At 35.2% G+C, this 66,116-nt stretch overlaps 2 protein-coding genes and 1 long non-coding RNA gene across 6 annotated transcripts; 1 reads left to right on the top strand and 2 right to left on the bottom strand.

Moving 5' to 3' along the window:
* Window positions 1–8,825: 8,825 nt before the first annotated feature.
* Window positions 8,826–29,117, bottom strand: LOC113498916. The gene is made up of 2 exons (XR_003401050.1): window positions 27,887–29,117; window positions 8,826–8,962 (listed from the first exon to the last, which is right to left on the bottom strand). It is a non-coding gene; the product is annotated as an uncharacterized LOC113498916 (long non-coding RNA).
* Window positions 29,118–31,530: 2,413 nt separating this feature from the next.
* Window positions 31,531–43,798, bottom strand: LOC113498753 (chromosome-associated kinesin KIF4). 4 transcript variants are annotated; one of them, XR_003401037.1, is made up of 21 exons: window positions 43,647–43,798; window positions 43,044–43,455; window positions 42,680–42,781; window positions 42,016–42,207; window positions 41,529–41,688; window positions 40,935–41,146; window positions 40,363–40,525; window positions 39,532–40,051; window positions 38,971–39,159; window positions 38,408–38,581; window positions 37,795–37,998; window positions 37,276–37,430; window positions 36,818–36,966; window positions 36,174–36,418; window positions 35,803–35,928; window positions 35,174–35,368; window positions 34,490–34,732; window positions 34,045–34,103; window positions 33,716–33,980; window positions 32,386–32,473; window positions 31,531–31,810 (listed from the first exon to the last, which is right to left on the bottom strand). XR_003401037.1 is itself a non-coding variant. In XM_026878895.1 (20 exons), the coding sequence occupies exons 2-20, from the start codon at window positions 43,282–43,284 to the stop codon at window positions 31,775–31,777; spliced, it is 3,453 nt and encodes a 1,150-aa protein (XP_026734696.1). In that variant the 5' UTR covers window positions 43,285–43,455; window positions 43,647–43,798; the 3' UTR covers window positions 31,531–31,774. The 4 variants fall into 4 exon arrangements, 3 of the variants coding, with proteins under 3 accessions (XP_026734696.1, XP_026734697.1, XP_026734695.1); XM_026878895.1 differs by lacking the exon at window positions 33,716–33,980; XM_026878896.1 differs by lacking the exons at window positions 31,531–31,810; window positions 33,716–33,980 and adding an exon at window positions 33,070–33,160 and having other exon boundaries at window positions 32,410–32,473.
* Window positions 43,799–44,162: 364 nt separating this feature from the next.
* Window positions 44,163–49,387, top strand: LOC113498792. The gene is made up of 3 exons (XM_026878937.1): window positions 44,163–47,065; window positions 47,622–47,831; window positions 48,288–49,387. Exons 1-3 carry the CDS (start codon window positions 44,393–44,395, stop codon window positions 48,366–48,368), a joined length of 2,964 nt encoding a protein of 987 aa, XP_026734738.1. The 5' UTR covers window positions 44,163–44,392; the 3' UTR covers window positions 48,369–49,387.
* Window positions 49,388–66,116: the final 16,729 nt, after the last annotated feature.

Below are 66,116 nucleotides of genomic sequence, written 5' to 3'. Positions count from 1 at the left end.
CTTGTAGGTAGGCGAATAAAAGTCGGGAGTTAGTTTAATTGTTTCATGATAATCATATGGAAAATAGTTTTCTTTCTTTTGTTGTTTTTTTTGTGTTTTTACTAATTTTTTCTTCTTCTACAAGTGGTGCGTCTCAAACTAGTGATGGTCACAGTCCTCCTTATCGTTAGCTCGTAGACTAACTTTAGACTTTTTAAAGTTTTGTATAGGTACTTCTTGATTAGCGAAGTTTATTCCTTATATGAATTTATATGTATACCTGAAATATTTCTGCCCTATTTTGAATCTTTACCGATGTATGGACCAAGAACACAAAAAAAAACAACCCAGTTTTTGCGATAAGTACTTTGAAGCAAAAAATCAAATTCTTCAATTTTAAATTGACAACACTGTTTAACTAAGCGTTCAAATGCTGATACTAAAAAACACAAGTTATAAACAAACTAAAAACAAAAAGCTTTCACGCTATTGGTTATTTCAATACCAACGGCAACAATTAGAGTATTGCATCTTTACGACCCTATTATTGAAGGTGTTAAAACGTATCTCAAACCTTTTATGGCGGCAAAGAGGTTATATTTGTGCATCTGAGGGCCTTATACCACGTCTTAAAGAAATATTATAAAATTGTGGAAGCGCGATAGCACTAGACGGCGAATAGTGTTGTCTCTTTTCTACAGTTGCGATAATAATACTAAAAGATGTGGTGGTAGGTCGCTATGGACCAAACCGCGTCCGAACTGTGAAACAGAGCTGAAATTTTGACCCAAAGACCACGCTATTTTAGACTGTATAGTGTATTCATAAATATAACTTGCTTTCTTTACCCTATTAGCATATTTAATGTTTATTAATTAACGTTTTTAGTACGTTTATAACTGACAAATTAGTCATTTTGATTTTATTATTAGACTACCTATATTTGAAAGCATATATTTGCTTTTTGCCGTAACTAACTTTAAACAAGTATTTTGAACAATCATGAATAAGGTAAACTGTCACTCAAGACTCTTAATTTCAATACTAGTAGTCGACTCTATAATTTAAGTTAGGCAGACAGACGAAAGCAATGAAATTCCTACCTTATTATTAAGATTTCTATAGAACTGACCTATAAAGTGACATTTTCGTTTGTGACATAAAACCCTATAGATCTAATAACAGTCGAATTTATGACCAAACTCATTTACTACAAAATCACAGGCCCACATCGCGAGATCAAATCAAATATCTTTATTTGCTCAAAATGTTGTGCAAGAGATGACAGCAGTACAATAGTCCCAACAGATCAACTTTTAAGTTAAAAGATTTGATCGCAGTCTGATGCAAACTTGCCTGGATAAAAACAATTGACGAAACAGTCTGAGACGACTGATGAAACAATAATATTGTGTACGATATAACTGGATTTTAACAATGAATAACTGGTTTTGAAAGATTTAGGCATTTATTTGGTCATTATTGGACGTTTGTAACGGTATTTTATGTAAGCATACCACAACATCTTTAAGTAAAATTTTTGTAGGTGTGGAAACGGGACAGCGCGTTACACAGTGTAGAGCGGCATCTCGTTTCCTCAAATACGCAGTCTTACGTTTAGATATTCGTATCAGGACGTCCGTAAGAGTTACGCCCATACTTTCTTTTACTAAATAACTGTTATTATGATATCATATTTTGACAACTTTAACTTTAATACGTTAATAACTTTTAGGGCCGCTCTTCACTAACCCGTGAATATTGTAGAAACATAATATACAATGTGATTTTATAATTTCAACAATCAATTTTTTGTAAGGAAAGGAATAAGTATATGAAATTCCGTTTTCATCTTACTGATTATAGAAACTCAAATTATATTACAAACAATGTAAACTGTTAAAATATTATTTTAATAAACTGCAATAAATCTCGCGCTGTCATCAAGGTCACTTTATTAATTAATACCTATACATAATTTTAATTAAGCAATTACCTACCGAAAATGTTGTTTTATGTGTTATTTGGCTCGTTGTAGACACTTAATTTAAATTATAAGTACAGTCACAAGTAATCTTGTATTTTCGTATTAGAGCAAAAAGGGCAAAAGAATAATCTTTCGATTCAATGTAGAATCAAGAATATTATGCTGTATATTTCATGACTTAAAAAAACGGTACTCGATGTATTGAATAGAATTTAATAATTGTGTCGCCGGGTTGCACAATCATTCAAGTCACATGCATAAAGACACCTAGACGCAGAACCACCATTCGTCGATCAGACAAATGCACAAATGTGTGTCCTCCGCAGGAATTGAATCTGTTACAAGTCGCTATCCCTACCTCTCTATACCTCTCGTCTATACACGCAGTCAATATTTTATTTATTAAACCTTCAAATACCAAAGTATTACTAAACCACACTTTGTTAAGTTTAAGTTAAAGGTTAAAAGCCTTAAAAGTAAATTCATGTTAAACGGAAATGTGAACTAAAAACATGAAGTTCAAAGTAACTTTTAAATTACATTTACGCATCAAAGAGTTTAACAAGACGTCCTATTTTCTTGAATACATTAACATCAAGGTTACAAAAGTACTAAAAAATCTTTATATAATGTTTATTATAAGCTTTAAGTATAGTAATATCTATTTTCTTTTGTACTCTTAGGCCAAACAAATAAACTACCTACAAATATACAATGAAATTTAAAAGTAAAAAAACGCTTCCAAAAAGTTTAATGATGTCAAACAAATGTTAAGCGATTGATAAAGCAATTGTATGTAATAAGAACATGGTTCATACTTTTATAACAAACCTTTTTAAAGTACTAATTTAATAATTGTGTTTTTATTTGAACAAAGCTTTGTATCTGAAGCTGTTTTTTTTATAAATTAATGATTCCCGCACTAAAGAATGTACTCTTGTGTCGCTTCACAAACATACAAATCACGTGCACAAAGACACCCAGACTTCGAAAAAGCATTTGTGGATCACATAAATGCTTGTCCTACGCGAGGACTGAACCCGCGACGCGACACGCGCAATCGGTTTAGCGTAGTGACCTCATCCACTCGGCTATCCGCGCAGTCAAGTTACCTTTTAACGTAAGATGGTTGCTGAAAACGAACAGTAAAAAATATGCCTCTACATTATTGTATTGCGCCATCTCCCTTCCACATCTAAAATACTGTTTTAACAGTTGGTGATATCCGTATCAATGTTTGTCAGATGTTTTCCTACCTTATTTAGACGGAAAGTTTTTTAGTGAAATGTATGGACTACTTGAGCAACCAGTACATGCCTCAGACACCACCAGTTTCTCACATCAGTCAAATTGTTTCTGCAGATCAATACGTGTACTTAGGAGAGTAACTCTAGAATGCTTGCATAGCTTGAAGCAACCAATAGTATAGTTCTAATTACTAGATTTGTGACTAGGCGTCTTATTTTACTTACAAAACAAAAGAAAGCCGACCAACTAGAACAAATTCAGCAAAAACGTACAAGTAAAAAAATTTTACTTGAAGCCAGGTGACGTCACAAAACACCTGACACAAAAGTCCGTTGACATCAAATCACAATAATTTGAAGCAGAAAGCACAACAGCTAAGGCATTAGAAAAAGTCCAAGAATAAGGAATGTCGGACACCTAAAAAGGTTGGAGTCACGACTATCCACCGCCGCCATATTTTAAAAGACCGTTACCAATTGGGAGGACATGCCTTAATAGACGACTGACTCATTGTCTATTTATAAATGTTTAGAGATTTGGTATTTTTGTGGTTTGAACGAGGTGTGTGAAGCAAAATGGTCAGGGTTCGTTGTTGGGTAAAGATTGAATTGCAATTATAAAAGTGTTTTATCAATTTTTTATTGGTGTAATTTAAAGTGATTTTATATTGTTTAGTTTAATTGCTTTAAATATTTAAAGTTTTATAAGGATAACTTCAGCCCATATATGATAATTGCGTAAAGAAGGCTCTCTTTTGACATTTGTCACTTGTTGTGTTAAAACGAAACTCTATGACTAAGGGTCCGCTATCTGTCCGTCTATCTGCCTGTCTGTGACCAAACTGTACCTCATAAACTATAATACTTGAAACGTTGGTTTAGATTAGGTTAGGCAAATGAACTACCTATTTGGTAGTTAGCATTGCCACTTAAATTATATGTTTCATAACAGATGTTTATATATAACGTATACATATTGGCAAATCCCTACTTCCCTACTAATATTATAAATGCGAAAGTAACTCTGTCTCTCTCTCTGTCTGTCCGTCTGTCTGTTACGCTTTCACGTCTAAACCACTGAACTGATTTTAATGAAATTTGGTACAGAGATAGAGTTGACCTTGAGAAAGAACATAGGATAGTTTTTGTCCCGGACTTTTGAAGAGTTCTCTTGGAAACGCGATCTAACCGACATCGACGCGGGCGAAAAGCTGGTAAGACATAAATTTGGCAGTAATTAATAAGTTTCCTTGGCACGTCACATAAATGAGCAAAACCGGTCACTATAGTTTTATATCCGTAAAGGCTGTGGGATATTAAACGTTAATTCCAAACGTTAACGGTGTTTATATAAACCGTGAAACAAAATTAACGTGCAAATAATTTTGTTAAAACTACGCCATAATGTTTGATTACTTTTGTAGCTTGTTTTATGATAGTTTTATCCTAAATTCGCCATAAATCTTGTTTATAAGATCTCACAAACCATTACAAATTGCTACATTTATAGGTCGACTAATTAAGCTCATTCCGAGTTACCGTAATTAAATTATTCGCCAATCAATTTATTAGATCGTTACTAATAAACTTTATAAACTTACGCTTGAACTTTATTCATTTTTTTAGACAAACATTACTTATTCATGAGATTTTTAGATGTATGGCTTACCGTCACATGTTAAAGTAATATTATTAGCAGTTGTGGGAGCGGGACAGCGCATTACATAGCGTAGAGTGGCATCTCTATTCCACATCAGCAATAATACCGCTTCAGGACGCGGTGGAAGGCCCTTGTTAATCTCGCCTTAGTCTCGCTTTGTGAATTCTTATTAGTATATGTTTATAAACTATATTTTATCGCCTCAGAAATCACTTTAAGTTTGCAGAAGCACTCCAATTGTTTTTTTTTTTTTAATAACGATTAAGTAAAGTAAGTTCCTTGAATTAGTTTTGTTTTCATTTCTTTCAAATTTAGATCGAGTAAATAGACTTGGGTAGGTTATTTTTAACTTCATTTTACTATTATCCTTATAAGTTACTGATGTATTTATCTAAGGTTTCATTTATAATACGTCGAATGACGTCACAGAGTAGCTCAGTAAAAAAACTATTTGGCTAGAGGGAGCCCCTTTAGAAACCCAGTATAATCTTCCTGATCAGACAATGTGCTCAAAATATCCGCTCACCTGCACTTTAAGTGGACACTTCACCAATTACCACTTACACGTACACTGTGGTAAGTGGCCGTATATAAGAACCATGTATTGGCAAGTGACGGCAATATCCTTATTAAACTTCTAAAACGTCTCGTCAAAAAATTGTAAATGTCATGTCGTTTGACAACGACGCACAAGAAATACTTGTCAATCAAGTGCAACTTTAAACTAATAATTCACGGATTTATACAAGGCAATAATTTCATGAATTTGTCCAAGAAATACTAGACACGGGAAATTTAGGTAGTTCAAAGAAATATAAGAGGACAATATACAGGAAATAGAGGCATTTTCTCGGTGGATAAAAACACAGTTTAGGTAAAGAATTGACCGTTTTCCGAGACAATAAAAATATTGATGATGATGAAGTTTGTAAAGAATTTATAATATGCAACCCTTTTTTTCTATTTACCCCTTGAAACTCTGATCAAGAAATTTTACGGATAGATACCTATACACACATAAACTACATATAAAAAATCGGCTTTGTACTTACATTCAAACTACGACTGGTTGTCTAGTCCCGTTATAACTAATTGATGAATGCTAACTACATGACATAGGAATCCGTTTCTTACAGTCTAATTAATAAATGTATTTATGTATGTATGTATGTATGTCTGAAATGATGGATATTTCAATCATACAGCATAGTCAGCATACAGTTTCTTGTGCGAAGTTTTTGTAACGGTTGAGTAGAGCATAGTTAACTAAACATTGTATTAAGAGTTTTAAACTGTTTTGTAATTGTTGTAAAATATGTGGCCTATTATTAAAAATATATACTAGTGTTTTGCCAGAGTATTAAGAACCAAACCATAAACTAAGTACAGAGACCCACAAAAGGTACTGAAAACTTATTTGAATAATATATTAGATTCAATAATGAACAGAGTTCGCATCAGAATTGTGTGGCGGCGAAGTGGCTCAAAAGTATGTGAACTAAAATACCAGCCTGCCTCGTACAACCGAAAAAGCACTTCTCTCTAATCATTAGTATTAAATTTATTGCGTTTATATACGTTTATTACTGACTGTACTTCAATTCCTTCGCGAATATTACTAAGAACTTGTGAGTATTGTTCGTTCATTTTCCTTGAGATGAGGTCTTTGCGGTACAATGCCACAGTTAAAGTTTATAGCCCAATCAAATTAGAGGCAATAGATTATTTCCTGGGTAAATCAAGTTCATGTCTCTATACCTAATGATAGTCAAAAATGTACGTAATATAAGAAGTTTTTTGGAAATTTTGTCACTTATACTTGTGTATTTTATACCATAATGTGATATTACAGACAATTGTTTGGTATTAAAGTTTAAAACACCCGTAGGACTCTGATGAACTGAACTTTAGTTTAAAAATACTGTGTCGTTTTCTCTGGATGTTTTCTTTCATCGTTTTAGCAAGGAGTGATTAACGAGTCAAGGCAAATGTTGCAAAATGACATCGCACAACTTTGACTTGGCAATCCAAAGGTTTTAGGGATAAATTATGGGTTTTGAAAAATACTGATATTAAATTGCAATTTAAAACGAATATTATTATTGAGGCTAGAGGTAAGAAAAACTAATATCATCCCATAAAAAGATTAAAAAATATCTTAATTGAAACTCTCTGTATAATGTATCTGTATATATGACGGGCCTGTTGGTCTAGTGGTTAGTGACCCTGACTGCTATACCGGAGATCGTGGGTTCGATTCCCGCCCAGTACAAATGTTGTGTGATGAGCATGATCATTTGTTCTGGTGTCTGGGTGTAATTTATCTATAATATGTATGTATTTAGAAATATATATGTAAGTTTATCAGTTGTCTGGTTACCATAACACAAGCTCTGCTTAGCTTGGAATCAGATAACCGTGTGTGAGTTGTCCCAGAATATATTATATTATATTATTATATTATTATAATGTACTAATCCTAATTAGTCTCTACTATAGGTACGTCTACTATAGAGACAGGAGATTGATGGTATAATATTAATTTACGAAAGTATTAGAATACCGTTGTAGATACAATATTCTGATAATTCCTTGAGTAATTAGGTAGGGGATTAGTATCAGATGGACATTCGACGTATTTAGTACAGTTCAATGACTCATCATACCAGGCAAGTGCGAGTTCTCTACATACTGAGTGTTCTGTACAAATATTTTTAGAAAAACGAATTTCAGTCATCAGATTTATGACCGTACCAACTTCCGGTTCCAGGTGATTTCTTGGTGACGGACTGATTGACGGATAGACAGCATAGCCTAGATTAGATAAAGGTTTTCGGTTTTTCCCTTTGGGTACGGGTCTCTATAAAAATAGAATTTTGAGTATTATCAATCAATTGAACAAAGTTTTAATTAATACTTATGCGACGGACCAAGCCGAATGCAATGGAAAAGATACTTCAAGAAAACACCTCTAATTCGTGGCCTTTTCTTTCTTAAAAAACACACACAAACGATACATTAAAACCACGAATTTTCATGATTCAGGGGTCTGATTATACACATATAATCTCCATATATAATACGTTAGGGAGCAATTCTTAAAGCAACAAATTACCATAAATTCCTACAAAATTGCATCTATAATAACAATATAGGTTCATGTGTGGTCCTTTGTTTAGGTAGTCCAATGGGGCCTGTTTACTGGCTGTAACCGGTTATGACCGGTTATGACGTCACAGAACTGACCTTAGGTCATGTAGAGAATGGGTCGGAGGAGCCTTTGTGATTCAGTTTTATGTCTTTAGCATATGTTTAGCGATATAACTGTGAACATTATGATGGTGATGAGTTGGCTAATGGGAATAACGGGATTGTTTTTGCATTTATAATTGGACTAGCTGTTGAACACGACTTTGTCCGCGTGGCTTTGATGTAACGTCCATTTAGGGTTTAATTTTTAATAAATCAATTATCTTGTTGTCGCTCAACAACACTAATTATTTTGCAGTGTTATGTTAAAGCAATAAATGAATTATCTAATATTGAAATAATTCTACAAATTAGACCCAGTAGTTCCCGTGAATATCGCGTTCAAACAAACTAACAAACAAAGTCTTCTAGATGAGAGGTATTTAAGACCACTAAGTCCGAAAATAGAAAATAAGTTTAACATATACTACATGTGTACAGGTCTTTGAGTTAACAACTGTACTTTGAAAACAAAATTGTACAAATTGTACACACTGATTGATAATCATGCCCCATAAATCGATTATTTTTTTGTCTTCGTCACGCTTAGCACAGCTGCAGCCTACGGAAATATGGAAAAAATCTCTACACCGAAAAGCGCCTAGGACTGTGGATGATGATGATGTGCACTACAAACAATGCAACACAAATATCGTAACAAATTTTGACGGCTTATTGAACATATAAGGAAGCAGTATACGTACTCAATTCGGTGTCACAGTCGGTGTACTCGTGATTACAGTCGACGGTGTAAGCGGCTGCGCGGGCGCTCGCCGCGACCACCAGCGCGCACCACAGCGCCACTGCGCGTGCGCACATCTTCGGTCACCGGAGCGCCATCTGTAAATAAACAAATAATTGTTTTTATTGTGACAATCTATAAGATTTCCTTAATGAATTAAAAGATACAGTTAAAAGCATCCAATTTATATTTTGAAAACGCCAAAAGAATCCAAAAACTGTGAAAAAGAGATAACGTTTTTTATGCTAAAAATCTCCATTCAACGCTTTATTTTTTGACCTCGTGTTGACTTTCACACAGGATACACGCCATAAACATTATTGGCAATTTATAGAACACGTATGAAGAATGCTGAAGCAACTTATAATTGTAATAAAATGTTCTTTCCGCTATTGTGGAATGTTTCGTTTTGTAACAATGTCGAGACAATTAGCAATTAGGTAAAACATCTAGAATCATTTGAAACCTACTGATACTAATATTATAAAAGCGAAAATTGTGTTATTCTAAATATATTTAATATTTACTATTAGAGAACGATCAAAACGCTTCTTAGACAGGTTTATAATTCCACACCACAGCACTCTGAAACACCTATGACTATACCTTTAGATCTATCTAACAGAAGGTCGTTCTTTGCGGTCTATAATGATAAGTACATTTAACCCTTTGTGATATGACAAATATATCAAATTCTTCCAGTAAGCAAACAAATTCTCAAAAGCACAAGAAACAAAAGAAAGCGACCGTTACTACTCAATGATGTAACAATACAGATATTCAATTAATTTCAATCGAATTCTTAGCTTTCATTAAATGGAATTAAAATTAATTGCATTATTCAGTTCCATTGTTTTGTGTAATCGGATCTGAAGTTCGGTATTTTATTTGCGGTTCTGTTTACCGTTGTTTAGAACAATCGGCACCTGTATTGAATGTTAACCAACTGTGGTTGTTTTGCGGCTTAAATTAGGTGAAAGATATATTTGTTCTTGTACTCATTCTTTAAAAAAATTGATCGTAGATTAAGTACCCTTTATATTAAATATAAGCCCCTTTAGACCCTCGAGCTTTCGACAGTGGTTGGAGTAGAATGGTAACGTGTGAATGTGTGGGTATGACTGGACATAATGAAGTGACTAATGGAAGCAAAATGAAATTTCCAGACATTTGAGCATTTTTCTAAAACGCTAACAATTTTTGAAATTTCACTTGGCTGGAGAGGCTGATACCCAAAATAAATAACATGGCCAAGTACCTAATTTACAATCAAATGTCTTATAGAGTGATGACATGAACAAATATATCTTTCCCATCAGTTTTATAATCAGTTACTTAACCTAGATTTCTATTTTTGCAAACATTGATACAATCAGGTGAGGACAAACAGACAGCAGAGCTTTGTAATAGGGTACCGTTTTCACCCTTTCGATAAGGAATTATAAAAAATTCTAAATGAAATACTTCGATACTTGATAGTGACAAACAATCAAAAATATTTGTAAGTAACCAAGCTTTATTGTAATGATTATGTTAAGTAAAACAAGATTATTTATCACTTAAAATATCTGACCTTAATACCGAAACGAAAACAAAACAAGATCACATTGAGACATTGCAAATCATTTTGAATGTTAATTTATTCTGCCACCAGCTGATATACTAATCTTCATGATCACAGCATTGTTAAGGTCATTACACACAGGTGCACTGCGACAGCTTTTAGTTTATTGTTCCTTCATCTGGTTATTAAGGTATATATATATATGCAGAGGGTAGGGACTGTACGAAATCTATTCAAAAGTAGGTCTATGAAAGTGTCATCGGTTACGGTCTATGTCTATTAGCATCGTTTTTTGTTAAAGTACAATTTTAAAATAATAAGACAGGTCCGCAATGTAAATTCAAAAAAAAAAAAAATGATCCGCTACTCACTATCGATTCAACTCAATTATTTGATGTAGATAAGGAAAAAGATGTCTTTGGTTTCTATGCTACAACAAAATATAAGTATTTGTATGTTACTAGTTAACGTTCCCGCATCTTTATTTTACTATCTCGTAGCTTCTTTCAGACCCACAATCGCTTTGTACAATTTACGTGTAGGCAGGTCAATGTGTACGGACCTTAAGATTTATTTATATTATTTTATTATGTCACGACAGTAGTGATTCACTTACACCCACTTGGTGAACCTATTGTTCACGCAATGGTTTCAATTATTGTATTAAAATTAGTTTTCACTTTCGTACGAGGTTGCAAAAGTAATTAGGACGCTGACTCTTGTAGACGAAAATCGAAAGGAAAAATAACTGTGAAAACTCGAATACACATACTTATTATTTTCGCACGGTCGATGTGCTGGTCTCAGATTTTTAAACCACCCGCCATTTTATTAAGCTCGTTAATTCAAAAAGATTTAATTTCGTGCTAGGATTCGAAACTACGATCTTGGACTTGGCAATCCAACTGTCATACCACAAGGTTATTACAGATATTTAGTTAGATAGTATTATATACGCAGACGTTAATTTAAATAAATAAAATAATAGATTTTTTATCAATTAAGGGTATCACGTAGTTTCTTTTTCAAAAGACATAATATATTGAAAAATTTAAACCAAAATCACTTATCCACGCGACTTTGAATCGCTGGCATAATTATTAACTAAGTTGTGTTTTATAAGTAGTAGTAAACAGTTTTGTAGTAGTTTCGCGTTTCTCACAGATATTAAGGTCGCTTTCTTGAACAGCTGTGAACAAGTGCAAGAGATGCCTCTCAAAATAACGGGGCTTTATATTCAAGTAGAGAATGTACTTATAAAGCGAATAAATTGTGGTGGAAATGTTAATAAAGAATCAAGTTAGCATTCACTGTAGCTGTTTGTGTTTTGATGACTGTTATTGCAAAAAGTGACGTCATACGTCGACATCCCTTTTATTTATATTTTTTTATTTAAATTTATTTATAAAAGGTAGAAAAAATACGTGTCCAATAATTTTTGAAAATCTCTCTAACGAACTGAACAGATTTAGATGTTTTTATTTAAAACTGATAAGTACCCGGATAAGTTACATGAGAATTTCCTTGACCTTAATTATGAAAAAAGATTTAATCGGAATGACAATTCACAAGCTCAGACGTTTGTTAATAAAACAATCCATTACGCCGACTTGTTATCTCAAAATAAATTTGAATATTTCTAATTCTTAAAAGTTAACCTTTAAAAGATAAAATCACCTACTAAAAGCACGTAAAAAATCTTAAGCTCGTCTATTGTGAGAAGCGAACAAAAGACAACAATTTGTTTTTGTAAAACAGCAAAAGTTTACAAAAAAAGATAAAAAATGTCTTCATCTTTGTACCGTTCCGCGCACATTAGTTTCCGTCGCATTGAAACAAGTGAGCCCCTGTACTATGAAACTCTTAGACTAAAACAAAAGATAAAGAGAGAAAGAGACGCTACATGTGAAATGTAGAGCGATATCTCGCTTCCACGTTTTTCTTTGAGTTCTCATAGTAGAGGCATCGGGCATAAATATCTTATTAAGGTAAAAGAAAGTCGGTAAAGTCATTGACTTTGTGGAATGAAGGATTGCAGGTAAGTCCGCGGGTTTTTGTTAAAGTCATCATCTTGCTCTCGTCGAGTGGTATGAGGCCGGCAAGTGTGAAATTTTGAACTCATTTCTTATGTCGAATCTGGAGATAATTTTGCATGGAGTATTTTTTTTATGGTTTGATAAAGAATTTATGCCTAGAGTATTGTCCAAATTCTTTGAAAATGCCGCTGTTTTTACTGCTCTACTTTTAATTATATTTATGTAATAATATAAGTATTAACCGCTATTTCCCACGCGGGAATTGAATCGCAGCATGAACTAAACTAAACTACTTGGTCATTCCTAGTTATTTTAATCACAAAATAATTATTTCATAACCGCTTGGCAAATAATAGAGGTCATTAACACAGTTCGGAGATATTTAATTAATAAAGTTAGTTAGGTCAACAGTTAATGTTCATGATAAACTTGTTCGAAGATTAGTGTTGCCAATGTCAGTGATAAGCGATAAATGATGACGCACTAACAAATCGATTGAATTGAAATATCTTAAGGCGCTTTAAAATAGTAATGGTACAAAATCGGCTTAACTCGTTTAGGAGTCTGTGACATCGTTACAGACACAAGCGCGGATCCACTATTGTGGGCACGATGGGCATGCCCACAACCCTCATCAAATTTTAACGTCACACTTCCACAGTCAGTAGTAATTTATTTTATTATCATCTCCTTTGTAAGAATGCACTATATCGATCACAAGCGAGTTAAAACTCTGACTCGTATTTGACCAATATTCGGGAGGCTGTGACCACAACCTTTTTTGAGGGCTGGATCCGCGCCTGTACAGACAGACACCTATAGCGGTGAATTCATATGGTGGCATTATTAATTGGTTACTTTAGCAATAAGAGAAAATATAGCTCTTACGGGACACAGTCGAGCGTCTTTTGTTATCTAATCCTATCATCATCTGCCTTGAATAACCCACTGCTGGGCATATACTTAGTATATGTTATTCTACTCTCTCTCTCTCTCTAATCCTCTCTCTCAACCTTTCTCTGCTGTATTAAAATATCGCCTGCTTTTCCATTCTCGGTATAAAACGATTTTGCCATATTTTATATAACTAAGAAGGAAAATGATCAATGTTGAGAGCGAATTTACTATTGAATTAACAACGTTATAATGCATTTAGTCACAGCCGTAGTACGAGGTGTATGAATTAACCCTTAGCTCTGTGTAACGTTATGTTAACACGATTACATGGCTAGTTAATCAATTGTTTTAACCTGGAGTTACGAAAGCTGGTGAAGTCACTGTTTTCATTACTAACACTAAACTCGTTACCTCATGATCAAAAAGGTTACGAAATTAACCTTTAGGTTCAATTTCAGATTTGTAATTTTTTGTCTGGCAGATTGTGGGTTATTGTTCTTAAAGCATGTCTATCTGACAATAGAAAGGATGTTTTAGTCTTCGACTACATTTTCAATAAATATAATTGTAATGCATTGACGTATCCTTATTTACAGATGAAAATAAATTGTGTGTTTGGTTGTTCAATATATTTTTGAATAAACAAAAGATCAAGCAAAATGCTTTTTTGTATTTAATTAGCGAAATTAGATCATCTACTGCTTAATATCAAGTAGCTGTTGCCCGCGAGCCTGCTCGCTATAAGAAAATTATCCCAAGGGAATAAAACCGAGATTAAAACTAATCCTATGTGTTAATCCTCGTTATGAAAGTATCTGTGTACCAAGTTTCATTTAAATTTCCGTTCTGTGGTTTTTGCGTTAAAGAGGAACAAACACCCATACATTTACGTTTATAATATTCGTAGGAGTTGCTACCAGTTAGACTAAATAAAGATTGAACAAAAAGATTTGCCACATTGCGATACGTACTCGTACACATTGGTATTGCATCCACAATCAACACAGCACCGTGGGTAGATCGGGTGATGGTGTTTGCATCATCCGGGTCACAGACACCGCGCTGCAATTGCCTCGCACTTTGATTTACTTGGGAATTCACGTATTGCTGATTCCATTAACTTAATACGTACTTGTCATTGCAACGCGTACCAAGATACCACTTGTGAAAAAGAAATGGCGCTTTTCAACGTGTAGCGGCATCCCACTTGCACGAAAGCGACATTGTTGCTTTAAGAGGGAGTGAAACGATCCCTGTTTATTGGTTCTTCAATTAAAATGTATTTAATAAAGTTTCGATACTTCGGCTGTGTTGGAAGTCAGGTGTTTTAAGTACATATCTATTGAACTCTGTGTAAGGTGAGGTAAACGGGGGAGCATTTTGGTCCTATATTGGCTGGCAATTTGGTACACAAAAAGCAGAGTGGGTTTAGTCGGTAAAAGTCTAGCACTTCCTTCCTCCCAACCAAACGCGATGACTCATCTGATGATTTTCCATGCGGAAACAAATATGAGTTAAAAGAAGCATTTATTAGTTGTTTTAAAACACATACAAGTCACACCACTCCTGTTAAAAAGCCAGCTTTAAGAAAATGAAAACATAAAAGGCAACAAAAGGGAACAAATAATTGCTCTTACATTGTTCTCCAAAAGAAACAGACTATCTTCATTGTTACAACAGATCTACATAAAGGCACATTTAGATGAGGTGAAAAATATCACTCGACTTGGCATACATTGCCGGCAATGATACATCAAATTTAACACAATAGCTACGAGACCCCGCAATGTATTGCAATCCGCGCGATATTCTCATCTTGTCTAAATAAGTCTTTACACGCGTGATCTTGCAAACCGGCGCGGGCGCATCGGACCGAGCCGATTTCTTCACATCTTCCCATGGAGCACAGAGTATTGACACACGAAACTGCTATTGTCTCCTTAGACACTTATAAAGTACCGTAAAGTACCATAGACATTAGTTTAGATATATGGTGTCTATTAATAAAACGACTTGAGACCTTTTTCTTACATACTTTTACACATTCCGATATCAGTAGATATAATATGTCATATTGTCAGACAGAAATCAGTAGATTAATTACTAACAGCTTTTGTGTGTTATTAAACAAACAATTAAGTGAGAGACTACATAGATTTAAAAATGTCCGAGAAATGCAGTGTTATTATAATTTAATACGTTAAAGGCATAAAGACCCAGAACAAGCATTCGTGTATAACACAAAATGTTGTCTCACACGGGGATCGAACCCGAAACACGTAACGCACAGTTGGTATGGCGTTGTGACCAATCGTGTATTCTTGCAATCAAATCCTAAGTTTCAATTACATAGCAGTAACCCAAATTCAAGAAAAAAACACAAAAAGCCTACACTAGAATCGTGTGAAAATAACTTAAATACTTCGATAAGTATTTAAACAAATAGTTGTAGAGAGACAAACTTAAGTTATGTTGGTAACATTAGAGTTAAACGCGAATCGCTTCGCAACATGTAATTAAGTGAGAATTCGTTAGCTCACAGTAATCATGTAACTCACTGGCTTTAGGGCGCAGGCACATGAAACTATACTGGGTGGAAAGGAATAAGCAGACATGCAAAGAGTACGTAGTAGATGATACTTTTCTAACAATTCCTTCAAACATTTTTTTTTAATTTTTATCTACTGTTAATTTGATACACTATGTTTATGATGTTGTTAGTAAGAGCGAGGCCTCCTAGCACAGGTAAATACTTACTTAAAAGGAGGCCTCCATGTAAGATTTTATGTTTATGTTAACTTGTGTCAAATAAACAATATAAATATATATTTTTTTAAAACATTTTATTAAAGTGTCTTTTGGAACGGCTTTTCCTACTTCAAATCTTTGGGTCTCATTTTATAAATGCAATGACAGTTCCAGTTAAAAGTAATCATCAATCTTAGATTGGTGATAATTGCCAAATTTTTTGATCGAAAGTTTTCAAGTTAATCATTGATTCTTAGTTAAAGTCAGTAAACGAATGCGAATTACTAATTAACTTTTTAATAGTTTGGTTACTTTTCATGACCTTTGTACTTTGTTTCTGTCTGTGTGATCAGAAATTACAAAAAGAAACACCTAATGACATATCAATAATTTGACACCTGTTGCCACTAGATGGCGCTGTTACAAGTTTTCCCTTTTAAGCATTTTTCTCGTGTATGGTTGAGCAAACAACTCTCTCTTGGGCACGGTCATAAGTATAGGTTGACATTGCGATACCAGAGCCAGTTGACGGATGCAAATAGCTATGTCCACAGCAATCACTCAGGCAATCATTCAGACAACAACCTAGGATTATAATTTTTCTATAATGATTATTATTTATCTTTCTCTAGTGGTTTTACAGCTCTCTTATTTTATAGGCTACGGTAAAATAAGTTGTCGTTTTAGTTTCTCGTTGAAACACGTTTGAAATTTTGAATGAACTTCCAAAAACCGAGTTGATCGGGTCAGAGTTACCTGGTCGATACATCAAGACCTTAAAGGAGTATAAAGCGAGTTCGTTTTTGACGTTTTTTTTTATATTATCTAGCTGGACTAGCTTCATCCGGATATATGCTATAGTTCCAAAAACATTATCATCTTTTCACTAAATCGGATAAAAGGAGCCTATGTTGTAATACAATAGCTATCTACACATCATATTTCAAAGAAATCGATCCAGCCGTTTGGGTGTGAAGAGGTAACAAACACTTATACACACAAACACACGCTCATACTGTCGCTTTTATAATATTGTTGTGACTATACAAAGTGACTGCGACTTTAATATAGAAGTGAAAACAAAAAAAAAGGTAGGTCCAAAACACACATCAAAGGCCTAAGTTTCTGTAAGACAAAGACCTATAGTTAACACTAGGTACCTGCGTGATCCTGAACCAACCACTAGGTATAGGTACCGGGTAAAGGATTTCAGATACTCTTGACTTATGATCCCCCATTCACCTTTGACACCGCTTAACTGGTTTGTGTTCTCGGTGCAAGGTTCGAACCCGCACATAATCAAGCTTATAAGGTAAGTAATGATGATTTGGCTTAAAGTTTTCGTATTCATGTTAAAGATTTTTATACTTTATATGTTAAAGATTGAACGAGGATTTTGGATAAAAGTTTTTTTTTTATAAAAAGCGATCAAGCTCTTTATTTCTTGATATTGCTTAACCTGATTTTTTTTTGGTATTTTTCGTTGTAGAGGCAAAAATTGTTATTATGTTATGTGTGAAAATCTTAACCGTTTAGCTACCAGAGTTATAAGATGGCAAAATGATCCAATCCTGATGGCACACGAATGGATTTGCAGCGGAACCTTATAAATATCGTTCCAGTTTTATTTTTGAACCCGGAATTCTTAAAATGCCTATCTGGTATTTACAGGACAGGACGATATTGTAACCAATATTATTACACGATTGATCTGGTGTTTCGACAGTCGAAAGATAAGAGGTCGGACATTACAGAAATACCTCGGTCTGAGTCAATACGTTGATGAAAATAAACTTTAAAAGGTTCGTGTGCACATGTTACAAGTAATATGTTATGGCATTAAGTTACGGCGTCCAAGTTACACTGGTCAATACAGCTCCTTCACTAAAAAGAGTCAGCAAAAAAGCTTTAAATATTCCATTACGCGAGATGCTATAAACTTATATAACAAAATAAAATGTGTTCCCAATATGTCTGCATCTTTACAGCCATTGCCTAACATTACACTCCCACGAACGAAAACAATAGTTCTACTACATACGCGGTTTTTTCTCGCCTAATCGGACATTCATTTCGTAACATTTTGTATGCACAGTATTCAAGTAAGAAAAGTGCATTGTTTTCAAATGTTCGAGGTATGGTAGACTAGCGAATTACTAATAGTAGTCGAAATGCATTCATTGCAAGCATTGTCTAGCCACGATTGTTGACAGTTACGTACCTAGGTGTTATGTGCTGTTATAATGATTATCATATCATTGTTTGGTCAGAAGATTTAAATAGGGAATTTTGTTTTATTGATTTACGCACTAGTTTTACGTTGAAATCTTTACTGAAGAAGTGCTAGGGTATTGTGAGTAGTGTGGGTGCATTTTAATTTAACTGTAAAGTTCTTGGTTTCGAATTGTCTACAAGATAGAATTATAACACTTGTTTTCTTTAAGTTGTTTATAACAAAGCCTATGTGACATTTTATCCCTCGAAGAACATGTGTGCAAAGTTTCATGACGACCAGTCAAGTATTTATCACTTGAAAGCGTAACAAACCAACTGACATTCACATATTTAATAATACTAGGGATTTTGTATTCAGAATATGTCCAAATTGTATCCCCAGTAGGCGAACCCATCGATTCATATATACAATATTAAAAACGGCCGTAAATTATATCATATCTATTTAAGTATAAAATTAACCTACCTAACTACCTACCTAACTACCTACCTAACTATAGGTAGTTCCTAAGGATCAAATAAATAAACAAACGTAGACTAACATTTATATACAAGAATGTATAGAATTCTCATTACCCATGTGATTGGTTGCGGTATTAAGCTCGGAGTCCAGCCTTTGATTCACATGTCGTTCCCAACGTTCATATGTATGTTACCGAGAATTTATCACATTTCCTGATAGACATTCTCAGTGGCGAGGTTGAAATACTGGCCCTTATTACATGGTACCTCGTTAATACTGTTATCTAATATAAAAAAGGTAAGGATAGATTTCCCCATTAATTTTCAATTATGGATTTTGAGAGGAAGGGATTTGGGGCACCATGGCTGGTGGTTTCCTGTCGTGATTGTCAAGAATATGCTTGGATTTTTGCACATGTGTAAAGGGTTTAAAAAGCTGGTACAGCTCTAATAGGCTTTGTTGTGCCAGATTTGTTTTTTTTGGGAAATTTAAGTATCCTAAAATTTTAAGGTAAAAATCTAATTTTATTTTCTTCGCCGTCAATACCTCATGACCCATTTTCGTCACTATTTAGTACTACACGCGAGTAAAGAAGCCAATGCTTCGTTTAGGATGACGAACGAGCAAAGCAAAACCTTTTGAAACAGATCTATCCAGTTATCTTACAATTTTTATTCTAAAGTAACACGAAAATCTTTTCCTACATTCCGTCATTTATTTCACTTCTAACACTGTTGAGACAATATTTTAATAATTCGAAATCACTTTCTTTCGGTAGCATGTGACACACGTTTTATAACTACGTAAGAAGCGATGACGTCAGGGAAAGTGTATTACACCTCCGGCAATTTATTGCGACATTATGACACATGAGGTAGGTGGCAACCTCTTTTGGAGGACTGTATAGTACTCCGAAATTGGCAATGGAAGTTTATAAACAATGGAGGAATGGTGAACTTTGTAATTCAGCTGGGATGTGTCGGGTTGTAAGGAGTTTTGATGTATTTTTCAACTTAACTTTAATCTTAATACATTTTTATGACTTAAATCGTTCGTATGTAGATATACAAAATGTATTATTACCTCTACGAATATGATAACCTACCACTTTGATCGTAAATAAAGATGTAAAAAAAGGTTATTTCATTTTATTTTAATAAAAAAAAAATATTTTCAGATAAAAACTATTGAGCCAAACTTGATAAAATTTAATTTAATTGAAATGAGAAAAGATTCAACGAAATCGGTTCATGCAGTCTGAAGCTTTAGAATTTCAAAACAAAAATAAAAAACAATGCACATGAATTTAAAAACCTCGCCTTTTTGAAGTCGCTCAAAAATTAAATCGAAAATCATAAAAAAACACTTACCAAAAAATTCATCACGTTAACAATGTAAACAAACTAGATAATGAGTGAAAATAACTTATAATTCGCGCCAACACGTCTCTCGGTCCATTTTACTTGAACATCGTAGACAAAGAGGCAAAGGCAACTACATAATGCCAGAGCTGTCAAAAACGTCAAGATCCCTTATCGTTGGATGCGAGAGGATAAACGGAGCGCAACCTGTTCTCAGCTATTTGCAAAATCATGTTATCGTGAGTATTTTTACTTTTTATTGTTGTACTCACACTTGTATTGCCTGAAATTATAGATAAAAGTAAATAGAAAACTTAAACAGGTCTTCTAAGTAGTGGAAGTGAGGAAGGGCAGTATTCGGCCTAGAGCGACGTCTCTCATTTTAAGGCAGAATAGTTGACATGCTATAGAAGAGTATGCACGAAGCCACAGAGGAGATCGTTTATAAATAGACTATAATAAATAAATAAATAATAATATGGAATGGCTAGATGAAAGTTATCATTTTGAACAACTTTAACACAAAACCTACTAGTCTCAAACTAAGCAAAGCATACTACGTGAACGTAAATATATACTATAGAAAAATTGCACAAAGACTAAGACCAAATGATCGTGCTTATCACACAAACATTTGTCATAGGTAGGTATTAAAACCATGACCTCTGTAAGCAGTCACTGGCCCACTAAAAATGACTCATCATTAGTGCATTAATGAATGAGGAGGACAGCCGAGAATAGAGAGAACAGAGAAATGTGGTGTTCTGTTGCGTCCACGTCCACGACAACTTTGCAAGAAGAGGACAGATATAAAGACTAATGAAAGAAAATTAATTTACAAAGGGAGATCGAGCCGAAAAAAATGGTAGATAGGGTAGAGACGGGATAGAATAACTCTTTTACTACACGAACCAATGACCCAATATATAATTAAACAATATAAGTATTTAAACTATTATTATTAGAGGAGCTCGTGGCTAAGCTATAACCGCATAAGTGAATCGATCACAGGTTAAGCTATGCTTGACGCGGTTGGTCCGTAGATGGGTGACCATCTTTGTCATAACAAGTTCCTCTGGGTTTCGGAAGGCACGTTAAATTGTGGGCCCTGGCTGTTATTCCTACATCTTTGAAAGTCGTTACAGGTAGTCAGAATTTTGAAAAAAATTCATAACCAGTCTAACCAAGGGGTATCGTGTTGCCCAGGTAACTGGGTTGAGAAGGTCAGATAGGCAGTCGCTATTTGTAAAACACTGATACTTAGCTGAAAACATATACAAATAGTTGGGAAAAGACTAGGCCAATGATGAAGTATTTAAACTATTCTTAAAACGACTCATAAACTCATATATTTATATGAGAACCAAATGAAAGGTTAAACTCCTGTTAACCAAAGTAATTACATGAGAAATCCCGTTTACAATTCAAGAATGAGCTGAATGGCTATCGAAATAAAATTCTGAAAATATTTATTAATGCGTAATTGTTGTGTTTAATGAATGGTCGATTGTACTAATGTTCCCATGTAGCTTGCGCAAGCTGACCTTGCGTTTTAGTCGCTCAAGGGGTCATGTTCACAGCTCGGGAGCTTCTGGCGGGTCATTTTGTGAATACTTGTTTGTTAGGCTTTATGCGTGTGCCGTCTCTATAGAAGTTTGCACATTGGTAAAATTGTAGAGTTGGCAACCGGCTCTACATTTTCGGAAAGCCTTATGCCTGGATGTTTTTGAGAATGCGTGTGTTATAAGGTTGTAAATCGAAATAATATTGAACGTCGATATGCAAACATAATTTGAAAGTCCTTTGGTCCAATTCGTATTGGAATTTAAATATTTCAAATTTCAGCTGATTAAAAACAGAGTCTGAAGCTATTAACATTAAATAATTTAATAATATGATAGAGTTAAAAGTACTTTGAATAATGTGAATAAGGATCTTAGCTATGTATAGCTATTCTATATTTTGTGGCTTAGTTTTGAAAATATTCGGCTTGCAAAAATAATTTATCATAATACGTGTAATTTGCTTAGAAATAACTGATATCTCGCAAATTTTCTGATAACTGTCTATAGTAAGGCTAATGTTCCAATGCTGATAGCTGTCTCAAGTGATTTATGATCTAAAGTTTCTTTTTTACAACCTGGGTCTGTAATTAGGCAACAATTTCGGAGTAAATTGTTGATTTGGAAGTTTTCCTTATAACCAGCAGTCTTTAATATACGAAGTGAAAGTATTTTGTATTTTTCTTGTATGGCATGGAATTTACAGTCATTATGGCAAATAAAAGTTAATTTTAATTACACTCAAATTTAACACCTTTAAATATGAGTAACCCTTTTTGGCTTGATGAAGTGACGGTAGGTGGACTAAATCGGTGTCAGAATGGTGCCCAAGGCAAGGCAAAAGAAGCGTCGGTCGTCCGGGATCAAAATGGGTCGATGATATAGTAAAGGTCTCGGGTCGAGTCTGGATGAGGCCAGCACAGGACCGCAGAAATTGGCACGAGAAAGGGGAGTGGTATGCCCAGCAGTGGGAGGACAAAGGATGTAGATGATGATGAAGAATCATTTTTTTTGTAAACACGAGTCTACATATTCAATTTAAATATATATGTTTAGTTTTTTTGAATAAATATTACTTAATTTCATAAGAAAGGTGATCGATTTATGTTTTGTTTTAGGATAAAATTACTTAAGAATATGATCTGAATTACATAATTATATTATTATATCATTTTAATTTGTTCCCACTTAATTCTTAATCAAATTATAAATAAGAAGAGCACATAACCAGGTCACCTAAACCGTTTTTTAATTGACCTTTGAAGAAGATAGCAGATTAATACGACTTTCAGTGTTATTACCGATTTATTTTCTTGGATAACACAGATTGGACGTAATAATTACCTAGCTTCTGGTATTTCATTAACTTAGTTAATTACTGCGTAGAGCAGCTGTGAGCAAGATTACCGTTTCGGAGAAAACTATAAAACTAGATCGTGGTGGCAACTGTACCACGAGATCTTGCCATCTTGCTTCCACAATAAGAATTGCTTTTGTGGGAACGAAACAGCGCTCTACATTCCGTAGCGGCTACTCGCTTATACAGCGAGAGTCCTGTGTTAAGAGCTCGTATTAAGTCAGTTTGGTTGCGATATTTTTTTGTTATTTCAGCTGTCAGAAAATTATAGATATTTGAAGAATTTGTTCTGTTAGTGATAGCGGTAGTGTGTGCCAAATTATGCAATACTTGTCATGTTGCGCGTCGCTTTACTGATTGTATGTATCTAGAATGTAGAGTCGGTGTTAGCAGTACATTTAGCATTTGGTGATTGCTCAGGTCTAGTACAAATGGAATTTTACCATAAGTATTTTTCGTTGTTTTGAAAAAGCCCTACTTTTTTACCCATTAATCCCTCTGGATTCTGGCTTAGTACAACCACCGAACACCCTTTTATTTTATACAGGGTTTCTAGTGCAAATGAACACAAACACCATGTTACTTGAATTGAGTACAAAGCTACTTTATGAGGTGTATCGCTATTTTTTAGCGCTGCAGCTCTTTAAGTTATAATAAGTTAACTAAAACATATGACTCGTCTTTTGGGTTCTGTTAACATAATTTACTTAAACTATTGTATGAATTATTGTGTATGTATGTATTGTATTATATCTTATTTTAGTATAGAATAAGAGAGTATTTAAAGTATCTAAGCTAACAAACACATTTTAAATATGCGGACGAAAGGCCCAAAAATTTACTAAGATTTTTTTCTTCTTCCCACAGATATGTAGCAAGCATTTTTCCATTTGCCAGCTATTCCAGAGCATAAATAATTATTACAGCATAAAGCCTTCTTGCAGGCACACATAACTAACAGATGTCTCGTAAAATGGTGGTGTTATGTCACACGAGAGCTCATGTGAGAACTAGGCCGAATACGAGGAATTCCTGTGCCTACCCGGCCGTAACAACTCACAGTAAATAGTTGTAATATCCAGAATTGTTATAGAATAAAAACTTATAAACTCCTACATCATTTTATAAAAATATTTTACTGTAGTTATATTTAACCCATGTTCGTAAAACACTTTTTAGTTATATCGACTCTAGCGTTCTCAAAAAGACATTTAAAAGTAATGATATTATCCTACTTGCAGGATAAATGGTTTTATTTAAATCATCGTATTCGGATTATCTTACCGAGAGACACAGTATCCCATTAGTGTAGTATGATTAGGGGCCAAAATTGTAATGACAACCTTAACCATAATGAAGTCGACTAGAAAAATGAAAATCAAGTCAATAAAATCAAATACTCGATATTTTATTTTATTGAATACCATAATTTTACTGAACTAAAACTCATCTTAGTAAGCCAGTTTTAAAGAACCAACATGAGTTAGAAGTTTCATCATACAAGCTCGTAGGTTGAACTATGTCACCCCAATTACCTATTATAGCAGGCCTACGGTGACCGGTTTCAAAAAACTCTTAAACGATTCGAATACCTTAGAAATCGATTACAGAAAACATTTATTTGGGCGTTAACGTGAACTAAAATGATTTGGCGTTTTGAGTTATTAAAAAAGGACGGCTTTTGAGACAAAGAACTTTGGATATAAAAACTGAGGTACCTGGAACTTACGACTGCCTCAAAGCAGTTGCGAGAGCAGGATGGAGCTCTACAAAATGTAGAGCGTTGTCTCGCTTCCACTACCAGAGGTAGACAGTCTAAGTTGTACGTGGGTTGTGGCCTTCCGACCCCTCGGGTCAAATATAAACTCACCTTGACAGGACAGCAGATGCTTGGTTGACCTTCAGAAGTAATCGGGCTTCATATCGGACTGGCACAGTCACATTTAAAGGAATAAATTTAACTTATCTGCTTGAATTAGTTTATTATCCTCATTATAATATTTTTTATGGAAAACGAGTTTTGATTTTTGTGGGGTGTCAGAAATGAGATAACGTTTATTTAAGGCTTAGGCTATAAATTGTTAACGGTTAACTGTCTGCTGTGTGGTCGTTTGTCGTACAAGGTATTACTGAGTATAACATCGTTCTGTTTCTCTATATTGTAGAGATCATTTTTGACCTCAATTACCATTAACTCATTTACCTGATTCTGATATAAGGAGATTTGAAATTAAGGTAACGCTTTTTCAAGCAGTCGGATGTTTTTACCATTTGTCAGTTTCTAATCTACCTGTTTTTGTTCCTAGAAACAAGACTGCTATACCCGCTCTTGCTGACACCTTCATCTAATTCTTGGAATAACCAGTATTCTTCAATAAAGAAAAAAAAAGCTATTCACGCACTAAATATATTTTTTATTGTTGCAAGGGCTTTACGAACATTCAAACTATCCCTAATACTTAAACCATAGAGACGGAAAAGAATTTGTTCTAGACTTAAATGGAAACACAGTAAAACCTTTTTGGTAAGATCGCTATAGGCAAGAAGCCTTTTCTTTTTCGCATTTTGTGTCACTAAATAGTGTCGTAAAGGCTACATTTGGAAACTAAAATGTGATTGCTTGTAATATAAAAGCGATTAGGACTCCGATTAAGATGACCTCAATATCATTGCCCTATAGAGAATACACAGCCTTGAATTTCCTTATCAGTAAAGTTCAAAATTAAGATACGTCTGACAAAATTTTGTGGACTACGAAAGCTAAGGATATTTCACATTGAAGTGCTAAAATATTGCAATCTGTAGTACTACTTATCTAACAGTAACATTTTAATGCAAAAATGCACCTTCATTGACCTTTTTCTATGAACCTTATAGAACAAGACTCCAGAATTAAAAAAAAACTCATTTTCTACTTGCAGTTTCAATACACAAAAAAACCATCTATATAAAGTCCCTCCATCGAAATACCGACACAAACATGATTTTCTTGAATCAGCCTATAACCAACGACCTAAATAAACCCTTGCATTTGTAGAAGCGAGACAAAACGCTATACAATGAAGTGTGCTATCCCACTTCCTCTACACAAATCTTATACCAAGCCCTGGTTGTTTGACAGGAGTTATAATCACATGGTTGACATTGGTCCTTACAACCACGTTTGTAACAGGATCGCGGTCCTTCGAATCGTACGCATTAGAAGCAATTTCGCACCAGTCACATTTACATGTAAATTTACTGCGAGCCGCGAAGTACCGTCGTCGAATGCTAGTGGAATATTGATGCTTGCTTTAGGGCTGGGCCTGTTAGAAATTGTAGAGTAACTGGTTTTATAGACATCCTTTTATGTTGACTTGTTATTTTGTTAATGATTTGGTATCTTTAACGGTGAGACTTTACTTAATACTTTAAAGCTAAGGACATCTTAATAACCATTGATTTTATTCAGAATTTTGAAAAATAATACACGTTCAAAGGCAAGAACGCGCAGCTAAGTGCTTTATGAAGTTCTTAAATATATACTTTGGTACTTAATTTTTAGCATCTTTAAACACTTTTGATAAAATAATACACTTATCGTAAATGATTTTTATACCTAAGACACTAGTGATCAAAAAAATCAAAATGCTATCCAAAATTTCAAATGCAAATGAAATATTCATGAATCTTCATTCTTTAAGTAAGTCAATTAATTCATGTATAACATAATCTTGTAACAGAACCCCGTGATAACCCTACCGTGTCAATCTCCCGGTACATTTAACACGATAGCATTTCTCCCACGTTATGCGCAAGCGCCGGCCGTACCTTGTAAAACAATCACACTTCGAGAACGTCTATTTTTAGCCTACACCAAAAAGGAGGCTGTCAATCTTATCCGCGTATAAGGTGTTATAAGATGTAGGTATATATGTTACGTTGTTGGAATTGAACAATATTTGTAAAGATGAAAGAAGAGTTGTATCAATTTAGGTTGATAGGGTATGTACGTTTGTCCTCGGGATTCTCGTTAAAAAATACTGTATGAATGAATGCATTATTAACTTTTCATTGGATTAAGTATCTTTTTATTTAAAAAGCCGTAGAAGTTTCATCAAAATCGGTTGAGTAGTTACCGAGATAAGGCCTGATAAGTATAACCCAATCACTGTAAGTTTGTGTTCCTTGTTTATGTTCATGAAAATCGTATATTTTTTAACAAATTCGCGTGTCAATAAGTAATACATTATAATCTTCGCGGTAGGTTAATGCACTTCAATAGGAAATGGGAAAAAGTAATGCATGCGCATGAGTTAACTGCTGTTATTGTTCTTTACAATTTGCGTTGATAGACCAGCTTTCGCTTTTTTTAGTAATCAACTGGGTTAATAATATGTGAAGTATATTTACACATTTTTATTCTAATATTTTTGACAGTGATTGTACCTAACAAGCATCAAATAAAAAAGGTATAATTTTACATTTTTTGTTCAAGTCGTTGAACTCTAATGTATGAAGCAAGATCAAAATTCCAAAATTTATGATCCAATGATGAAAACTTTTTTGTCATCGATTGTAATACTTTCCAGCTTTCTTACAAAATGTTGTTTACAACTGTTCTAACAATTCATCGTGTTAAAAAGCTTAGCATCCGTATTACAAACGATGCGACTAAAAAGGCTGTTGTAATGGAAAGTTTCTCGTATAATTCCGGACTTAAAGATGCGACACGAGCGACTTTAAGAAAACCAATGGATTTGAGGCATGCGTCCCTAAATAATACCGCTATTATACGCTTAAAACTTTAAACAACATACCGGTGGACTACAGAAAAACACTCCAAGCAGGTAGGCACACTTTCTAACAATAAAAAATACAGTTCGTTCACATTCACAGATTACACAGCACTAACATAAAAAAAAACGAAAGAAAAATATTAAATTTGTAAAGGGTTCGTTGAGTATATTAATGTCACGATAGTTTTATGCGCGTGCGCCGTTCGCGTGCGTGTTGGAGTGTTGACGCGGAGCGCGGGACTGACGCGGTGCGCGGGCGCTGCCGACCGGTCGAGATTTCTCCCCGTAAACAACGAAAGCGAGCCTCCAAGCCTTTCTTCGAGTGGCGAAACGTGATAGAGATACTACTATTTGTTCTCGAATGACGGATGTGAATCGGACTTGTTTATTGATATTTTATGATTTGTGTAGGAAAAGCTGAGTGATTTAAATGCACGACATTTCATTTGGTAAGCTGGAGAATTACTTTTGGTTTAACTCGCTATTGTAGTCTTTTATGTTCCAGATGATTTTGCTTTTTTAGTGCCTCAAAGATTTGGGTAAAGCATTAGAAATACCTACCTTAACTTACTTAACTTTTATTGCTTGAACTAAAATGTAAAATTGCTAACTTAGACAAACTTTACTCTTTTAAAAGATGCCCCTCTTACCATTATAGTGACAAACTCTGTTTAAGTAAATGACATGTCACAACTTACCGACTTTAATTATGTCACTAAGTAACGAGTTGTTTGTAAATATGATTTGAAGCGTTTCGATTTGATAGGACAGGCTATGCGCAGTAATAGATATACTTACTTTTATTTTAGTATCCAAGAATAACATTTACTTAATCGTCATTTTTACTTTGGACCATATTGCTATTCTTACTAAATACGCCCCAAATTAACTAATTGAACCATGGAAGCCATAAGTGATATATGTAACTAAACGTCAGGTGTAACGTAAGTCCATATAAAATGTTTATTTTATATGCTATTCGTTCTTAGTCAGCTCTCGCTTTTACACTTTTACACGCAAAAGTATAATGTTTACCACTTCCACGAATTCTCACTATCACATTTTCAAAAGTGAGAAGAATTCGAAAAACAAACGCATGGTAGTGCCCGGCTTTCGTTTGAGTCACAACATTCAATGACGCGATGCACTCAGGATCTACAGATTCGGTCAAGGTGTAGCCGACATAACTATAACCCCCTTTTTAAGTCGGGTAAAACACACTGGCGTCTTCGCATTTTAATTTACATATTGCACCTCCTACGTTGAGTCTTTACGAGGATAAAATTCGGGTTTTTGAAACTGATTATTGAATCATCCGTGGCATTTTGATTTGTTCTTGTTTGGTGTTTCGTAATGCTTTTAGCGTACGAATCCTACATGTTATTTATAAGGCGCTACAGGTAGACGCGAGAAGCGTTTATTTTGAGGTCACTGTGTCTATTGAGGTATTTAACTTTTTAGATGCTGTGAATGAATGAAAACACAGCATTTAAGCTCTCAAACTTAAATGCTGTGTTTAAAAATCAAGGAAAAATAAGCAAGGGATATCTGGTGTTTTATGTAACTTATTCTTATGAAATAACTTATCTGAAAAGATGCCCATTTACTATTGATATAGATTTTTCCGTAGAGAGGAAAAATCTTTTGATAGCGTTTAGGTACTAATAAACCAATACTTAATAAACCAGTTAGAATTTTAAAGAAATAAAAATATCAACAGTCCGCCTGAAATGGAGTAGTTACCTAAGAATGGAATTTCTTGCTGGTACTTCTTATGAGAAAAAGGCCTTCATGGAATAAAAACTCATTCATTTTTACTTCTATTTTTGCATCAGAGCTTCAGAGAAGAAAAGCTTGCCGGTAACCACTTACAATGCGGATAAAAAAAACCTAGTCCAGACTTAACGATTAAGATAGATTTAATAGGCAAGTCAGCTATTCACTAAAAGCGCTTCACTTTCTAAACTTTCGCGCTAAATCTCGAGTTGCTAGGTATTTTGATGAATGGCTGAAGAAAGTTCATTGACCGTATTTTAAAAGGCTTGTTGCAAGAGTACCTAGTACCTCACTAAAGCTAGCACAAAGCCTAACTTGGCGGTTATAAAATAAGAGAATGTTAGTCAATTTAAATTGTATGAATAATCATCTGATTGTAATTATACCGTATTGTAGCACACAAATGCTTGTTGAGTTTGGGTGCCACGCGGAGATCGAACCCGCGTGGCGGCGACACATCACTCTCAGTGTATGCCTATACTGCTCGGCTATCTGTCTCGTCGTAAATATCTAGTGTTTAGAAACCTAATGCGATGACTTCAGATACTTTTCCAAAAGAACGATATAACCTGATAAGAGAACGATTCCTCAGGCGAGGGAACACCGTTATTTGGTGGAAAAAAATTAAGACAAACAAAAACATTTGCGTATGGCAAAGGTTTTTGCTTGCCTTAAATTTTTTCCTTGTTATTATTTATGGATTTATTATTTCAAACATCAGGCGTCTCCACCCCCATATCTTTTATGATATAACTTTTGCAAGTTTTACTAGTTGAATTTATCTATTTATCTGTATAGAACGGAAATGAACAATAACACTACTTTATAGTTCACATAAAATATAACCTATTAGCAAAACATTCCAAAAAAATCGACTCCCGCAGTAAGGAATTTAATCCTTGTGTCACGGGGGGATTACAAACATACAACTCACACCACAAGACACCCAGACTCAGAACAAGCATTCGTGGATCACAGAAATGCTTGTCCTACGCGGGGATCGAACCCGACACACGACGCGCACCTCAACCAATCTGCTATCCGTGCAGTGAAATTACATTACATTTAGGTTTTGTTTACTACCTTAAATCTACTACTCCGTCCAGTCAGACATCCTGGAATACCACCTCCCAAAGTAACAATAGCCTTGTTTATCGCAGATATTCTCATAACTACCTGTACACATATCATCAGTAAACAAGACCAGATGCAATCAAAATACTCCTATTATTCTACGATCCAGCCTTCTCAAGTATTTCACAAAAACATCAATATTTGTTATGTCATTCACAACAGGGCTATTGTCAATACTGTTTCATACACAACGAAATTCCTTGAGAAGACAATAGTCGGAAATCATCAAAATCTTTTCATTCCAAGAAAATCAATAAAATTTCTTACGAACAATACCTACCTATTTGTAAATCATCTTTGATTGATGAAGAATGGCATAGCCAACGTCACGCGGTATTCCTAAGCGGTCACCCATCTAAGCACTAATCGCTTTGGTGATCGGACGAGAACAGTGTTTCCAACGTGGTATGGACGTTGGAATGGGATAGTAAAGAATAGTAGTTTCCTTGATTGAGGGTATGAACTAAATCGTGGATGGGTGACCATCTATGTCATGACAAACTCCTCCGTGTTTCGGAAGGCTCGTCATTTTGTGGGTCCCGGCCGTGATTTATACATCTTTCACAGTCGTTACAGGTAGTCAGAAGCTTGAAAGTCTGACAACCAGTCTTTCTAAGGGGTATCGCGTTGCCTAGGTAAATGGGTTGCGACAGTCTGATAGGCAGTTGCTCCTTGTAAAACACTGGTACCTGCTGCATCTGGTTAGACTGTATGGAAGGCGAACTCAACATAGTTGGGTTAATAAAAACAAAACAAATTTTCTATAAATATTTATTCGGAGATCTACTCCAACAATTTATAGAACAAAAGTATCATCAGACTAGGTCCACGCCGTACAAGAATTAACGGCGTCTTACCCCGTCCAAAAGTAAAATAATATTTTTAAATTACATGTCAATACATTGTACACTTAATTTAGATTACAATAAAGTTAGACAAGAGATATTAAACATATTGAGGCACTTTAATTTCTCATAATATATCGTTAAATAAAATGTATTAGTTACTTGCTACGTTTTCTATTTCCAAAACAGTCTGAAACAAAAAATAAACGAGTTAATAATACAGGTCAAATCGACTAATATTCCAAAATTATATTGTTAAAAATTCAATGTACATAATTATCGATATTTCAATTATATAATTAAAACTCATTGACTGTGTGTGTCAATCTTAGTATACGAATTGCGAAAATTGGGAATTAAAAAATGTATACACTGGCAGGACTCGAACCTGTGACATCTACCGTTTTTACCGATGTTCAGTGTCTTACATCGAATGTGATTTGTCGTTTAGACAACTGTGTATTGCGCTTGATGGCATTAAAATAATTCTACTTTAGCGTTATAAAGTACAAAATAGGCAAAGCATATCAAATTTGATGTTTGAAAAGCCTAAGATACACAGTCCCGAACAACAGTACCTTTTCTTTTTAATCAAAAAATATATCGACTTTTACTGTAAAATACTTAAAGTTGTTTTTAATATAAAAAAAATATTTACAGGTGACGCAATTTGTATTTACATTTTGGGTAGAAATTATCGAGACATTGAATATGTATTTTCTGTTTTTAAATATCTATGATCTATTTATTAAAAAATAAAGTTACCTTTAATGCATCAGGGTCTGTGTTTCCCTGATCATGTGGGAAAAAATAGCTCTTCTTCTTTTTAACGTATGTTGCATCAAGGTGACCTCTGTAAGTAAACCGTGCGGTATTATAAGTCTGCTATAGCAAGTAGGTTTTAACCACAAAGCGTTGTTCATACTGTATTATATACTGGACATATAAATTGTACGGATTGCCATTGTATTGTAAGCCAGTTTCAAGGCATTGAAAAATTAAGCCTTATGGTTCATAGACATAAGACTAGTTTGGTTGGCTGGGTTAAATTCTGTGGCAACACATGTAAATGTAATTTGTTGCAGTTTAGAATCATAGAATGTTGTCTATTTAAGCAGTAAGAATTCTACATATTCAGGAAAACCGGAAGGATTTGTCTATTTAGATAGGAAATAGGGTAAATTCATTTCGACAGCAGAACCTAATTAACTTGGAAACTTCTCAATGTTAGGACTTCATACATTAGTCTACAATCTTTTACCAGATAAACTAGAAATTTTATTATCAAAGTACATAGTTCTGCACATAAACAAAAAAAGTCCCATTTACATTACCACTAATTTAAAATACTCAAAGATACGTAAATACACGACTGACAAAAAATCTCTACAATGTATATTTCTAATACAAATCTAGTAACATCTACGCATTGCAGAACTATGCACTTACGTAGAAACAGTTGGGTTAAAGCGTGTCTCTCCTCTTAAAAATGTGCCAAATCCCGGAAATGTTTTTATAAAACGAATACTTCTTAGTGTGCCTTAGGACAAGAAAAAAGTTTGTTAAAAGGATTTCTTGCGTAAGAGCATAGTTCGCAATTTTGCCACGAGACTTCTGGCCTGACGTATATTGTGTATAATTTCAATAAAATATGAATCCCAGTCAAGTGTAATTCCTCTTACTATTCTTCCGATAAATAATTAATATTTATTTGTACATCGGCATTTATTTTTAAGAAATGAGTTTCTTGAAACTTTTGACGATCATAATCGCAATGAGGACCGATTTTTTTGGAATGTATGATATTCGATCGGGTTTTTGTATGCTACTGTTCAACGTCGATCCAAATACGTTAGCATTTTTTCTTCCAAATGTGCCTACTTAATACTTCTGATTACACAATCATTTCTCTGGGAGACACCGAGCTAATTGCTAGCTGGTTGACCATTTGCCATCATGGGCTTTTGTGCTTAGCCATAATAAAAAAACGTACTACACGATTTGGTCCGAAAAAATACATCAACGCTACAAAACTATACCTAATAGTTTAAAACCACAAATATACGTCAGGTCATTCAATGGTACAGGCAGTAACCTCTCTCATCAGGTACTTGAAGATGTTAGACATGACATTGTACTTCGCAACGTCCATGCCATACTGCAGTATATTATTCGCACAATACGTAGACATCGGGGCCACACAGGTGTTATACACGAGTAGAGCGAACATCCACTTTTGTGTAGTATTCGTAACTATTGGACGTAACGGACGCGGCGTCCGACGTACTGGCGTACGGGTAGTGCTGCCCGGGAGTATGTTTTCAGAGTAAGCTTCGTTTAATTCTGCTGTCGTTTCGAATCTGAAGATACGGGATGGTTAGAATAAGGTGGGAGGGTTGGAGATAGGTTTAGTTGGGATCTTACCGTTTGTCAAAATATGAGGGCGGTGTTCTGTCCAATGCTGAGAGTTCTGTTGATGACGGCTGTAACAAAATAATACGATTAAAAATTGCTTTTGTTTAGGACTGTGTGTTGTCTAGAATAACTTTATTATTGTATAATTCTGTGTCAAGCATCTGAGTATTTACACTCATTTGTTATTTAATACTTTATGTATTATATTGAAAGAAAATCATACATCATAAAAGAAAAGATGTACTTGACTAGTATTACATGACTTGACCTATAGCGCAATTTACAAATGCAACATAATTGAAGATGACACAGATTCTACTCAAGCTGTTACTCTATCGACATAAGTTGCCTGCTATTACTATACGCACTAAACATGACATCTATTATGAGGTAGTTACATCTCTATAATTTTCAACGTAAGTTGTTATTGTGTTGTAAATGAGTAGTCAGTCACATTGTTCTCCTTGTCGTCGCTGTCGTCGCCGGCGCGCCTGTTCTTGCAGAGCTCGTGCTGGCAGCGGCAGGTGGGCGCGCAGGCCTTGCCGGCCTTGACGCAGCCGCAGATCTTGGTGGAGCAGCTCCCGCGGCAGGCGCAGTGCGCGCCGCCGTCGCTGCCGCGCTTGGGGGCGCGCGCCGACGTGTCCGCCACCGACACGTCCGCCTGAGTGAAGTTCATCGTCAGGCGGGAGCGCTGCGCCTGATAAGGAGACAGTTTTATGTCAAAGTGATGAAAAGGAGCTAATAATACTAGAATCTCCTCTAGCAACAATAGTGTTGATGGTAAATTACCAGTAGCCGAAAAATTTGGAGAGGAATGAAACGCCTTTTCCTGGCTGCATCAGTTTAGTATTAAAATTCCAAATAAACAGTAGAATAATTAATAGTGATGGGGTGAAATAATCGCTTCAATCAACATACCGTAAACGCTTTTGTTTTGTAACCTACTGCTACACGAAAGGAATTTATTTTAATTTGCGTAATTATTTTCGGGTAATGTGAGTTCATCAAATCACGTTACCTACCAAGGTGTTTCAAAAATGTTACCGTAAACTATCCACTATAAAAAAAAAAACGAAGTAGCAAATCTAATATCGACTTTGCAAATATTTCCTTTACAAGAAAATCATGTGTGACATACCTGTATCCGCTTGAACAATGGCGTAGCCCTCCAGTCCGGATCCTTTTCTCTATCCTCAAACTCATCTTCTTCTTCATCAGTCATCATCACATACTCCATCTTCTTAGGAACTTCTGACTCTGTCTCCTTCTTTGGTCGCTTCTTGGCCTTCTTGCCTGCTGAACGCAGTTGTTCCAACTCATCTACTAACTTTTTCTGTGGAATAGAAAAGATGATGTGGATATTTGGAGATGTTTAAAGAAATATTGTTTAAAGTTTTACATACATTTTTTAAACCTTTTAGACTGAAACATGCATGAAATTATTGAAGCTTATTTTTAGTGCATACAAAAGTTTAAATCATGTAGAGATAGTATTGTCACAATTTTATAAAAAAAGCACACTCATTACAATTTTTATTGCATTTTTTACTGCGTAAACACAAGCAACTGCATGAGTTACCATTAATGATTTCTGAATTTTTTCAGTGTCCCTTTCTGAATACCCCAAAAACATGTTACATTAGTTTTTAACTATCTTTTATGTCTTAAGTGTCGTATAACAAATCTATCTACGACATAAAACGCGGATATAATCTAAAGTGATCTTTAATGCCATAGGTATTAGGTTGACAGTCATGTGGGCCATACGTTTTCCTCCTCGACCTGCTCCAGCCTCTCTTGCTGGTACTGTATCACGTTCTGCAGGTGTTTGCAGGCCTCGCTCTTATCGCCTCTGCCTACTACGCCGCGTTGGAGTGCCACTAGTGCTGATAACTGAAATTGATGACAAGAAATAAATTGAAATCTGTTTTGTGTTCGGTTTTATTCTGGTCTCTAAATTGACAGAACTCTGAGGTTAAATTCGATCTCGTATTGTATGGTCAACGGATGTTGGTTCCAAGTCTGAGTGCTTTTGCAAATGTGTCTTAAATATCTGCAAAAGCCCCAGCGACACCAGGATTAAATTACACAATGCAGGATTCTTTAAAGAAAACTAAAATATTCACAAAACCACTCACCTTTTGCTCACTCTGTAGCTTGACTAAGGCCAACTGCCTCTCGAACTCAGCCTTACTATTCTCAAAGTCCATCGCGAGTCTATCGTGAGCCTCCTTAATCTCCTCGTACCGAGACTGGAAGCCTTTCTCGCTCTGGTTCTGCAGCTCTCGTTTAGCGTCGACCAGTAGTTCGAACAGACATTTGAGAGCTACTTTGGCTTCTAACATTGATTGTATGTTGTCCCATTGTGTGCGTGATTTGTTTTCTGGAAATAAATAATTTTGTTAATGGTTGGTGCCCAAAGAACACATAGATTTGATAACATATTGAAACCGGGAACAAAGATGTGCCACGAAAGAGGTTATATCAAACTGAGGTCTATCTAAACTTAAGTACTACCTAAAAAATGTGTTATTTATCTCTACATATACATATAAAACTGGAGTGTCTGTAATATTGACATAACCATTTTTAACTACATATCTATGGATGGACATACAATTTTTATATTATTGCCAGTCTGACCGTCTGTTCCGACTAATCACTGAAATGGCTGAACCGCTTTTGTCGGAACTTGACAAATAAAGTCTTTTTTTGTTAAATTCGAGATTTAAATTCAGCTAGGAAGCAAATATAAAGTGTATTGGTATTTCTCAGCTATTACCTTGGTCGGCCGTCAATATCTTCTGCTGCAGATCAGATATCTGCGCCTTACGCAGAGCGAGATCGTCCTCGAGCTCCGCGATCTTCTTCCTGTTGGCTGCGTCATCCGTGCTGTTGCGGAGATTCTCAATCTGTTCCGTTATCCAGGCTCTGAAATAATACAAACATTGTTAGTTTATTTCTATACAAGGAAATTTTATGAATTCTAAGATGATATATAAATCACGCAAAAGTAAGTTTCAATGCTTGATGATTTTAGTCACGAAACTTGAGGTACGTACTTTGTAATTTGTTTGTTTAAAGACAAAATCTGTTACGATTTGCTGTTTGGACAAGCAGTACTTTCCGCAAAAAGTGCTACATTGAGTACCTAATGTCAGTGCTAATCAACCACAAGTATTTTTAGCTTTAAGTGAGTTGCAAATTTTGAAGGGATCAAGTTATATTGGTTTTAATCACCTGTACTCCATGAGTTCTTCAAGTGACTTCTCAGCTTCTACAATACTGAGATGGACTTCCAACTCCTGTTCAATGTACTGTTGGACGGCGCCGGCTTTCACGCTGCCTTTGGCGTTTCGCTTCATTTGTGAGAGCTTCTGTCTTTCTAACGCTTCCTGTGGAAAAAAAGTAAAATTATTGATATGGTAGAGCCGGCACCCATATAGCTTTTTTTTTGTGACACCCAAAAGTAAAGATAAGTACACATAAAACTATTTCATGTGACAAAGCGTGCTCTTAACGCCAAGATGTTGATCCGTTTACCGCGTGTTCAAACTATAATAAACTGCTCTTTATCAGTAGGTTCACTGTTATTCCCAGTATGACTGACCAACTATACGGTATATTCATTTGATATCATTACTGCCTTCTCTAATACAGATTATAGCATACCAAAATTTAACTTTCTTGATGTCTTGAAGTCAACTTTGTTCAGTTTCTATGGAAAGCAGTGAAAATGTACCCCTATTCTCATCATACCTTGAGCCTCTTGTTGACGGCGACAGCCTCCTCCATCTTCCGCTTGAGTACGTTCTGCTGCTTGGCGTGTAGAGACTCCATCTTGGCCATGGCGGTGGCTCGCTTGCGGTCCTCGTTGCGCAGGCGCAGCATGGCGCGCTCGTTGTCCGCCTTCCACTTGCGGAACTTCTCGCTTTCCTCGCGCATTTGTTTTATTATTTTCACCTTGGGAAATGGAGTAGTTATTATTATGGACTACTTATGTATTAATGTTACCATGACTGCTTCAACATTTGGGATCATAACTGAAAAGTGTTAAAACCAAAATAAACAAACGCAAATTGAACTGCAGCCTGATGAAAGGCTCGGTTCTCAGTTCGATTTGCGTTTTAATTTTAAAGTTTGCGTTTGAATTTTTCTGAAGTGGCTTAAAAATATTTATAAGTAGAAAAGTTACTACTAAGTAATTAATACGGATTTAACACAAACTTCGGCTGATTAGCAATGCACATTGTCTCGAATGAAAAGCCCCGCAATTTGTCATGTACAGGCTGGTATAAACTTACGACTTACAGCAGGTTACGAATACCATAGAGGATTTTTAAGCTTGAAAATGAGTTCACAAGTGACATACCTTAGTAACTTTCATGGCTTGTAGCTCAGCATTGAGGGACGCAATCTTGGCTTCATTCTTCTCTTTAGTCTTAATGATGTGTGCTTGTTGTTGGCAAGTCTTCTTGAGATCTGATATCTCGTGCTCAAGGCTCGAGACTTTAGTGCGACGCTCCTCGTGTGACGGGTCTTTGCTCTAATGGAGAGGATAAAATTTGAGAAAGAAAATTAAGATTAGGTGTTTAAAGTCAAATGAAAATTTCACTCTGGCCTATGAAAATAAGATGTCATAAAATACTAGTAAAGTCAGTTTTAATTTATTTATTAAGAAGTTTGGAGTGTGCAAACAATCATATCCAACAATTGACAAAGCACAATTTTCAACACTATGTCAAGAAAGACATGGTAAAAGTCACCTTTTTGTCTCATGCTTTGTCTTTGTTACGTTAAGTGGTAAATAGGTGTTTAAGAACTTCGCATAGTGTCGATCTTAAATATGTGCATCTGGCTCTTAAGACTAACATCTAGAAGATACGTCATGTTCTCTATACCTATATTAACAACAATCGGTACAATTTTCCTCACCTTAGTCTGTTTTAACTGCTGCAAGAGCTCATCCCTCTCCTTCTCCAAGTGAGCGATCCTTTCTTCATTCTCTCGTAGGTTCTTGTGACCTTCCAGCATATCCTTATTGCTGGCCAGTATAGCTTGGACTACAGACGCCTTGATCGCCATAGCTCGGTTGAGCTCTTGAAGCTCTTGGTTAAGCGCCACCTAGGATTATTGAATGTTTGATATTTATTGATGATAACTTAAAAAATGAAGAGATAAATATAAATATTGTTATTTAAGTATTTTACATGCTCTACTACAAAACCTAGAACATAAGTTTGTTGTTTTTTAAAACAAGCACTAGGGCAAAAGGCTGTTGCACACAAATTGCACAGCTATCCTATGCGGACATCGAGCACATCGCTTCAAGGGTTTTCACTCGTTAAGTGAGAGCAATTACAATTACAAAAATTAATAATCAGCGTGCGAAAGTAACTAGTCCACAGAATAATCGTGACTATTGGCAGAAACATTGCTTCGACATATTTAACGAATTTAAAAATATTAATCAAGCATAAATATGCATAATCATACCTGTCCCATGGCCCTCTTCTCCTCCTCCAAGACAGCCTGATCCTCATTCAACATCACCTCGTCATCACCCTTCTCATGATCATTCTCATTAACAAATGACAACTTAATCTCATGATCTATTAATTCCTCATTACTCTTCAAATTGACAGACTGTAGATCTTCCAGCCTCGTCTTAATCTCCTTTAGATAATCCACAACCGTCGTCTTCTGATGATCATCATCCTTTTCAGTAGTATTCAGGTTTTCTATTGTCTGATTACACTGTTCTGTTAACTCGTTTAGTTTCCGTTCTATCTTGTCTTTTGCGGCTTCAGCGAGCAAAGCTTTCTCGCATAGATTTGTGTTTTCTATTAACATGTTGCTGAGGTGTTCAGTGACTTGTTTGTGCTTTTTCAATAGCTCAGCGTATCTCGCTTTTTCTCTTTCTAGCTCCTCTTGAAGCTGTTCGTTGTTTTGTTCGCTGACTGTCGGCATTTTGCCTAGTAATTGCAGTCTTAATTCGTTCACTAAGTTATTTAACCTGAAGAAAATAAATAGAAAACTTATGGATTGCTGGATGGCAATTTATAATGTTGTACCAGTATAAAATAGAACACATTCTATCGTACACGTAGATTTATCGTCATAATTTTATAAATGAATTTTTTTTTTGTTCTACTAAAAAGGTTCTTTATTTTTATGTAACTTATCAGTCATCAGTGAAATAAACTTTTTGTAATATACTTCACTTGTTTGTATTTAGAAATATCTCTACTTGCTAATATTCCAGAGCTACCTCCAGGTGCAAATGAAATGCATCCTTATTCACATAACTATAAAGTCGTGTCTCACCTAACGATCTCGGCAGCCTTGGCGTCTTGGTTGATGATGGGTTTGTTGCGTATGCGGCGCGCGCGGTCTGCGTAGCGCAGCGTGGACACGGTCTCGTCCAGGTTGTAGTCCGCCGGACTCACGCATGCCACCATCAAAGTTAATGAGTTGCCTCCTAAACTGTCTGTAATTAATAAACAAAATGGCTGTATTATCTTATTTATGATAATGCGAGGTAAAGCTGGCTTTGCGGTGCGAAAAGTATAATTCAAGTTGTTATTCAGCAACCAACAATTATAATATATGCTATCTAAGCGGCGTACTTGTACTCCAAGTACGCCGCTTCGAAAGTATTGCAACTAAATGAAACAAACGTATCGTTATCGTACGAAAATTAACGAATAGGTGTAGATCACGAATAAAGCGCTCAATTCATTCTCAGAAAAAAGTCAACAGCAAAATTGCGAAGGCCAAATTGAATAATCTTACTAGAACTGTATTGCCAAAGGTCATCAAACAATGTCACGGCATCATAGTCAAATTCGAGAGCAAGTCGCAACTGATATTTTTACTCATAACTCTTTTATCCTTACCTTGCAACAGCCTAGTTAGTTTGCTGTCCCTATAACTGATGAAGCTCCTGTTAGTTCCGTCTCCGAGTGCTGATATCACGTTGCCAAGCGCCAACAATCCCTGGTTGATCTTAACGCCTTCCTTCAGACGCTCACCACTGGCCTTCGTCTTCTTAATCCGTTCAGAGCCCGCGAGATCAACAAGATGGAACTTTGACGTTGTCGCCAAGTTTCTGTCGAAAATTAATGAGTTCTTTTCAACTTTCGTGAGGCATTTTGATAATTACAATAATATAAAATGGTTTTCTCACGATTAAGGACTCTGGTTAATTTTGAAACTCTACTACATCTGTTTAAGTACTTAGAAAAAAGTAGAAAAGTGATTCCAAAAACTTTTTCCTTTAAAGTACCTAAAAAAATGTAGTATAGTCGGGTGATAACGATAAATACACAGGACGGGACGGTAAACAGTTGTATACAATAAATAAATATCTATAGAGATATTTGTAAAAACACTATATTCATGTTTAATAAGAAAGGTAAGTAATAAAAGTGTTTCAAGTACTTTACATAATTATACTGAACATGCATAAGAAAAATTTCTAGTAATCTTACTTGTCACTCCGGCTCTCTTTGCATATAATAATGGTGAAGACAGCATGACTCCTACTTGACGCCTGGTTCATGGCTGTGGAACCTGTTACTCGACCTGATGATCCTCGCTCCAACACCATCATAGTCTCCATCGTCGAAGTAACTGGCAACTCTGTTATCCCTATAATGAAGAATTTGTAACTTGTACATAGTTTTATTTAATCGTGAATTTCAGTAGATAATTTGTATATATATATACCAGTGTTTACAGACCTCAAGAGGCTGATGTGACAGTTCAACAAAAAAATTATAATAATTCTTTAATAGACATATTTTGTTCCTAGCATGTTTTTTTAGGTAATATGCAGATAATTTTAAATTGTATGCATCTAGAGAAAGCAAGTAGAAGGCTGTGACTGTATGTAATAAACACCATTGTAACAGAATAAAACTAGAACATAAGATATTATAAATAAAAGTAAAAACATTTATGAAATCTTCACTTTACCTGGTAAAATAACACCTTTATTAATGTCCTCCCTAATTTCTATAATACTGTGTCCTCTCTCCTTGCCAGAGAGGAGGTCGTAACACTGCTCCTGATACAACTCCATGAAGGACACATTCACCTTGAATATGAATTTGTCTTCATGTGTTTCTATGAAATCAAATATGTCTGCCACTGCTTGGGGGATTACACCTGTAGAGGAAATCATCATCAGCATCAGGCAATTAGAAAATGCTGAGGTGAGAATAAGCGTAATTATGATGTAAAATCTGCTTTGCTCTAGTGGTAAGAAGCCCTAACTGCTTTGGGGGTTGTGAGTTTCATTCCCACCCAGGATAAGCGTTTGAGTGATGAGCATGATCAACTACTCTGTCTATTTGTAATTTATCTGTATTTTTAGAAATATATAAGATAGACAAATATCTTTTAGTTGTCCAGTAGTCATAATGCTTTGCTTAGTTTGAGACTAGAATTATTTTATACATGCAGTTGTGAATTATTTTAGTAAAAAACATTGATCTGGTCTTGAACTTGAGCAGGATCAACAGGCAAAACTTCTCTCATGAAAAATTTACAGTTAAGGAAATCCCAAAAATAAATTATTTATATACAAAAAGGGATTAGGTACTTTTTGAGCATGCAGTTAAACTTTTTGAATACTTACCAAGTTTTGTGGAGTCTCCATCAGAGCCAGAATAGTTTGTTCCCATTGTGTAGGTCTTACCAGACCCGGTCTGGCCATAAGCTAATATTGTTACATTGTACCCTGGAATTATAATTATTTACAGTCATACACTCTGTTACAAAAAACTGATAAAAATAAGATACATAAAACTATGAACAGAAGAAATACACTAGTGTAGTTAAGATACCATTATGCCAATTGTTCAAAAAAGTTGTATATTTATACAATAATTATGAAAAATGTGAATATGTTGAAATACTTGAAAAAAATGTTAAGCAGAAGCATAACTTGTTAAGTGAAAATGCAACAAGTGTTTATTATGCACAAAAATATATAAACATACCTTGAAAGAGTTTTCCTATAAGACCTTTGACTGCGGTGTCATAAAATTCTTGCTGTGTTATGTGTTGAGGAAAAACATAGTTGTATGTGAATGCCAAGTCCTTGATCTGGACTTGGGGCTGTCCCACAACCACGTCAATACACTCGTCACATCCTCGATCTGTCTCCAGTTGCATCAATGGCCTGATCCGGAGTGCTACTTGCACTGTGTCTATTGTACCCTTGCTATCACCTTCCACCATCTTGCCAAATTATGTATTTAACAATAAAAAATCCCCTCTGCTCTTCTAGCACCCCAGCAAGGCTCTCATGTCCTAAAATTTCAGGTTTCTGGATGTTCAGGGTTTGTCAATTGTCAGGTTTTTTTTTTCAGTAGTATTTTAAGTTTGTGAGGCCTGACATCGGTGTCAAATCTGTAAGGTTTTATGCAATTGAACTATAAACGCTTTGATCTCGGGTTCAATGTAACTGCAGACTTTTATAGGTTTTAAAAATACCAGACAGGCACTGGTACGAATATCTTCATTACAATAAATACAATTCTATTGACTAGGGATCTTTAAAGATTGTAACAAAGACATTTTTTCACATCTTAACAACTTACCATGTCACTTAACACTATATTATCGAAAAATAATACGATTTATAGAGTTTGAAAAGTGATTCTAATAAAGTTTTAGCCTTTCGGCAGCACAAATCACGACAATAAACGTTTCAAAATACAACGGCCTCAAATCAACGACATATTCAAATTTAGGGTTACTACAAATAAAAATTGGTTATTGGTATGAACGCGTGAAACCATAAACTCCTGCTTTATTTCGACCATTCAGTGAATGCAGAGGTTTTTTAAATTAATCAGCGATTATTAAGATCCAATCAAAGCAAATTGTTTGATTCAGTCACGACAATTACAACAACTTCCGAGTTCCAACCATGTCCTTTTGTAAATCTACGAGGTGTGTCATTTCTTACACTGAATAGTCTGTAAATTTTTATTAAATGAATTTACTGCCCTTAAATTTCATTTTTATTAAACTCCTCCCTAAAAGGAAACCTCAAAAAATATACATCAAGCGACCTCAAAATGAAATAAACAAAATGTGTAACGAAGAAAACATACTATCTTCATTTGTCTATAGCTGCTTGTCAAAGCTAAGTTGTCAAAAAAACGAGCGAAAACTAAAGGAAAGTTTTAGCATCGCAGGTTATTTCATGTTTTTTTCTTATGTTTATATGATAAAATTGAATTTAAAACTGTGGTAAAAGTATTTAAATCAGATATACAAGTGGAACAAATGTGTGAATGTGATGAAAAGCAAAGTGTAATCATTGTTATTGGTAAGCGTCATGCCCCCGCGAATTAGATCTCGAGCTTGCAAAGCTTCAAAGGAAAACATTGATGTCACTGAGAACAAGTCGAAACCTGCTAAAAGTACAACGAAAGTTCCAAGAAAGGCCTTAGCTGATAAGACCAATTCAGCATCTGATGACACGTCTGTAGAAATTACGAAGCCTAAGAAAACAATCGCTAAAAGCTCGAAGGCGGCGCCAAAACAAAATGCAGAAAACATACAGAATAAAAAAGCTAAGCAGAATACACAAACAAAAGCAGTGGGAAAATCTAAATATACTGGTCAAAAAGAAAATACTCAATCTGTAAATGACGCACGGCCACGTCGCGAGAGACGTATACCGACACGATTTGTCGAAAACCCAATCCTAAATAATTTATCAAACAGTAAGGATAGTGTTAACATATCTCAAAATAGCTCTGTACCTGAGATAATATCTACCAAAACTCCAGTTACGGCTGAGAAACCAGAAATTACTCCTAAAAATTGTAATGATACTGGTAAACCTGAACCTTCTCCCTTTAAAACCCCATCCAAACCTGACAGCAGCCTGCTAGCTTGCAGGCCAAGGAGGATTTGTCGCTTACCATCACGATTTGATGACCACTCTATAAGTCCTAATAAATATATACCCATTCAGCCTGATAATGCAAGTACACCTATACAGCAAAGCAAAAATCAACCTGACACTATAAAAAGAAAAGCAAATAACAAGAAAAGTCCTGCAAAAGTAGGTAACACTATAGATAGTTATTTGGTCCCTAAAGTTAGGCTAACTAGATTGCCTATAACTGATCTGGAAAATCTAAAATCAAGTGATAATTCATCAAATAAAAGTAGCCCTGACAGTAATAATAATGCTAAAAGAACAACAAGGGCTAAAAGAAATGTACCGATAAACTCCAAAACAAATGTTAAACGGGCTCCAGCTAAGAAAGGTGAATCACCAGTGAAGAAGCTTTCACCACCAGCTAAGAAAGTTGTTCCACTGGCAAAGAAACTTATATCTCCAAGAAAGCAGAATATATCTCCCACAAAACTAAATTCATCCCTAACAAAAAAATCTGAAACATCAGTAATTGAAATAGTTTCCCCAGTAAAGAAAACAAGTCCAAAGAAGTCAAATAAAAATCTATCATTTAAATTGTTAGGCAGCAAGAAAACATCTCAGAAAAACGATAATAATGACCTTGATATCTATGAGTTCACATTTGATCCTAATGAGGAACCACAACCTCAGAAAAAGAAACATAAAAGGACTGTCGTTAAGAAGCCAACCCAACCTAAGAAAGCAACATACAAGAGTAGTTATGATCGCAACATATCCAGAGCTTTGTCAGCCCTTAAAAATGCTGTAAAACCTAGTAAAACAGTAGAAGCATCTAAGTTACCTCAAATTACTGAAACTGAAGTGGTTGAAGTCATAGCTGAGAATGTTCAACAAAATATAACAAATAACAAAGTGCAATTATCTACAAACAATCAAAATAACATAGTGTTAAATGACACAGGCAAGACTTCTGTACATGAATGCAACTATCCCTCAATAAGAGTTGAAGACATAGCAGCTGATATAGAACCAAGTATTGATCATCATGATGACTTTAATTACTCACCTGTTACTACACCTAGACCTCATGGTGCAGCTACTCCTAATGCATCTGTGCAGTTTAGGACAAGTCCAGAAAGGCCAGTACTGAATAAAGATCCACTTAATCTTCAAGAAGAACTCAGCTTCTTTGATGATCAACCTGTTGCTAGCAGCAGCATGAATATGTCCGTCCGACATCCTTTAGCAAGTCCTTGGAGAGTCGAATTTGGAAGTCTACCAATAAAATGGCCAGTCAACACTTATGTCAAACCCAACATGACACCAGCAGTTGAAAGCTCATTCATAAGTGCTGAAGATTCAATAAAAAAGAAACATGTTTATACAAATCTGTTTCTACCTGCCAATGAGCCACCAGAACCTGTTTCAACAACTCCAAATCTTAAACAAACAAGTATAATATCATTTATCAGGGAAATGGCTGAAAAGAGTGCTAGAAAGAAAAACGGTAGGTCTATATCGCCGGTAAAGGCGATATATGTGGAGGTAGACAAAAATACCTCTAAAAATAAAAACAAGAAGCTAAATAAAGAAGCTATTCCAGCAGAAAACACGTCTGAAGAACCATCAAGCAACAGTATTGAAACATCCAGTGAGAAGGAAAACTCTAAAGAAGAGAAAAGAACTAGAAAGCGTAAGAATGATGGAAATATTTGTAATTTACCAGCTAAATCACCTCGAAAGAAAAACGATAAGGACTGTACATACTTCGGATTTGACGACAGTGAAAATCCTGATCTGGAGAATGTATCACCTATCAAAAATAATAAGAATAAAGGAAGATCTATGAGAACGCGATCAAGGGCAGTTCTTCAAGAAATCAATGGTCCAACAAGAGCTGTACTCCCAGTTGCTGCAAAAACTAAGATAGCAACAAGTTCGGATGCTGTTAATAAAGTTTATGAGGAATTGAAATCGGCTGCTGACGCACCAGTGTTTCCTGAAAAAGATATAAATGTCAATGATGCAAATGCAACTAATATTGAGGATGCTGATGTTAATGATGATTCCCAGTCTGTACATCTGTTTGAAGATATTGAAGTTGTACATCACTTGAAGGTAATATTTTTTTTATGATAAGCACAATATTAGACAGAGCGAAATAAAATAAATAAATAATTTTATTGTTGAGAGATTTAAATACAAGGCAACATTTTCCCTATCTTAATATACTAGCCTGGTTTTTGTTTTCTGAAAACAAAAAAGCTTTAGTTTAAGCTTAATTTGAGATTTTCATCCATCTGATATTGTTGTAATTTTTTTATTTACAATAGATGCATCTGCATCTCAAATGCTATGGCATTTAGATGAAACTAATTTTTAGCAATGAAAATATGTTTCCAATAAACATTTTCTTTATATAAGACGACCTCCGTGGTCGAGTGGCGTACGCACCGGTTTCAAGGTGTCGCTAGCTCTGAGGTCCCGGGTTCGATCCCCGGTCGGATCAATGTAAAAATTAACATTTCTACATTGTCTCGGGTCTGGGTGTTTGTGGTACCTTCGTTGTATCTGAATTCCATAACACAAGTGCTTCAGCAACTTACTTTGGGTTCAGAACAATGTATGTGATGTTGTCCGCATTTATTTATTATTTATTTATTTATATTTTCAGCCGACACGTAAAAGTTACGGTAAAGCAAAGAAGGTGACATTCCGACATCGGTCTTCATCAGACAGTGAATCAAATATTGCAGTTGCTGTCAATCAGAATGACTCTAGTGATTATGATGATCTTGCGGATTTGACCTTCGATATTCCCGATGTTAAAGAGAAGAAAACCATGAAAAAGAAGAGGCCCAAGAAACTGATGTCTAAGAAGGAGGTAAATATTTTTTACGTAATAAACACACCTTAAAATATGTTCCGTCAGTGAAATATTACTTAGGTAAATACTTAGAAGTTAACATTGTACATCAACTGGCTGTAGCGTTTTAAAATTAGCATTGGCATTGATGCATTTTTTTTGCATAAAGTTTCTGTATCTTTGATTGTAATGTTGATGCTATTGCTTTTGCACTTTTTTCTTCATGTAGGCTTAAATGTTTATATTTCCTAACTTGCGAGTTCGAATTTGATCATACTTCTTTAATCTTGAGATTCTTATTGGAAAGCTATTGAAATTTTAGGTCTTATGTTTCCATTGCAGTAACAAAGTTAATATGCTGCAGACTGGCTACTTATAAATTTACGCCAATAAGCCCAGTTAAGCAGTCAAAGCCTGCATTCAGGCAAACGGGATCATGTCAAAGAATAACAATAAACTGTTTTTATTTTCCAGGAAAAAGAAGCCGAAGCTTGGGCAGCAAATTTCAATTCCATGTGTGAGGACATAGAAGATTTCCCCCTACTTGTTGAGTAATCATGACAATATTATTATTAATCATAGAAATTATTAGTAAGATTAGTATAGAAAATACTCAAATTATGAACAAGGGTCCTATTACCATCTTTTAAGTCTTATTATTGCAGTTTTGGAAGTGTGAGAGTACACTTAACGATGTAGAATAGCATTTACCTCTCTCCACAAACGCTACAATATTACTTTAAAAGATGGAGGTTTCCCCTGAAGTAATTTAACAAAACGAAACTCTCTCAAGAAATCTTGATTCCAATTATATTTTAATTTAAAATTCGTATCATTTTGTATATAAATAATGTGAATTTAATTTATATTATAATATAGTCTAGTAGTTATTATGATATATGCCTCAATTCAGTACAATTTTCCAATCATGAAAGTTATTGTGGCCATGTGTTTGCCATTTTATTTTAGCTGATATGACAATTTCATTTAGTTTTAAGTAGTATAAGTTTTAAAGTATGATTTTAATTTATTTGTCGATTTTGGTTGTTGCGTAAGCTCTGTTACTGAATAGATTAGAATTTAATTCTGAAATCTTAAATTTATACTTCGTGTATTTAAAATTGGTTGCTTAATGGTTGTCAATTTATTGGAGCACAACCAAAATTGACAATAGCTATGAATAAGAATTAATGCGCATTTAAGTTGTAACTAAGGGACCATAAATAAGGAAATGTTTTTTAAAGTAATTAAGTAGAGTTTTACCTCGAATTATTTTGAATCTAACTTAATTTTATGAAAAATAGACCTTAACCTGATAAGTTTTCACTTTGCGTTTAAGAACAAATTAAGTTAATATTTTTATTATTTTGGGTTTAAATCTCGTGGGCATTTAATCTTGTGTTAATTATTTGTGTTATTTTGTGGGGCAATAGTCTTATTTTGACCACTGTTTCTCGTTCTGTTATTCAGATTTTTATTTTTGCGACACGAGACGCAATGCTGGCTGTTTTGCATCTCATTTTATTTTCAATAATAGACACAACTTTAATTTTAATAAATAAGGATTTTTAATATCATTTGTTTCATTATCAATATTATTCAGTACATTATTCATTTCATGTTTCTTGCCGCTTTTGGCCAAATGCGTGAATGGGTAGAAGTTCTTATAACTAGTAGATTCGCTTCATTGTAACTAGGTGGCGCTGTTAAAAGTTTGACGTGGCAAGGAAACCACCAAGTGTTTCCGCTACTGAATCATAGATGGCAGCAGCAACACTGAAGCCGAGGTACTCCGATTGAAACTTTCGATATTTTTCACTTATATAAACATTTAAAATCTCAATTCGTTCATGATTGTGTTATAAAATATTTCTTGTAATTTCAATTATATTTAAAAAAATGCGTTTCTTATTTGAATGTTCTGTAAATGAACGACTTATAAAACCAGCTCTTATTTGAAAACTTCTTGCACCTTTTAATTACAAAAATGTCTAACAATCGTAATTTTGCTATGTTGAAGTAATGCGGTATGTTTCGAACAGTCAATTTATTTTAGTACCTATTATTATATTCATTTATTTAATAATTAATGTACACAAAATAGTAAAAAAAACAACATTATATTTGATGTACAAGGGTACTGATTATTTCTAAAGAAATCTCTACCAGCAGACACGCTTATTGCTTTCCAATTTGATTATTCGTCAGTTCAGTAACTTAAGTCAGTTAAGACTGTAAGTAGGAAAAAATCATGAAAAGTTTGTAAGTAGGATTTTTAAAACTGTTATATTTTCTTTAGCATAGTACGTTTCTAACTAGCTAGATCAAGTGTCGTCCTGCAACAATCAAATTCCAGTTAGAAATTCAACAACATTTTCCAATTGTGAAATTATTAAAACAATATCTGTTAATTCCTACCAACAAAAACAATAGAACCACTGAATTTAGAGGAAATATCAGGAACCATTATTAAATATTTTAAATTAATTCATCCAACAAAGTAAGTATCCACTCAACCCTAATGTGATGCCTGACGATATTAAAATGATTGCTCTTTGGCAAATATGGCGGCCGGCTGAATTATACAGCGGAAGCAAATATTACCCTCGCAAACATACGTCCCGAGAGAGCGAGCTAGTTCGCGCACTCAAAATTAAAAGCACACAATGAAAATAGCCCCTACTCGGATACCTATGTCGCGAAAAGTAAGTGCCTACTCCAGCCATCGCTCTTAACACTATACGTGGAGTGGCCCACGCATTGTTGTCAATGAAAACAGTCGCCGCCAGAGTGTTTTTTTGTTTATAGACTCTTCGATGTTGCCACTCGAAAATAAATAGCCGCGCCGTAACGAGCAATATGGGCCTAACAAGCTGTAACGATGTTTTGTCTTTACAATCGATTCGCGATTGTTTGTTATTGTTTCATCTCGCCACTCTCGCCGCGATAACAACTGAGTTGGGCGCCGAACGCAGGCAAATTGAAAAATAACGAGTTTATTGGAACATTAATGAATGATGAAGCTGAGACAGCGGTAGATAAAAGTGAATCTTTATTTCTATCGTTGTTTAAGTGGTGTATAACTTGAAAAGTATTATTTGAATGATATTATACTCGAATACGTAGGTAGTAGCTACTACAGTGAAACAATGTGTTCCGATCACGCAGTATTAATAATTAAACACCTCATAATAATATCCATCCACGAGTAGGCTTAATAAATTAACAATTAGACTATTTCAGTCATTTAATTAAAGGGTTCCCGCGCACAGCTAGGTCGTTCGGATCGGGAATATTAACCGCAATTCTCGGTCAACATTCACAAAATTGACACGTCAAATATTTGTAACTTCGTCCTGGGACCACGTTAGACTGCAAACAGAATCGTGTCTGGTCCTCCCTTAATTTCCGATGTTTCTACACCACCAGTGTTCTGTCCCAATATGATTCTAAGCGGGCTGGATTTACGGTTAAGTTTTGTGTGCCCCGCGTTTGTCGAGATAGCCGCTTGTCAAAACAAAATGGCGCTGACTGTGTTTGAATTGGGCCGTATCAGTCGCAAGCGGAGATTCATTTTGTCACGTTGCTTAAGATCGTAGTAGAGTCTCCTACATATTGTCTCTGTACACAAGGTGAGTGTGTGCCCGCGTGTTAGGCTTGCATTTAAAGCTAGCTACAAATTTGTTGTTTCAGTACAAATACTACGATGATATTGTTTGCAGTTTGACTTTGCGTTCGATCGAGGAGTTTGTTTGGCAGCCTAGTGCCGACGTCTTAATATGTATATTGATTATTATGCTCATTGGGCTACTGTCTATTTTTAGTGGTCACTGGAAACCATATAAGTAGCTACTGGGTAATACTTAGTTGATAATTTCATTGAATACTTGAGGAACGGTAGAGTTGAAAGTACACTAACAAGCTTCTAGTTCGCCTAATAAGACATATAAATATTTGTCAACCTGCCAAAATAATGCTAAAAGATTTTGACACATTGTACCAAATATTAAAAAAGCAAATACACAGTTTGACACCTGTAAAGAACCCAATAGGTATAAAATCAAAACAACAATTCAATCTCGCCTATTTATGTTTAGTCTTCAAATTTACCTATGATTAAAAACCACATGTTTGGAGTAAACACTAACTTTCAAAAGAGGAGCATACTTAACAAATATTATATTGTAAACTTTACATTGGCATGGTAAATATTAAATAATATGTGTACAGGTAAATAATATTGTCGCTAGCCCGCGAGTGGAGTCTACCTGCCGCTCTCAGTGTTGCCATTATCATAAACCAAACACGTCAATATTTACCCACACAAACAAGGGCGTAATTTTTAAATAAATTGTGGCATTTCGCGAAATTGCTTCCGCAAATAGAATTGTGGACAAGAGCCGGCGCGAATGTGTGCGCAACTTTTTTCGGGTCGTTATTCGTCCATGAGCTTTGTCGCTTTAATGGGATCCTCAACGTGATTTTGAAAGCAGTAAAACATAATTATCTTTTGTAAGCTTTACATTGTAATATGTAAAAATATGTACGCACGCAAATTACGTACAATGTGCGATGAAAGATTCTAATAATTTTGTACACGATGTTACTAATCAATCTTGTTTACTCGACAATAGATGGCGCTTGCTTACTTTAATTTTATTACCTAAATTATTAAAACACCTGATTTAAATTTTAACAAATAATCTTATACCGTTCAAATTTAGCATTCTACTGCAACTTGACCACAATTAGAACCATTCTCTTAATTTTAATAGCGAAAAAACCTCATTACAAGTTAATTAAATTAAAACACCCGAGGTAAGTAGGCTAGGTACCTACTCAACTACTTCGTTAATGTTCTTTATCTATATTACAGCTATACTTAAAACTTACGGCCTGTTTGTCATGCTACTATACAGCTTGTTGCTCGCCGGCCGTTTTAAGATAATTAAAGACTATTAAAGCCGGGCTAAGTGTATTAATGAAAGCAATATCACAAGCGGGGCGGCCGCCATCTTGTCTCGGATTTCGCGCCATTACTTTCGGGCCACCGTGCAAGGAAGATAATCCTAGGATTGGTCAGAGCGAAGTAACTTGGGGTGGTAAAAGGTATACGATTTCGTGTGCCTACTTATATATGTACGTATATGTGTGCGAATTATGAACGCGTGTTATTCAAAGCTCTGCAAATTCTGCAAGGAAATAAAATTTTATTTATGAATTTTGTAGAATGAAAATGAAAATATTGTAGGAATAAAAGTTGCTAGCGTTAACTTTGATATGAATAAGCCTAAAGGCGTTTATAGAAATAATCAACTATAAATACAGATTCGTAGGTTTCCTTTAACAGAACGAACAGATTTGCCGTCGGCACGGCAAACATTTCATAAAAGAGCGCTTGGTAGGTATAACGCACTTGTTGTAAGTTAATCTTTATCTTTCATATTATTAGGACTCTACTTAGCAATAACTAGATAGTAATTAGGGAAAATAATATTATACCTATCAGCCTTATTTTTTAACTTCCGACGCAAAAAGAGAGTTCTTCCGAACGAATTGAGCGAATCTAATCTTTAAGTTTGTTCTGTAGGTATCAATGTTGAATTATGTGCGAGTGTTCTCTGATCAGTATGGTTCGTCTTAATAATCGGTTTAATTTTATTACGTAGTTCATAACTATTACTCAGCACCCCTTCTTATTTCTTCGATCGTCTACCTATCCGTTTCCTCTTACAAATAATTCTATTTAAACCATTCCAAAACGAAAAACACGCTTCGCAATTTACAAATAGTTTGCTGTAAATGTTAGCACAGTATCTATCAAGAATTGCCGTAGTAACAGCAAGTTGCTTCGATAGATTACGAAGGGGTGGGCATGAGGCAGATGCGTTCAAGTTCCCATATTTACTTAGGCTGCGTAGCCCGTTTTATCAGGACGGTGCATGTCTGGGGCTTTGATCGCACGCATCACGGAATAATTGAAAGCTTGACGCATCTATATATTGATGGTTTGTCGTAAATCAGAGATTTGGGGATTTGGTATGGTATAAGAGCGAATGGCAAGCGATGGTTGTTAGAGCTAGGAGAATCTAGTTGTACTTACTCATATATTCATTTAGGAACATTATGAGGAATTGTATTCGTAGCCAGGCTAATAGAAACTAGGCTAACGCATGATAATCCTGTCAAAGTAAAATAAAAGAACTTCAAATAGTTTATGAGGCTCCTACCAAAGTGAAATGAAAGAACTTAACTTTAGAGGATTTATCAGGCTCTTACTCAAGTACTTCATTTGCAGCTTCTAGCTTCTGGGATTCGAGAAAAACATTAGGTATTTAAAAATGTTACAGTCTACATCTACGTATTTTTCACTAGAAAAAGTTTGTATTTATGCACAGTCTTTACATCTAAGTAGCTGAACAAACAAGCATCTAATCAATATAAGAAACAAACTTTACAGAACAATTCTAATTTATGTCTTCAAGTTCCATCTGCTCCTTCGTACACGATTTCATTAATTTACGAAACTTAAGTAAGTCGCGGAGGCCTTAAGCGCCGAATCTACAATTTATGTAAAACGGCCCCGCCGATGTGCAAACACACTAGTTCGTAATACTCGGTAACTGTGCGCTGTACACTAAGTAGATTAAGTATGTTCCTGCCTTTGTGGGTACACCTATTCATCTTGTAGTTTTCGATAGGTATGAAAATCTGTGGAAAATCTTGCTATATTTGCACAGATTTGTAATGTTCTAAGTAAGTTCTTGTAAGCTTTTTTTGCTGTTATTTTAATGTAAGTAGGCATTTCTGCTAGATGTTACCATATTTGATATAGGTACCTAAATAAAAGAGAGTAGGTAAAGATATCAAGTCTCAAAAGAGGTTGGTTATAAAAAAATGTAAAACAAAAACCCAACACCACAAACGCTTCCATAATTTCTAATCAACATCAGATACGGCATAAAATCCAGAAAAAAATCGCAGCTAATACCTTTGTAGCCGTATTACACAGCGAATTAATTCCCTGGCGTTCCCACTGGCCATAAATAAAGGCCTCGCGCGTGCAAACACACGGAAAGTGCGCAAACAACATAAAACACGGAATGATTGCAATTAAAAACGCATTGCGGGGTCACGTGACCCCTGACGGCCATCTTGCCGGCGCCTCGGCCGTTGATTATGAATTAGGTATGGGTTGTGAATTTGGAAGTTAGAATTTGATAGTTTATTAGGGTTTGTGGGAGTCGTAACGGAATGGTAGAGTAATTTAAGTAGGTAAGGCTTTTGATTTAGGAAAAAACGTTGAGGTAAGCCCTATATTTTCGATTCTTGGAATGTTGTGGATTATCTAAACCATTATAGAAATATTTCAATCATGCATTAGCGCATTATGATTTCAAAAGGTAAAATTTAGAGCGATCGGATTTGCTAAATTTTTGTCTCTTCAGAAACTTAAGTATAATAATGAACAGAGTTTGATTTTGTAGAACGATTTATCCTTCTCTATATTACTCTGGTCTTGGGCTCATAACTATTTATTTATTTATTTATTTATTCAACCAAAACTTACACTATTTTTACAGGTATAACCCAATACAATAGTGGAGCCATCCTAATACTAAACTTAAATGTTATAACTAATTACATGGAATGTTATCTTTGTGAATTCACTCAATGCACACGCAAAAATGTCAATCTCCTCTGCCACAAGGTTAAGAGTGCGAAGCGCCCGCGTCAGGGGCGCCTCGTGCAATAGATTAGTTCGACCACGAGGTACGGCCAATAGATGAGGCCGACGTCGCCGCCACACGTACCTATCCGGCACATTCAGACACACTAAATTTAATATGTTGGCGTTATATATTTTGCCTCTAATTAATTTAAATAAATATAACACAATTGCGAATTCACGTCTAACTCTAAGCTCGTTGTATCCAACCATGCCCAATATAAACAGGGTTGGATACATAAGCGGGTAAAAGGGATATACTCCATAGAGCCTCAAATATAAAAACCGAACAAATTTATTTTGTATTCGCTCCAACATAAGACTATATTTAGTCTCATGTGGAGCCCAGATGACTGCATTAAACTACGTTAATGCTTTCGATCAAGTAGATTTTTTTTTTTATAAAATCATTTCAAAGAAAAACAAAAAAACCTTTCCCAACACACGAATTGCAAAATAAAGACTTGCCCAAAAAGTATGAAACTCGACCGGAAATCTGGGATTTGCTAGCTGTGTTTGCGAACGAACTAGCGATTTAAGTAAATAAAGATGGAGTGCAGTATGCAGCCGGCCTATCGAGGACCGAAGCCGATAGATTTCGTATAGATACTCGATTTACCTCGACTAGGTCAAGCTGAAAGTTTTCGACCTACTGTTTTGGCTTCCATCTGACTTTTTGATCGAAATCTTTAGCAAAAAGATAGGACGAGAAAATAGGATTGTTTGGGAGAAGAGAATGTTGAGTGCCTTTTGTCTTTTCTAAACATTTACCATACTAGGTTACCTAAATGCGTTCGCTTAAATGGGTAATTAATAGTCCAGATCGCTAGCTTTCAGACGCTTATAATTGTCAAAAATATTCGTATCACTAACCTCATTGCTCAGATGTAAAATAAATCTCATTCAAGCTTATCCCTACATAAAATCTTTATTGCGGCAATTATTATTATTAACAACGAGTCTATATACAATAGACTCAAAAACTCCCTTCAAATTACAATAAAAAATCATATATTATCCCGAAACCCGCCCTAAAGATTGTAATAAGTATTTTTTTATTTATGGGCCCTTATGGCCCGCGGTGCTAATATCGAGTAAGATCTCGGATCATCCTGAGGTTGGGGAGCGGATCCGGGGGGCTATACTAGCTGTTTTATGCATCACATCGTTTATACGAGTTTTATTGAGTAACGCTCTATTAAGCGTAAACTGTTATCGGTACTGTTTTGTAATATCATCGTGACTTGAATCTATGAAGTTATTGTGAGGTTTATTTATGATATTTTACAATTACGTTTTAGATTTATAAAACTCATATAAAATACAAGAAAAAATACCGTAAATCTAAATAAATCCGGAGTATTATAAGTGAATGAACATTTAAGACTTGTACCTGACTCGATGCAATGGATATTTTTTGGAAGAATCTTCAAAGAGATGCATAATTCGATATTGCTACAGGAGCAAAAAGCCTTTTCCCGTGGCATATTCTAGGTAAGGGCTATGCCCAGCAGAAGACTGGTTGCTGATAGCATGTTTTTCAGAATATTATTGTTAATATTGTTCCATTGAAATGTTTACCTAGTTCTTCTGCGATTACCCTGTTTTTGACGCAATAACACTTTTAGTCAGTTTCACCAATAAGGATCAAGAAGCCAAAACATTTTTATCCAAATGAGTAAAACATACTTCTATCACGCCAGTTCGTGTAGCTATAAATCATGTCGTGGGTAAGGTGCCCTAACGTTTTTAGACTTATCTGTAGTTCTTAGAATTTCTTACGATAGTCGGTATATGGAAATATTTTAAGATACAGCGAACGAAGTTTGTTCAGTGAGATAAGCGATGTAGCGGATGCCGGCGTGTTTACTTTTATATAATGTACGGTAATACATACGGGCATGGTTGTTGCGTGGAGTACGCTTCACTATATAATACAATCATAATATTACCTGAAGATATTATATTAAAAATTGCCTGTTCTGGATGTGGATGTTTTTGAGGCTTGAATGTTTTGGAACTCCCGCGAAACAAGGGTTAAAAGTCTCAGTGTGGGAGTAGTTAAAAAGAAACGAATATACTTATTTGGACAATTTTTTGTGTCGAATATATCCATGCATTCCAAAATGAAAATGATGGGGAAAACTATCCATAAAGATAGAATCTTTGTGGTTAAATCATTCACAAAAATTGAGAGCCAGTTTAAATTTCTAGGTATTACATAGAAGTCTAAAAATTTTACGAAGAATCCGTTTGATGGAAAATCTCATACTGAAATTCTCCATAAACCAGCTTTTCTAGAAAAAACCTGATAACAAAACGAGTACCGCGACATGTAATATGAATTATGTATGCCGATGTGTTCGTAAGCATACACTAAGTGCTACTGATGGCGTACCTTGTATTCTATTCTCATATTCGAAGGCGTGGCAGTCATACCTAGCGATGTGAATTTAAATGATATTTACAATTACTGGGATCTACTGTGAACTTCAATTTGTTCTAAGTAGGTGTTTAAAAAGAGATGCCGCTCTACAACATAGCACGCTGTCTCTCTTTATCGACTACAGCAGTATAGTTTAAAGAGATAGTAAGACTCTTGGTAGATGTTTTTAGCTTGTCAGCGTTTTACAGAATAAGTTATGCACTTGGATATGTGTTTTCGACACGTGAGACTAAGATCAGAGAGTCCGGTTTGGTATTTCTTTTATATAAACTCTTTCAGAATCAGAGAGTTTTGGAAGATATTTACAAATCGTTGGTAGGGTTTAGCCGGTTTAGTGTTCTGTTTCCAAAGATTAAAAACCTCATACTACTAAACTGAGTTATAGATAACATTCTAAAAGTTCTAAAAAAAGAAAGGATACTCAAATTTAGATTATATGTACCTTCGTTTTTTACGTTTTATTCTTCTCAGCATATGTCTTCTTTGTCTTTTAGCAACATCCTAGAAAGTTTATTCCAGCCTTGATTACAGCTATTTACCTCTTCTAAGGACCACGTCGCCATTTTTAGCCGCCGTACAGTTTTTTTAGCCCGTCCTTCAAGTCTCAATCAAAATACTTTCCAAGTTGCGTAAAAGACGTTTTGAGTTGATCGGCCGCGGCTCGAACGACCAGACAAGCCTGTGTCAACATACAGGGAATTAGTCCAAATTATGTGCGCCTCCCTTACCCCTCCTGGAGGCCTCTGGGTACTCCCACCCTCCTCCGAATCAATATTTGTTGTCCGTACTCTTCTACTTTAATACACGCACAATGCTCACTCATAACCCCAAGCAAAAACCAACCTTTATCACAAGAGTCACGGTTCGTTTTTGAGGTTCTACCGCTTGGGAAGTTGTGTCGTTTCGTTTTTGGGTGAAGTAGACTCATCCCCAGTTCTTGCTTTCTCATCCAACGCAATGCTGTCTCGCTCTAGCGCTGTTTTCCACTAGATGCGTGGAGCATTGGTATGTGGATTTGGTTATACAAATCATATATTATGTACCATTTTCTTATCGGAAAAATGGATTATGTTAACGAGTTCGGTTTTGTCTGAGATAACTAGCGCTGTTAGGAAATGGTTTTGATAAGATTTAAGCTCCTCATTAGCTTAAACCAAAATAAATCTGTATGGATTTAAAACTAGATTTTTGTCCTGATGTTAATGTTTAGTGTTTAGGTACTTGAAAACAAACGTATAGATTTGAAATAAAAGCAAGCCTTAAGAGATTTTCTCTAAGTTTGAGAAGATATGAACACTATTTTCACAGATTTACAGGTCTCTGAAAGCAAAGTCTATACAAGCTATAAAATTTGAATCCTCAATAAAATGTGGCTTACATCGAATGTTAACAGTCAACATACAAAAGTGGCCCACAAAAGCCATTTTCGTGTAAGTTACACATCAATTAATATAAAAACTCGCATCTCGACTCTTGTTGAATATTCATAAAGAGCTGTTAATTGCACAAGTCGGCAAATACGAGGAGAGAGCGACTCCACGGTTCCTAGTAAGGCATGTCTCCCCGCCCCCCACGCCCCCCTCCCCTCGTCGCAAAAGGCCAACCCTACGCACACAGACACAGCACACGCACACAAACAAGAGTGGCGCGCGCAACCGGGAAAACTACGGCCTTTTACGTACGTATTGTGTACAAGAACGCGATTACAGTATATTTTTGGAAAAATATGATTATTACACAAATATTATTTTGTTTTATTTTACGTTAACATTAGAAGTCGATTATTTTACAACTTTTCGCGATATGTAAGTATTGATTAAGGATTATTGTTTAAAGTTCATATATGTAAGTATTTTCGATCTCAAAGTTTCATCTGCTTTTAAAACGGATGGATGGAAAATAGACATCATATTTACTGTATCATTTGATCAAGTTTTATATCAATGTATCAAAAGACTAAAAAAATCATTTGCATAGACAAGTTCGACGAGTTTCTGAAAAAGAATTACAACTTTAATTTCCCAAAACCATCTGTTTATCTCGCATATACTGCGCAGAAAACGCGTGTTGGGTGTGTGCGCATCTATTTACGCGACGAGTAAATATGTACCCTCGACGTTTGTGGAGGCTGCATTAATAATTCAATTGGTTGGCCCGCTCAGGTAGCATTTAAACGATTTTTAACTTGCCGCCAAACGGATTAATCGAAGCCGGAAGAACGGACGAAGAATTCGGAAGCGTTGTGTTTGAATTTTATATTTAATCGACTCTTACTTTTTAATTATCGTAATTTTGTTCGATTGTTTTTTTTCTTTTCTTTGTCTTTCCGATTATTATGCTTTTAGCAGATTAACAGTATTTAAGGGTAGGTTGAATAATTTGTAGGTTTTATTAAGAGGTTTTTAAGACTTGTTTAAGGTGATTGCGTTAGATTCATGAATAAATATTAACTTCTTACCTTTTTACGTTTTGACAGAGAGAACTACGAATATATGAGTCTTGCACAGATGAAACAAAGTACCTACGAATAGATATACATGTACATATTTTGTTTGATCACTCTACTCTTGGCTTGGATTCTCTGAAAGACTGCCTTATTTCATACCATTGCGGACTCTGCTTCTACTAAACGAGAAAGCCATTACAAGAGATTCAGTCATAACCTGCGCTCACTCATTATAGATAATAATTCCACTGAATTCTCAAGAGATTAAAACAGCAAAACTCTTTCCAAATTCCTTTAAAATCAAGCATCATTAATCTAATCTTTCCTCTTTGCATACTAACTCTATTAGCCAGGATAATACAGCCTTCGCCAACAGCTAGTGGATTGGGGTCGTGTCAAACAAACGGACGGACAAACGCCGGCCGGTCGCGGCTTGATTTCTTTGCCAAACACTAATATTTGAAAACCAAGCTCGACATGATTACAGTGTGATCTTGGTTGTGTTTTGCGCATGCGTGGAGGGTGCATGGCTGGTGACGGTGCCCGCATCGATGCCGATGGTGGAGTGTTTTTTATCTTTAGTACTTGTTGAATAAAGGATCAGATTGGGATACATTTTGCTTGGAGGTTGTGTTTCTGTGTGGACACGGAAGCACGGAATTATTGTAGGTCTTGGTAAAGGCTTTGAATGATTGAAACGAAATTTTTGTAGGTCTTCGCAAGAGCTATGTTGAATGATCTTTTAAACTGAGACTTTTCATGGATTGCCCGATTGGTTTAATCTCACCTACATGTCATATGATCTCGGATTTAAACTCCGTCTTGTAAAATGCAAAAAATACGTTCTCGAACTTTCTCAATAATGTAATTATGTATACATATTTCATGTATAATTGTACATTAATATACAATATTTCGTCCATAAACTTATACAGAGCACATGTGTAAACATTATCGGTGCTGTAAATTGAATCTATTGTGAATGGGATGAAATTATTTATTGTTCGTTTGTTTAATTATTAAATGTAAAATGTTCTGATGATAAATATTGAAAACAGTTTGTTCTTATAGTTCTTTATTCATTGAAAACGAGAACAGTCTTGTTGTAGGTGCCCGTGGTCCCATTGTTGAATCCAAGGTCGATAAAATGAGATATTTTGGTTAGGTGATGGAAAATCATGTTTAAAATTTTGTAAATATGAAAAAAGACATATTTATATAAAACGCACTGAATGTTATGACAATTGTTTTGCAAAGTCCTGTACGGAAATCACCGCAATAAGATAAAATATCAATTTAAAACTTTAGTTTTTAAAAGGGTGCACTACACATTTACGACACATAAAATCGACGACTTATTCTATCTGAAAACTTTAACAAAACTAATTTAATTAGTCAGTAAACTATATCGATAAAGCGTTACCTTTCTAAATCCGTACAATTGTCAAAGTTTAACCATAAACGAGTAAGCATGTTGCCAAACAATTTGAGTCATAATCGCAATTAAAACAGTCACATATTATTGTGACGCGAAGTCCTAAGCCGTGTGTGTAGTGGGATAGTTAAGTTGGAGTTGAGCGCCCCTGCTGTATCTATGTTGAAATATTTGCTGTGTAAGCGGTGACTGTGAGCTAGGGTGCGTCTACATGTCGCGAGTGCTTTGGTCTGTGGCCTCTCGTACTTGTTTTTGAAGATTCCGGTGGTTATAAGGTTTGGGGGAGGTTAAAACCTGTTTGGTAGTTTATCGTCAATTTTGCAGCAATTTATCCTTGTTGATATTGAGTCAAGTCACTGAAATTAATGATTGAATTTTATACAAGGTGCGATAATAAATGCATATGCATAAGGTCTAATACCCTTTTCCCATCTCCTATTTTATGTGGTATCTGATGACATTGCTATGCTGAATGAATGTCAGGAGAATTCAGAGATGTTCATTGAAAATCCTGTGCATTGAATTACTTCCATTTAAATCACTTTTATTGCTTAAAACAGAAGATGAAGCTGCGGGAAAACTTAGGCACTTTTTAAACCACGTTCAAAGTCAGTGCAAGTTGTATCCTTTCAAAGAGTCGCCGAATATGTCTGCACCCTTATGCATATACCGATGTTAGGTGCCGGTTGATTGTTGTCACAGTAAATTTGTTCTCCCCCCACCCCGCGCTTGGATTAGCCTGTTTTTCTACTAAACACAACAGTTTTATCTCATTGTATTTAATTGTGCATGTTTGCGTTGACAAACTGACGCACGCAGTACATTTGAAGCGCTTTCTTAAGACTGTTTGATTTGCTAATTATAATTGTAGTACGAGCTTATTTGGTTAGCGCGAGTTGTACAACAAAGTATGGTAGGATAACGCTGTTTTGTATATTCTATAAAATAAAAAAGATAATGCTGATTTTCTGCAAATCGATCTTGCAAAGTTGCAAGTTAAAGGAGACAGAAGATAGTTTGTTTCTTATAATTTACTAGAATAACCTACACCACGAAGCTTGAGCCAGCTAAGTCATCTTATCGCCATCGCTATCGGTCCCTAGCACAAGAGAGGGGTAAAGAACTCCTGTGGTTTAGCCGGTAAGAGTCCTCTACGCCTTCCCCAGGGCGGAGAAACTCCATGAGTATTGCCCCGGGTAAAAAGTCATCTACTAAAATAACACCATCCTAAAATGCTGAAATAATAACTCACTTTCCAAAGAACCAAGCGAAGGTTACGAAAACCAAACGTACATAAAATGCAAATGATTTAATGTACCGAGAGACAAAAACGGTAGTAATAAAATAATAATTTTAAATTTCCAGTGTGTATAACCTCGATAAAAGCAAGATGGCGTCGCGTTATCGCGGCCATGTTGTTTGCAGAGCGGCCGGCGCAAGCTGCGCAAGAGTTTGTTTTCTGGAGACCTGTTTCACAAAGACGTTTATAATTCGAGAATTTTAATGAGGAGGACATTTAAAGTTTATTTTTCTTGCATATTTTTTTTTATATTATTGGTTTATGCTAAGTTTGTACTGGGTTTGGGTAAGGTGGCAGATTGGGAGGCGTTACGTTTAAAAACAAATATATTGGGTGGGTGGTGCCTTGAATTTTGATAAGTTGGCTTTAGTTTTATTTTGCTTATTGCAATATATCAATGAGAACATATTTATTTAAATGTATGTTAATGGTATAATTTGGTAACGTATTTATGTAGGTGAGTAGGTGTCGTCCTTTCCACGATTCTAAACCGTTTAACTTAATGGATCTTTGTGCACATTCTTCTTTTAAACAAAACTATGAGTTATAGAAAAATATCACGTGCTAACTGGCCACAATTTTTCAAAACCAATCATCATAGAAAACGCAGCCTCCATCACATAACCTCAAAGTAATTACAAAAAATTGCACAAAAGTTACAAAGCAAACGTAGTTTCCTAAGGCCAAGGGGCCTTGTATTGGGCCCAGTTAAATATGTGCTCCACACACACAAACACACATAATATGTACACAGCAAGCTTGCTCGGAAAATATTTGGTAACAGGCAGTAATCCAAAGAGTTTGCCGTGATAAACTTCAAATAGAGATAGTTCTGATTGTTTGGAAAACAATTGAATTTAGAAACTGAGAGCTATTGATTGTTTAACGTCTTTAAAAGAAACGCTGATTGTGGTTATACAAATTGTATCATATTATTCGATGAATTCAAAATTCAGCAATCTTACGTTGCAGTGTCAGTCATGTGTTCAGAACAAGAAAATAGCAATAGATTTTTAATTTATATTATTAATTTTGCGACCTTTATCGTTTGATATCACATGCAAGTTCAGTTTTAAGGCTCTATTAAAGGTCATCATCAATACGTTGATCAGTAAAGCAAATGAACTGTCGACACAAGAAAAGGGTGCGGTAGCGTACCACATTCGAAGCGTCGTTATTATTTAGGAATCACACCTTCAGCCACATCAATATATCAGTAATAAAGATACCTTATCAGATCATTAACCGATTAATAGCTAGCAACACCGTAAATCAATTAAAACCCTCCGAAAAGACTCTAGAGACCCCCAAGACAAGCCGTGTCCCAAATAACAAACCAAAAAATGTACTCCAAAGGTGTCAACATAGAAAACACATCAAAATATTGACAGTGTAAATGTAAACCGTTTGACCTTGACCGTGACCTTGGCAGGCGGGTTCAGCCGCGGACGATAACTAGAGTTAATATTGGCACCGTACACCAAACTGTTTGACAAACGCTCAACTCTATCAATATATAAACACAATATTTATATATGAAGCGCTTTCGGTTCGCTTACAACCAGCACTTGTGTAATTTGCCTCTGAAACTGATAATCTGTGTGTCTGTCTATGTACATTTGCGTGACGTAAATTTGCTCTTTGGTTTAAGGTTTTAATGAGGACCCATTGCTCTACATTTGTGGATTTTGTTTGTGGTTCCTTTTTTAAATGCTTGGTACGAATTAGGTGGGAAATGCAGTTTGGAAAGAGAAGAAAAACTTATTTGAAATTCGGACACTATTACATTTTCCTGTAGTTTGATGATTCTGCAAAGAAAAATAAGATGGGTAGAAATAAAAATACTATGTGATGCTATGCCAGGCTAATTTACTGATAATGAAAATCAAAATGAGTTTCAGTAACTATGTCTAATTCCAAAAATCAGAAAGTTTGACCATTAAATACCATAACTCTTTCCACTCATTCTCTCCAAAAAAAGTATCTCTTGTTTCACTAGAAAGAGACAAGAGTATTAACAAGTTTCGTCTCTTATTTCTATTATCGCAAAGGAAGACAATTAAATTAACAGACTGATTTGAGTACTTGTGCGTTGACATTGTCAAAGCGAGTTCATTGAACGTTTTCGTCCGTCCTTTTGTCCGGGTTTTTACTGAGTGCAGGTCCTTGTGTATTGATTTACGGCATTTAGTATTTTAACCCCTAAACTGCTTTGTTTTGTAGTGCAAAGAGGTATTGAGAGTTCATCACAGGGTCAGAAAATAATTCTTACGAAGTATTTTAGTTTTTTTTTAATGATTTTTTTTTCATAATTTTGATCAGAATAGAAAATTTACCCTTAACTTATATTGACACCTTAAGTTGCATATTGTCGGTTTCCGGAGCATGTTCTAAATGTCTGTAGCTTCTTTAGATACATTTCTGGACGATTATTTGTCATTTGGACTACTAAGTTAAACATTAAAAGACGACTTCAATATCGTCTTTAGTATCAGTCTACTCTGATAGTAGTATTTGTCCAAACTGTTTGAGGTACAAATTGACTTCTCCGTCCAGCTTGTTTTCGCCAGTGACAAAGAATACTTAAATTACATACATATGAAAAATCATACATAACATAAATGAAGGCTCTTGAACAATCGAATTGAAAATAGAAGCCAAATGCTTGAAAAAAAAAAGACTTTTGAATTAGAGAACACGCTGATTCCAATTTGTACCCAAACCATATTTAAAGAAAACATTATTACAACTTTTCCACATTTAGAGGAGACCCAACAGCTGTTTTAATTTAAAAAGCTTGAATTCTGTAAGTTCGGTTAGGTAAGAGAAGTGCGCGGGCGTCGTTTCACACAAGTTATGGCATTTCGTACTCATCTCAAGTGCTAATGAGATGAGCGGCGGGTCCAGACTGCACAAATTATCGGCTGTAGTGTAATGTGAGTAATGT

This window comes from Trichoplusia ni, chromosome 11 (assembly GCF_003590095.1).
Source record: "Trichoplusia ni isolate ovarian cell line Hi5 chromosome 11, tn1, whole genome shotgun sequence".
In the NCBI taxonomy this organism is placed as follows: Eukaryota; Metazoa; Arthropoda; class Insecta; order Lepidoptera; family Noctuidae; genus Trichoplusia; species Trichoplusia ni.
This window is presented reverse-complemented; position numbering and strand designations above follow the sequence as displayed.

Excerpts from the sequence above, each read along its gene's own strand:
- LOC113498792 (XM_026878937.1), top strand. The coding sequence starts at position 44,393 with ATGCCCCCGCGAATTAGATCTCGAGCTTGCAAAGCTTCAAAGGAAAAC. Across the intron at positions 47,066-47,621 it reads AAGTTGTACATCACTTGAAG|CCGACACGTAAAAGTTACGG; the intron begins GTAATATTTTTT and ends TTATATTTTCAG. Across the intron at positions 47,832-48,287 it reads AACTGATGTCTAAGAAGGAG|GAAAAAGAAGCCGAAGCTTG; the intron begins GTAAATATTTTT and ends TTTATTTTCCAG.
- LOC113498753 (XM_026878894.1), bottom strand. The coding sequence starts at position 43,284 with ATGGTGGAAGGTGATAGCAAGGGTACAATAGACACAGTGCAAGTAGCA. Across the intron at positions 34,733-35,173 it reads CATTGTTCAAGCGGATACAG|GCGCAGCGCTCCCGCCTGAC; the intron begins GTATGTCACACA and ends TCTCCTTATCAG. Across the intron at positions 34,104-34,489 it reads GCGACGACAAGGAGAACAAT|CCGTCATCAACAGAACTCTC; the intron begins GTGACTGACTAC and ends ATTTTGTTACAG.